The sequence below is a fragment of the Copadichromis virginalis genome, linkage group LG7 (assembly GCF_057382275.1).
Source record: "Copadichromis virginalis isolate Kocher_CV1m ecotype Utaka linkage group LG7, C_Virginalis_male_GT1.1, whole genome shotgun sequence".
Lineage (NCBI taxonomy): Eukaryota > Metazoa > Chordata > Actinopteri > Cichliformes > Cichlidae > Copadichromis > Copadichromis virginalis.
Genome location: NC_140624.1, coordinates 60222314 through 60282253, shown reverse-complemented (window position 1 = coordinate 60282253; position 59940 = coordinate 60222314). Strand labels below are relative to the sequence as shown.

General features: G+C 41.1%; 3 protein-coding genes across 3 annotated transcripts; 1 reads left to right on the top strand and 2 right to left on the bottom strand.

The window, feature by feature from the left end:
• Positions 1 to 1681: 1681 nt before the first annotated feature.
• Positions 1682 to 23610, top strand: ano10b (anoctamin 10b). The gene is made up of 16 exons (XM_085464550.1): positions 1682 to 1864; positions 1974 to 2036; positions 3664 to 3926; positions 6459 to 6632; positions 7431 to 7568; positions 17079 to 17195; positions 17366 to 17482; positions 18778 to 19116; positions 19209 to 19391; positions 19541 to 19596; positions 19684 to 19758; positions 20085 to 20249; positions 20431 to 20622; positions 20698 to 20835; positions 20914 to 21030; positions 21121 to 23610. The coding sequence occupies exons 3-16, from the start codon at positions 3671 to 3673 to the stop codon at positions 21142 to 21144; spliced, it is 2091 nt and encodes a 696-aa protein (XP_085320676.1). The 5' UTR covers positions 1682 to 1864; positions 1974 to 2036; positions 3664 to 3670; the 3' UTR covers positions 21145 to 23610.
• A 777-nt stretch (positions 23611 to 24387) lies between these two features.
• Positions 24388 to 42824, bottom strand: snrkb (SNF related kinase b). Its single transcript, XM_085464551.1, has 5 exons — positions 42590 to 42824; positions 40418 to 40775; positions 39909 to 40303; positions 29398 to 29539; positions 24388 to 27513 (listed from the first exon to the last, which is right to left on the bottom strand). The coding sequence occupies exons 2-5, from the start codon at positions 40651 to 40653 to the stop codon at positions 26433 to 26435; spliced, it is 1854 nt and encodes a 617-aa protein (XP_085320677.1). The 5' UTR covers positions 40654 to 40775; positions 42590 to 42824; the 3' UTR covers positions 24388 to 26432.
• Positions 42825 to 47511: 4687 nt separating this feature from the next.
• On the bottom strand, positions 47512 to 56052 carry LOC146706391 (putative E3 ubiquitin-protein ligase HERC3). Its single transcript, XM_085464549.1, has 23 exons — positions 55687 to 56052; positions 55470 to 55590; positions 55184 to 55260; positions 54330 to 54551; positions 54141 to 54232; positions 53764 to 53894; positions 53524 to 53648; positions 53362 to 53435; positions 53167 to 53282; positions 53000 to 53059; positions 52565 to 52670; positions 51793 to 51988; positions 51531 to 51679; positions 51305 to 51421; positions 51019 to 51117; positions 50470 to 50625; positions 50239 to 50379; positions 49965 to 50134; positions 49706 to 49769; positions 49546 to 49616; positions 49266 to 49449; positions 49047 to 49146; positions 47512 to 48279 (listed from the first exon to the last, which is right to left on the bottom strand). Exons 1-23 carry the CDS (start codon positions 55910 to 55912, stop codon positions 48062 to 48064), a joined length of 3015 nt encoding a protein of 1004 aa, XP_085320675.1. The 5' UTR covers positions 55913 to 56052; the 3' UTR covers positions 47512 to 48061.
• Positions 56053 to 59940: the final 3888 nt, after the last annotated feature.

The window sequence follows — 59940 nt, the reverse complement described above, 5'->3', positions numbered from 1 at the left end:
GAAAAAACTTTGCGCTGTGTGATGAGTCACGATTTCTATTGCAACACTTTCAGACACAAATTCGGACAGAATGTGGCGTTAACAACATGAAAAAACGGATCCTTTCTGTCTTAAAGTTTTAGGGTGGTGGTGTAGTAATGTTTTTTTGGTACACTTTGGGGCCAAACAACTTCCTATAAATTATTTAATCATCTAGTTTAATCATTAAGCAACTACTTTTCTGAACACGATAAGCAGTTCACTGCACTCAAATGGCCTCGACAGTCAACATACATCAATCAAACAGAGCACCTTAAAGACATGGTGGAACAGGAGGTTCACATTAGGAGTGTGAAACCAACAAATCTGCAGCGACCGTGTGATCATCATGCCTTAGTTGTTATATACCAGGAAGACTGAAGAAAAAGGCATCCAATCTAATACTGTCAGTGTGTACCTAATAAAATGACCGTGTATTCACTGCATGTGTGGATTAATTTGAACACAAGAAGCAGGGTGTGCAGGGTTATTTCTGCCCTAATTTATTTATTTTTAAAAAAAAAAAGGTGTTTTATGAAAGAAAACAGATACTCGACAGCAGCTCACAGTTCATGGTTGTGTCCTGTGCACTGAGGCTCTCAGGAACATGTACACTCTAAACAGGTTGCCCATCTGTCACAGGGACAGTCACGCCAATATAAGCCATAATTATTAACACTTACGGACTGTTTGCACCATGTTATAACCTAATAACAATCTAATTCGAGTAGCATCGTTGTGCGTAAGCAGCTTTTTATTGTTTGTTTGATCAGTGGAGATCATTTTAACTAATCTTTGCTACTCTGTAGCTATTGGTTACCGATTAATCTGCTGATAATCTCTTCCCTGTTTTACAAGAACACCATTAGTAAAATGCAGGTAGCCCCAGTCCACCGGTGCAATCACAATATTTCACAGAATACAATTTCCATTTGAAGGATGAGAGAGTAGCTTTTGACCTCAAAATGAAGCCTTCAGTCTTAATGTTTCCTTAGTTAGACTTTCACTTTCACCTCATTGATCTGGGGTCTTGACTAAAGGCTGGTTTGCCAACTTAGATCACTTAATCTCTGGTTTTCCTTCCACAGAGTCTTTTAACCTGTCTCCCTCCCCTCGCCCACAAGTGGCAGCAGGTGGCTCGCCCTCCCTGAGCCTGATTCTGGGAGGTTTCTTCCTGTTAAAAAGGACTTTTTCCTTCCCACTTACCCCAATGCTAAAGTGATTGTTGGGGTTCTCTGTATCATTGCAGGGTCTTTACCTTGCAATACAAAGCACCTGGAGGTGACTGCTGTTGTGATTTGGCGCTATACTGAATTGAATTGACTGATCCAGGTTGAGAGAATCTGATTGGCTCCAAATTTGCATTAAAACCTTACCCACGCATGCTCTGTGTCTTCAATGTTATGGTTCTGGTGTTGTAGGAGGACAACAACAAAATCTTTGTGTCAGCAGCCTACTGTGTACACTTCTGTGTGCCTCGTGTTTCTGTTGCATAAGATCCTGTTTCTGTGTTTTCACAGATTTACTCACGCATTTCTTTTTCAAGACTTTATTCTTTGGAATATTCAAAGCCAGCGCTATAGGTTAGCTTCAACCCCCAAACCGTCTGAACATCTGTAGGTTTGTCTGTTTTTAACACAGCAGAAGAGGTGCAGTAGGACCCTGGGGTGCGGCTGCAGCAGTGTAACAGTGAGCAGACAGGAGGGAGGAGCCTGAATAGAAACCAAACAACCCTCCACACCCTGTGGCCTCTGGGAAGTTTCTCCGCATTCCTGCAATAGATTCAGACACACACACCTAAAAATTAATAGACAGGAAGCTGGAAGGAACCTGAAGCTGAGGCTGGGTAAGTGTGTGCAAGGCTGAGAGTGTGCTGCTCTTTTTCACAACAGCTCATCAGTTGTTGCCTTCATGTCCACTGTTGTGTGTGTGTGTTTGTGTGTGTGCTGAAACAGGAGTTTGGAGGGGCTACTGCTTTAGGACTGGAGACCAGAACCTCATCATCCCCGCCCTGCCAGGTGCTGTATTTTCCTGACTCATCCTCTGTTTTACCGCTGAATGCTTCTCTGTCACTTTCCCCGCCTGCACAAACATAACTCAGTCACAGGAAGTGCTCTACTGCTTTCAGTTACGTCCTCACTAAGCGTATCTCTTGGTCAGTGTGTGTTCAAGTGCAGATACAGTGAAAATAGAGGAAGCTATTTTTCTTTAAACGTTGTTAGAGCTGATATAACCACAGCTTCCACCCAAGAAACTGCAGCATTTGTAGGAAGTTCGTATTTTAAGAGTTCACCAAGTAACTGAAATGACAGCCAAAGCATGCAGATGTCTGCAAAATGACGTGGTGAGCCTCACATGCAAATCTAAAACCTCCCTTGCTTGCCTGGTAGTTACCATAATGTAATAGCTGATGCATAAACATACGCTAGCAATAAATAAGCTGTTATATTATTGTACTCATGGTGTAAATAATGCGTTGTAAAAGGTCTCAGTGGAGTCACTTAATATGATAAATAACACGCCTCCATCTTGTCCTGCATTATAAAAAACGCTGCATTTAACTTTATTTATGCTACTTTTGAAGTATATGTTTAGTTAGATACTTTATTGATCACAGGAGGGAAGTAATGTGCTACAGCTGCAGGATGATATTTGTGTGCAGTCTCATGTCTCACAGGTATGTTCACCTGTCACAGAAACAAGAGTTATGATTCAGTTTTAAAGTGAATGGTAGGAATGATTTCCTGAAGCATTTGTCACTGTAGGGCTGGATCAGGTGACTCTGAATCCTCCCTTAGTTACACTGCAATAAGCCTAGGCTGCTGGGGCTTCTGGGGGTTTCCCATGATGCACTGAGTGTTTCTTCTTCACTCACCTTTTTTTTCTCCACGTATTATATGGGTATACACACACACTCTGCATTTAATCATTAGTTATTATTCATCTCTGGTTCTCTTCCACAGTATGCTTTTGGTCCTGTCTTCCTCCCCTTCTTCCTGTTAAAAGGGTGTTTTTCCTTCCCACTGTCGTGAATTTCCACTGTGTGTTCTGGCTTTCTCCCACTGTCCAGATATATGTATGGCGTTAATTATAATTCTAAAGTGCCCATGAATATGAGGTAAATAAAGTTCTGTATGTATGTGTGGTTAAATGTGACTTGTGTAGTCTCTAAAGTGTTTTGAGTGGTCAGTAAGGCTAGTCTGCTCACAGTGACAGTGTTAACACACAAGTATAGCTGAGGTTGATACAAATGTCATTAGTTGTGTGTGTATTTAGTCACCAATTAAATCTGAAAAATAACTTTTTGACCTTAAATGAAAAGTTGAGGATCAGTGTCTGTGAGCTGTCTATAGCTAACCACAGCCTTGTGATCTTTACAGGATGCACATGCTGAAACTTTAGCCTGCTGGCGGTTTTTGTTATACAGTCATTAGGCATTTATCCTCTGGGTACGGTTAATTTTGTGGCGATCACCATGATCAGTCTTCTTTACCTCTGGAGACCGTGAACAGTCTGTCACAGTTGTCACTGCTGACCCTTGAGCCACGAAGCTAGTGTGACTAAATAAGGGGAATAAGGTGGCGATGTTAGCACTGAGGGTAAGAGCACCAGTTAACATACCGTTTTATTGTCATTTGTGTCCAGTCTTATCATGAGTAAGGCAGGCGCTGATGAAGGTGGAGCTGGGGGCTGCGGTGATTCAGCCAAACAGCTGGAGGCTAAAGATGAAAAAGGAGGAAAGTTGCTGAGCAAACCGTCTGCTGGATCCGGCTGGACCAAAGTGAGCTGCCCCTGCTGCTTCTCAGAGCGGGTGGAGCCGCTGGTTCTGGTGAAGCTTGGCGGGAAAGTCGGCCCCGAGACGAAGCGCTGGCTCATCAAGGTGATTGGAGCTCCTCAGAAAGATGGAGGTGAGGGCTCAGATATCAGCAACAGCACAGAGCTCACTTCAGTTTCTGCATCGATTGGAAAGATTTCAAAGAAAAAGCATGCGGATCAAACATTTATGAGGATTTCTCTTGTGCCAGGAATGAACGTAATAGGAGAATCATTTCCAGGAAACATTGCTACTCTTTAAACATTTGATTGAATTTGCATTTCCAAGCTACATGTCAGATAAATGCATTTAAATGACTCCTATGAAAATGTCTGACATGGCTTCACAGAAAGCATATGCCAGCCATAAACCACATGTCATATCAGATAAACACACAGACACAAAGAAACTACTCTTTAAGATAATAATATTTATGTTCTTTCACTTTGTTATCATTGTTATGGCAACTAAAGATGTTTGGACGAATGGATAAAAACTGCTCTGTCCACGACTCTTTGCAGTGTTTTGTGTTGAAGCAATGCTATGCAAACTAGACAAACTCATCTCCACATAACACCTTACTGAAATTCTAGCAGGGACCACAAAGTTGGGAAAGGTTGGGGAAATCTGTATGAAAGGATGAACATTCGTGCTTTATGGTGCAGCGAGAAAAACCAGTTTTATTATTAGACAAGGATGGCCTGAGTAAGTACAAAGTGCAATTTCTAAATTCATTTATTAAAGGAAAAAAGTGGCCTTGTGTAAAAAGGAACTGCCCTCTAAACCCAGTAACTGGTTGTGCCACCTTTGGCAGCAAGAACTTCAACAGCATTTGCGATAAATCTTTCAGATTGGGACAAAAATTCCTTCAGCAATCTTCAAAAAGCCCCTTAAAGTTCTGCTTTTGTCTAATCAGTCCACAGAATATTTCCCTAAAATATTTGGGAATCATCAAGAGTTTTTTTTTTTTGGCAAATGTGAGACGAGCCTTTGTCTTCTTCGTGGTCAACACTAGCATGGATGCAATTTTTGCCAAGTCTCTTTCTTCTTGTTGAAACATGAACTCTGACCTTAACTGATTCAAGTGAGACCTGCAGTTCTTAAAATATTTGTATAGGGCTCTTATGTGACCTCCTGTGAGTCGTTGATGTGCTCTTGGAGTGATTTTGATTGGCTGGTCAATCCTGGGAAGGTTCACCGCTGTTCCACGTTTCTTATATCCGTGGTTCTCTGGAGTCCCAAAGCCTTAGAAATGACTCTGTAACCTAGGGGTAGGCAACTCCAGGCCTCGAGTGCCGGTGTCCTGCAGGTTTTAGATTGCACCCTGGGTTAACACACCTGAATCAAATGATTAGTTCATTACCAGGCCTCTGGAGAACTTCAAGAAATGCTGAGTAGTCATTTAGCCCTTTAAATCAGCTGTGTTGGATCAAAGACACATCTAAAACCTCCAGGACACCGGCACTCGAGGCCTGGAGTTGCCTACCCCTGCTGTAACCCTTTCCAGTGCCATTGTTTTTCAGTTATTTATTTAGATCGTTGCATGATGCGTTGCTTTTTTAGATCTTTTAGCTCCTTCACTTTGTCAGACAGGTTCTATTTAAATTATTTCTTGATTCGACAGGTCTGGCAGGCCTGGGCGTGGCTAGCGAAAGTGTACTCAATGTTAGGTTTTGTATTGTTGATTGTCATTTATGCTTAGAAATATTTAACCATATATGCTTAGAGGTGTATAATCAATTGTGTAGTGATAGGATGTGTGATCTTTAGCAGGCTGCAAAGGCTTGGTGTGTATTCCACACTGGAATGCACACCTACATCCTGGGAGCATGGGAAGAGGTCGTACCTTGTCTTATTGTTTTATGGCAGGATAAACGTGGCTTTATCTGTTTTAGGCCAAGTGCCTTTTGTTTAGATGAACTGTTGGACTTCCAGACCAGCAGGTTTAGGGAAGTTATTTATGGGGTCACACTCTGACCCCACACACACACACACACACACACACACACACACACACACACACACACACACACACACACACACACACACAGGCAAGGTACTCTTTGTTTGTATGTAGACGTCATATGTTAATGAACCTATGCATATTCATGTAACCTCAATAAAAGAGCAGTGTTACGGGGGAGCGGACGAGAGCAACTGGGGTCAAGCGAAGGAACGGCGTTTGTCCGGTTCTCTCCCGTGCACGAGAAACATGAAGAACTTTGCCTACTTCGTGTCTTGCTTGCTGTGTAATTATATTGTCTTCAACGTTCCAGCGAATAGGTTCAAGCTACAAACATATCACTCGGCTTTCCAAGAAATGGGGTTAATCACAGATGATTTGTGATTTACTTTTTTAAAATAGATTTTTTAGATTTTTTTTCTATTAATAAATAAAATCATAATTTAAAAAGTGCATTTTTTATTGACTCAGGTTATCTTAATGATCTGAAATATGTAAATGTGACAAATATGGAAAAATTAAGCTATCAGGATGGGGAGGAGATGCTTCTTCGCAGCACTGCACGTGTTTTAGACTGAATTGATTCTCTCATTCCTGAGTGTAAGGATGTTTAAGGTTTTTCAGCTCTTTGTCCCCGTTTAACCATTGCTTCACTGTGAACAGGTGCTGCATTACTGGCCCACCCGGGTGAGGACGCCAGCGGTGATATCATCGTGGTCTCGGCCCCCCGCTGCACGTTACTACGAGCCGCTGAAGAGTTGGGTCTTTGTAAGACTTACCGCAGCGGGGACATGGAGGCCTTCTCCTACAATGACAGAGACAACTTTAAAGATTCAGGTGCAGTGGAGCAGCTTTGGGGGAGCACACTTTACATGGTTAAACAAGACATTAGGAAGTACCCTGTAGAGCTTAGGGAGACTTATTAGAGCACTGTATCCAAGAACGATTTAGGAATATCCACAATTATTTATTTTGCATGAATTTCCTCTCTAATAGTAGCTTCCTAAAAATAATAAAATGACTTGCACAAACACTCTGGCAGGTGTTCACAGTACAAAGTCCAGTCTGTGTTCTTTCATTACTCGTGTGCATGATGCACAGCTCAAAATAATCCTCATTTGTCTGCTGTTGCGTCTTGATGTAGCTCTTTCACTTCAGCAAGCAGTTTCAGTTCCTCAGTTTGACAAAGCTGTAACAGATGACAGAAAGTCAGGAAAAGCATCATGGGTAAACGTTGAAGCGATTCCGACTGATTTTTGAGTATGCTGATTCAAAGGATGATAATGGAAAAACATTCACCAGTCTACTTGAACCAACTGAACCATTAGAAAACACTTTATTGTGAAAAGGCCAGCTAATGCATTTTTTGGATGTTTTAGCATGACAGCGAGGGTCATCTGATGTTACAATCTGAGCTTGACCTTTTGCACAAATCTCCTGTATCTGCTTAGATTGATCTTTTATAATACCTTTAAAACTTTGTTAAACTGTGCACTCACGTATTGTACAAAATAAATGTGGGATTTCATTAAAATCTTCACTATTTGACCTTTAAATGCTTTCTGGGGTCAAGGAAAAAAAAGATTAATCTCTATGTGCGTTTGTTTAATGCATCTCTGTTCATGTGTGTGACAGATAACATGGAGGTGTTTCTCACGCTGGCGGAGCGACAGTACATAGTGAAGTATGAGCTGGATGGACTGCGGGTGCAGAGGGACCTGAGGATACCCGGCCTGCCTGAGAGCCGCATGCTGCAAAAAAGAGACAACATCTGTGAGTGTGGTTTGTGCTTTTGTCATGTTTTCAGTGTGAAGAAACAACATCCACGTGTGTGTTAGTAATTTTTCTTAAGTCATTTATCATCATGGTGCGTTTGCCAGGACCCCCTTCCAGTTGTGGGCTAATACAGCTGCAACCCTACAAAGGTTTATGGATTTTCAAGGCTTTCATGACTTAATTTGTGGCTGGTCTAATAATTAGTTTAGTTTGTAATTAGGGATGGGTATCGTTTAGGTTTTATCCGATACCGGTGCCAAACCGGTTGATAGGTTTGTAGCTTGAACCCATCCGCTGGAACGTTGAAGGCAATATAATTACACTGCAAAGCAAGACACAAGTAGGCAAGCTTCTTCATGTTTCTCGTGCACGGGAGAGAACCGGACAGGCACCGTTCCTTCGCTTGACCCCAGTTGCTCTCGTCCGTTCTCCCGTACCACTGTTCTTTTATTGAGGTTACATGAATATGCATAAGTTCATTAACATATGACGTCTACATACACACAAAGAGTACCTTGCCTGTGTGTGTGTGTGTGTGTGTGTGTGTGTGTGTGTGTGTGTGTGTGTGTGTGTGTGTGTGTGTGTGTGTGTGGACTGCTGATCAAAGGGTCAAACATCCTTGGTCAGGAAGAGGGTAGCCTCCCCCTCACCCTAGATGGTTCATCCTAGATAACACGGTGAGGAAGTCCTGCAGTTCATCTAAACAAAGAGCACTTAGACTAGAACAGACGCATCTACGTTAATCCTACCATAAAACAATAAGACACGGTATGACCTCTCATGCTCCCAAAGTGCTGTCTAATACACACAAAGTTTGCAGACTATCAAGGATCAAAACCTCTACCAATCTACAACTAATTACAAAACTCTAAGCATATATAAGTAAATATTTCTAAGCATAAATGACAATCAACAATACAAATCTAACATTTCCCCCCTTTTTGACCTTTATGCTTGAAAAGTTCCCAGGTATGAATACCTCATGTCTGACAGTTTCAATGCAAACATTTTTATACTCAGCATACGTCAAATCACCCTAAATTACTGAAAAGGTACACAGTTCAACAAATGTATTAGCAGTTATCCCATTCCTCATTGATCTCATCTCATGGCAAACTGCATCCTATGAGCAAACAAAGAAATTGTTAATTTAATAGTGAAAATAAGAAGATAACATTTTCAAAAACATCCCAGCTTGGTGATGCTTCCTCCGGGTGTGCACATCACATGTCTCTCTGCAGAGTGGTTTAAGCTCTGCAGGGCGTCATGAATGTCTCTTCCAGATGTTTCCATCACTGTCCATAGGACCAGAGTCCAAATGTATGTAGAATAAACATTCAAACATACCAGTTGGTTTTGTTGTTCGTCAACATGGGTCTCAGCTATTTCCAAGCTGCAGACCTCTCAGCACTCCAGTTTTATGGCCTCTTACCAGCCCCCATCACCTGACTTCAGACCTTCGTCTTGTGAGGGGGATATTTATGACTCTGCCATTGTCCACGCTCTGCAGAAAAAGCTCTCTGTGGAAAGGGTGCTGGGTTCCGTCATCTTACTGCTGTTATGATCCCAGCAGCCTTCAGAGTGTCATCGTATGCACAGTACAGTGGCACAGCATTAGATGATGTTCATAGGAAATTGCTGTCATCACCACCATAGCTTCTGGTTCCTGTGCTTTTCACAGAATCATGATGTCATCCTCGAACTCCTTCTGCGCTGTCGATGGAGCCCTCATCCCTCGAGTTTTCATATCCCAACGCTGCTGAAGATTTAAGGCAGAGCACGTCGTACACCTTAATTGTCTTTCTCAGCGTCAATATTGAATCTTTCATTTTATTTAAAATCTTGCTGTGGGAAGTCTCCTCTTGATCTCCTGGAAGCTCAGTAGCACAGCTCTCTGTGTGATGTCTGCTGTGCTGAAGATGATCTCTGATCCTCCTGAAGCCTCTCTCCTGGCCTCAGCTCCCATCCTGTGGACGATCCTCTCAGGCACTCCTTCTCGTAATGCATAGTCCTGATTTTGGGCCTGCTGGATCTGTCTCTCTTAGGTGAGAGTTGTCATGTGTCCATCTCCTCTGCCTTCCTCCTGGTTCAGCTGTTTCCGGCACCAGCTGGGGTCCTATAAGGATGAGCGTCGTAGTCAAGGTAACCAAGAGGGTCCTGGTCGCACACAGGTCCGTCACGCCTCGCACTTGGTTGCCCTAGAGTTGATCAGAGGCTGGAGGTTGAAGTGCGAGCTTACCCTACGGGGGCTCAATCAGCACTCCCCCCTCACCACTGAAACAACCAAGTGTGAGATTTCTCTATTGTGCTGTCTTGAGGGTGCCGGGGTTTCCTGGGCCCTCGACCTCTTGCAGTGGCTCTGATAAATCCAGGAGGGTCTCTCGCTATTTTGCAGGCAGTTAAAATGGTCCTTGCTGTGGCTCCAAGGTCTGATCTCATGATGGGCCCCAACCAGCTTGACCTTTGACCTCAACCACTGCCTGGTCCTGTCAGCTATGCGCTTCTCACTGGGCCTCTGAAGATTTCTCAGGAGATTACTGCTGCACCTGTATTTCCTTGCTAGGAAGACAAACTATTTGGAGAGTATGTCAACAATCATCAAACCACATTCTTTAGTTCAGTGAACTTCACTTATAGGCCATCAAAGCCTCATCTGAACATGGGTGCACCACTTGCATAGGTTTAATATTTGTAAATAAAACGGCTAATCACACAAATCACTGCAACAATAATAAAAAACATTGTTTAATGTTAATCCTTGGACCCCTCCTCTTGACGCATGGACACACCCATGCGTCAACTCACCAAACCTGGATTCCTGTCTTAAAGAAAAAGATTAGCTAGATCATATCCCAGGCAACATCAGGGCATCTCCTCCCCTGGAGCAGCACCACCCTGGACCTATAATCCTGCAATAAAAATGTTAGTGTGTTTTGCATAACACCTGGCTCTGCCAGGAGCCTGCATACACACCATCATGGCCTGGAAAGCAAAATCTGGAAGTGAAATCAAACGTCATACCTGTAAACAATTATATCATAAAAGTAATAAGCATTCAGCACTAGCAAGACAAGTGTCATGTGCAGGTTTTCTCAAATCAGTAAACTACAATTATTACCATAATTTGCCTCAGACATGGATCATCCCATGTACTCAGTCAACAGTAATGTAATCAGTGACTTCTCGTAAGCAAAGTCACTCCACTCATATATTATTTATGGGCTCAAGAGTGGCCAGCAAATGAGCCCATATTAACTATTCCATAACACCGCATCTCTTATTTGTTTGTCTCATGTCACTTGTCCGCTTCTGCTGAATCTTGTACATGCAGTCTCAAAAAACAAACATTAGCAACACACATTGATTGTCCTGGTGGGCAGGCGTCGGCCATCCACATTCCAGAGGTGCCATAAAAACACCATAAAGTTAGCCATCCCTAGCTGTAGAAAGAATGTCATACACATATAAACCCAGAAATCCTATAGTAAAAAAAACATTAAGTAATCCTCTTATAAATCACATGATCAAACACATGAAAAACTGCAATGCTATAGAAAAGAAAATGCAAATGTTAGCGCTTGCGCAGGCGTATTGCATACTTTGTCACCATTACCTCTGTAAGCAACACAAGGTAGTGAATAACACACACATAGTAAATTCACAGACAGAGAAAATGGCATTTAAAAGATTAAATCGTCATGCAACCTCGAATGTTGCTGTCATCTTTCTGCTCCTGTAACAAAAACACATAAAATCATCCACCCTTTTGTCCTGTCTAGGTGGAGGTTAACCTTGAGTCGTGGTCAAGTCCTGTCAGCTTTTACCAGTCAGTCAGTTTGTTTTTATTCTATTTCCATTCATTCATTCATTCATTCTTTCTTTCTTTGCTGATAGTGGAACCTATCGTCGCATTTAGTTTCCACTCTCAGCAAAATGACGTCATTTCAAAAAGAAAAAGAAGTTTAGATAGGATTACATCGCTGAATCCTTTTTAGGACAGGGACTCTCATTTAATATTGTCCCAATAAGTAGCTTTCTCCTGAGCCCATTTCAATGTGGAGAAAACTCACTTGTAACAGCTTTCTCGACAGGTCGTATAGCACTTTTAATTCCCGACGTGCAGATCTGCTTAAAGAAAAGAAATAGACAAACAAAATCAGTGCCTGTTCAAAAAATAAAAATGAAAAATAACAGAGATTATCAAACAAAACTTTCAGTGCACTGTGAAAGTATCAAAATAAAAAGGCCTTGTTAAGTCATGACACAAACTCCTCATCAACTTCACAACAGGAGAAGAATCATCAGCTAGATTCACTCCAAACCAACCATCAGCTGCACAACTCACAACATAAGCCTAATGTCTTCTTTAACTTATGAGTTTAATCACCAGGTCTGTGCTCTTCACTCATTTAGGCCACAGATCTATTTTATTCAGTTTTCCTTTTTTCCCTTCATCATAAAACATGTGACATGCTGTCATGCACTTCACAAAAGAAGTTTGTTCTGACGTATTCAGAGTTGTGTATCTAAATACAGGATTCACTCGCACATCAAAACAGGAAACTCAGTGTTTTAGAGTCTCCACTCAACACAACAAACTCCAACACATCTCATTCACTCGTGCTAGAATTCAATCACCTTTCATTAATCTAAAACCGATCAACTAATTTGCATATCAGCTATTAACCCACTAAGTTGACAGGACAACAGAAAAGCATGTTCAAAATAGTATCACAAAAGACAATTTCCCTCATACAGTAAATTACATGTGCTGCCTCAATCAAGCAGGAAGCTTCTCCCAATTTACCATTTTAACAACTAAATTTATTGTCTGATCACTGGTTGGTCAAACCAGGATCTTTTTTCCCACAAAAGTTAAACTGTTGTCCTGCAACCTGGAGAGTCAATTTTTTGCATTGGATAAATTCAGTATTTAATAACAAGTGTCTGCTAAATTGACACTATTTTAACACTGATGAAAGATAACAAGCTAATTTTCATTGCATGGGTGTTTGTGCCTTTCCTACACATTTCTCTGCTATTATTTAATCATTTCTTAACTAATGTGCTATGAGTCCACTGGTCTTTGCATCACACTAAGTGACTTGGACAAGATGATAAACAGACTCACATGCTGAAGATGTTGTCTAATCTTCATGAGCTCTCTTGTGTTTGTGTTAGTAGGGTTAATGCATGTTCTGCTTGTGTGTGTGATTTTGTATATGATGTATATGTTTTTTATATTTGCATATATCCAGACTCCTTCTCAATTTTCCAACTTAAGCAGTCAGTTTTCTTTTCCCCAGGTTTGCTAACCCAAATTTTGATTTCCCACATTAAATAACAGCATTCCTCTGTGTTCTCACCTAGTCTTCTCACTCTTTTGTCCTCTCCCACTTCAACAGTCCAAACAGCCGGCAGTTCTCCTTCAGCTTTGTCCTGTGTTCCACTGTCTCTTCTTGCCATTTTACTCCACAGGTGGCAAATGTCAAACTCCAACTGTTCAGTTCTCCTCAAACGTTTTCTTCACATGCACAGTGAAGTTGCAGCTTGTTGTAAACACAGTGCCATCCATCCGATCAGTCAGGATGATGGGTTTGCTCTTCTTCTCTGATGCTGTTTGTCCACATTGCTGCTGCTTTGCTGGGACTCTTTGCTCAGGACTTGCTGCTGTCTCTTTATCATGTTATTGCTTTGGAGCTGCATTCCTTGTCTTCAGGGAGGGGTGAGAGCTTGCTTGCTTGTGAGGTTGAGAGACACATGGCGCTGTAAATAAGTCAGCCAGAAACTTGGCCTGCATGTTTCCAATGATGTTAAACTATAACTTTCTTCCGACTGCTGCATGTGGAAAATTGATTCAGGTCTGCTTTTCACCTGAAAGTGACAAACTAAGACATTTCATTATTATCATCACTGCTTAATCAACACACATCTCTCTCTGTGTGTGTGTGTTTTTGTGAACAGTCTTTTCTTAAAAGCAGAAAATGAAATTGTAGTTGTTTTTGGCTGATCAACACAAAACCTTTTTCCTATGATTTTTCTTTTTCACTCTTTTTTTTTTCTTTTTTTTCGTTACAATAGCTGGTGACCTGCAGAATCACCGCTCTCACTCACAATCAAAGGCAATTACTTTTACACAGCGCACAAAAACACTGTGACGTCAGACACATTCACACTCACTTTGTCATCTGCAAAAATAAATCACATGGCTGATGATATGTGCCATGGTGATCCATAAATATGATCACCAGTTTATTTAACTATTTTTCAACCCATCAAACAAATAAACAAAAACATGATGCTGATGTTATGAACACTCTACACACAAGTCAAGATGCAGGAAAACTGCTCATGGAAACGCTGCACACTCCAGTTATCACAGTTATCCTAGCTCTGTTTCCCTCTCTTTGAGTAGTTCTCAGACAGCTCTTGATCTGATAATGTGTAGCTTGCTCATCAGCTCAGAAGAAAAAGAAAAAAACGCAACGCAACATCACACAGTAGTTGCATGCTCTTCCCACAGCGGCAAAGTCTTACACTTTCATATTCAACACAGCTTCTCCATCACGTACTTTTAGATGTTTCATACAGGGTTCAGCATATTAGTTGTTTTCACAGGTGTGCGGTATATCTCAACAATGGCTCATAATAAGACGACAGTCTTTCACACAGGTCAAGTGCCTCTATGCACTTCATTAGCTTAAATATTTATCTATAACACTTCACCTCATATGTCATTGTACTGAATTTGAGCAACCACAAGCTTAATGTAGATTACTTTTAACAACTATCCACCTAAATTAAATCTATGGTCTGGCACACAGGCTGTTGTCGATCAGGGCAAGCTAAAGAATAAACATTGTGTCAGCAAGGGGTGGGGGGAAAGCCATTCACCAGAGCATATCTTAAGTGCTGTGGACTGGCCTTCTCCACACGCTCTTCAAGGCTGGTGTGTTTTCTGAAAACTTCTAACATTTGAATCTCTTCCATTTATAAGCCTGCGATTAACCGCACGGCTCAGGTCCGCGTGACCGCGCTCGCGTGAACCCGCGCAGCTAAGGAGCCATCGCTCTCTCTCTTTTTTACATAAATACTTTGTGCTGCCAGGAGCAAAGTCCAGCACAAACGTCTGTCTCCCTCCGACTCACTCTTGGTTGCTTAGAAACCCATGATAACAACAGCAGTCGGTGTCACAGACCACATGTTCTGCTCCGCACACACTCACACAACAACAACAACAACAACGACGACGACAATGACAACAACACAAAATAGGCCTACTGTCCAGCACAATCTGGACCCCGCGGAACCTCTCAACGCCTCACAAAGTGGCGGAGAACTCACCTCTCGCTGCACAAAGTAGCAAGGAACCTCTTACCCCACAAAGCGGTAAGGAACCTCTTACCCCACAAAGCGGTAAGGAACCTCTTGCTGCACACAGTAGCAAGGAACCCGGGTTTCGCTCCACAAAGCAGCGAACTTCTCAACGCCTCACAAAGTGGCGGAGACTGCACAACGACACGGTTATAGAGTCGGCCTCTGTAAACTTACTTGGTGTTGCTTAGCGTGTAATATCAGCATCGAATCCCGCCGATCGCCATTCATCGAGGAGAAAAGACAGACAGCGAATCCACAGGAACTTCCTGGCTGACGTCAGTCTTTCAGCGTGTCCCTCCTCCCCTCGGTGAATGCGATTCCAGGGCTCCGGCTCTCGAAGGACCAATTAATGATAGGTTTGTAGCTTGAACCCATCCGCTGGAACGTTGAAGGCAATATAATTACACTGCAAAGCAAGACACAAGTAGGCAAGCTTCTTCATGTTTCTCGTGCACGGGAGAGAACCGGACAGGCACCGTTCCTTCGCTTGACCCCAGTTGCTCTCGTCCGTTCTCCCGTACCACTGTTCTTTTATTGAGGTTACATGAATATGCATAAGTTCATTAACATATGACGTCTACATACACACAAAGAGTACCTTGCCTGTGTGTGTGTGTGTGTGTGTGTGTGTGTGTGTGTGTGTGTGTGTGTGTGTGTGTGGACTGCTGATCAAAGGGTCAAACATCCTTGGTCAGGAAGAGGGTAGCCTCCCCCTCACCCTAGATGGTTCATCCTAGATAACACGGTGAGGAAGTCCTGCAGTTCATCTAAACAAAGAGCACTTAGACTAGAACAGACGCAACTACGTTAATCCTACCATAAAACAATAAGACACGGTATGACCTCTCATACACACAAAGTTTGCAGACTATCAAGGATCAAAACCTCTACCAATCTACAACTAATTACAAAACTCTAAGCATATATAAGTAAATATTTCTAAGCATAAATGACAATCAACAATACAAATCTAACACCGGTACTTTTGAAACGGTGTTGGTGCTTAAACGGTGCTCAAACCGGTGCTTAAAGAATGGAGAACACAAAATTGGTCCAAAAACCTCTCATGTTCAGCTGTTTTTTTTGTAAAAATATAACAATGTTAGCCTTTTCTGCAGCTATGGGGCATATATGGTATCACTCTTGGCTGGAAGCAGTGCTTAAACAATGGAAAAAACACAAACTTCTCATGTTTAACTGTTTTCCACTTTTTCTTTGGTCATTTTAGCCTTTTTGGCCAGGGTGAAGGGAGTATCTGCCATTAAACAAGAAGACAGCCGCATGTAACTACGATGATGTTTGCTAGTTCACCTTACATGCATTAATGTAATAACGTGGTTAGCCTACTCAACGTAAATTACACACCAACAACATTAAGCTACTCACGCAGAGAAGAACGGCTGCTGCTGCATCATCATCCTCATCATTTCTGCTACACTGGCAGGGTCCGATAACCGGCAACCCACCCGCAGTAGATGTGCTCGGTGTGAGGTCTCGCAGCAAGCTATCAAATATGGCGCATTTTTTGGCTTTTAAAAAAAAAACGCTATGCGTCGCCAGGTGTTTCATCGGATTTGAGGTGTTACCTCCTTTGACAGTATCACAGTATCACCTTAAAGCACTTGTTGCAGGCTGCTGAGTTTACATATTTTGCTGTGAAGTACAGCCAGACTTTTGACCGCTTCACCTTGGGCATTTTTAATCTGTAGCTCTGCTCTAAAAGAACGTACGTACCTGGGCCCGCCTACTATCCTCAGAAACATAAAAAGATTGGCTAGAATTCAAAGTGTATGACATCTCAGGAAAAAAAAGCACCGAAATAAAGCATGTGCGCTGCTTTTCGGTCTGGTTACTACCGTTTATGTTACTACCGGTACGGATACCGGTACCCATCCCTATTTGTAATGAACATCACTTTTGCTTAGGACCTACTTTTAGCTGCGGCTTTATGTGCAGTTATTCTTCTTTGGTTTGTGGGACTGGCATATGAATGGCAAAGTTTCTCGCTGATCTGAACTGCTTCCCTCAGATGTGCTTATATGTACAGTTTAGGGATTATGATTATTTTTAAGTCTTCAAGTCATCCTGGGTTGAAGAGATTCGATGTGATGACACTGAGTGATGTTGCAGGGCAGAAGCTTTCCTCAGCCGGTGTTGTTGTGGACACGTTTCCCCTCCACAACCGAAAAAAACTGAAGGACCTCGGTGAAGCCTGGTACTCGGGAAATCAGCTGGCTCAGCCACTTGGTGGGTGGAAATACAACACACTGCTTTTAAGCTTGCGTGCAGTTTTGTTCATTCAAATAGCTGTAAAAATCTTACATTACATGCATTTGTCACTCCTGGAACGTATTAAGATTCATAATCGATGGCTGCGTGGATGTGCTCACACCAGATATTTCTGTCTAACTTATTAGATTCAGTCAATGACTATTTTGGAAGCGCTGTGGCGTTTTACTTCAGCTTCCTTGATTTCTACACCTGGTCTTTGCTCACACCTGCAATACTGGGCCTGGCCATCTCATACTTCTCAGGTAGGTGTGTGGATTTATCCACATATGGCCTTTATGATGTATTTGGCACTCAAAAACAACATGCTTATACAGTTGCTTGCAAAAGTATTCGGCCCCCTTGAACTTTCCCACATTTTGTCACATTACAGCCACAAGATGAATCAGTTTTATTGGAATTCCACGTGAAAGACCAATACAAAGTGGTGTACACGTGAGAAGTGGAACGAAAAGCATACATGATTCCAAACATTTTTTAAAAATTCTCTAATTCTCTAATTATTACTTTATATAATGGGCCACTTATAATATATGATATATATTTGTTCTTTTTGAGTAATAGAGAAAAACTGTCCGAAATAAAGGACTTTATCTACTATAAAAGAGGTTTCTTCAGTTCTAAAATCAAATGGTGGAGAGTCAAAGCCCAGGTGGGCGTTGTCCCTTAAGAGGTTTGTTGACCTATTAATCATGTGACTTGACACTGGAGCCAAGGTGTGAAAAAAGGCATGAGTCATTAACAGCAGCGGTTTCGGGTGAAGTCGCTGTGAAACCGTGCATCACCCTGTCATGTTACCATTTGGTTTTAGAACTGAAGAAGCCTCTTAGATGAGCTGTGAAACGTCTTCACGAAACTTAAAGAAGTCCAGTTGCTTTCTTTTCAAGCTCCTTAGACAACCATGAGAACCTAACACAGACAAAACAGTTATGTATGCAGTTCCCACGGCCAGTAATTAAACACAAAGCACAGTGGCAGACCCTTTTTACTACATTTCTTTCTTCTGTTGGAAGTTTGTATTAATATTTAATAGAAACATGTCAAGATGAGAGTTTACTTTTTAAGAATTATTTCAGAAACCAGTTGTGGAAGTTTTATGGTGATTTTTATTAGTTGTTTTCATAAATTGTAGTTTTCAGGTAAGAAATATGCTGTTTTACCATATACAGTCTAAAATACTGTGCTTCAAAGAAGAAAACACCTACACAGAATTGTCTTCTGTTCCTACCCTCATCCCCCTGAGCCTGATTCTGCCCGAGGTTACTTCCTGTTACTTCACTGTCACTGGAGTGACTCGAATTGACTTAAAATACAACTAATGCTCAAAGTAAATGTTTTCTGTAAGAAGAAGTGAACTTATATGAATTGGAAACAGTCTGAAGCAGGACTGTTGTTGGCTTTTTCCCACCTTTTCATTAAAGTCCTATCTTCTCCCACAAAGACCAGTGATTCCAGACTGATTAAATCCAGTTATTAAACATGAGATGCCCTGCTGTATGGATGTCACTGACAGGACACAAAACTCTTCCTGTCATCACAGGTGAGGTTAAGAAGGAAATGGTGGATTCGGTCTCGGGATCGAAGGTCATAATTAATGATGATGACTCAGGACCGATGATCAGCGGCCACATGCTTCAGGCGATGTTCAGCATGATCTGGTCCACGGTGTTCATGGAGCTGTGGAAACGCCGGAGCTCCTCGTTGTCGTACCGCTGGGGGACCATGAACCTCGCAGAGCGTTTTGCAGAGCCTCGGCCCAATTTCTACGGTGACCTCGGCGTAAACCCCGTTACAGGTCGCGTGGAGCCTCTTTTCCCTGAATGGAAGAGAGACCTGCGCATGGTGCTGGTGTCGGTCCCAGTTGTGGGGCTGTTTCTAGGTAGGTGCAGAAATGTTTTTTGCTCTATTTTCTCTGATTCTGCAAAGATTTAGCAGTAAAAGATGAAATGCCTGTCCCGCCTCCTCCTGCAGGGCTAGTGGTACTCGGTATGATGTGTTTCTACTGGGGGGAGGCCCAGGTGAAACAGCTACACAAAGACTGGAACTCCCTGCTGTCTCAGGCTTTGCTCTACATACCCTCAGTGCTTCACATCGTTTACACAAACATGCTAGGAAATGTTTACAGGAACGTGGCGCAGAGTCTGACTGAATATGGTGAGTGAGACTGAACTGCAAGGAGAATACAGACCCATGAGTTTGTTAATGCAGTGGAGATGTTTCTCATTTGAACCGTATGTGTGTTGGCAATTTTTAGGATAGAAATCCTGCACATTTAATGAAATGCTTTTACTGCGTCCCTCTAGAAAACCACAGAGAGGAGTCCGCCTTCGAGAACCATCTGACAGCCAAGATTTTGGTGGTTAGTTCCTGCTTTCCTCTCCTTTTGAACCATTATCTTATAAAGTACAGGGATTCCTCTTTGACAGGTTCTCCTTTCTTCCTTCAGTTCACCTTCTTCAACAATTTTGCCGTGCTCTTCCACATTGCCTTCTTCAAGCAGGATGTGCCCCTGCTTCGTAAGGTAACCTACGTCTTGCGCATTTTATGGTAGAAGCCAAAAGATTTCATTTAGAGTTTCTAACTCCGCCCACCTGTTTTGTAATAAAATCTTTCTGTTGAACATTATATATTCTGTACAGCTATTTCAGTGTCTGCTAAACAGACCCATTTAACTGTGTAAATAAACTGAAAGAGATAAGCAAGCTATAACTGCAAAAAAATGATTCTATATAGAAAGAAGGGCAGTGGTCCTAATATGAAGCTCTGGGGAACTCCTTTAGATAATCAGTGGAAAAGTGGAAGAAGTAAAGGGTGGCAGAATTATATTCCTTGTTTTACTTTCTTCAGCGCCTGGCGTCTTTGTTGATCGTGAGTCAGCTGGTTAACCAGGTGACAGAGGTGGTTATACCTTTCCTGGTGGACAGATTCATCAGCGCCCCCCACAGGACAGAGAGTGAAGATGACCCTAAGGAGGACAAATTCCGGAACCAGAGAACCCTGCCTGTTTTTCCTGTGAGGATATAGAAAACATTAGGCATGCACTGATAGGGTGAAATATTTAAAATATAATCTGGCCAATAGCAACTAAAAATATTTTTTCAGGCCAGTATCAGTGAATAAAGCCAATAAATACATTATAAAACACAGTTTGATTATAATACACTGAGAGTGATAGCTTCCTGTGGTGTCCCAGGGCCTGTTTGCAGAATATATAGAGCTCCTGGTGCAGTTTGGGTATTTGAGTCTTTTCTCCTGCGTGTATCCTCTGACGGCCGTGCTGCTGCTCATCAACAACATAACGGAGATCCGATCAGACGCCTATAAGATCTGCAACCTCTTCCGCAAGCCCTTCTCCCCTCCTGTGGCTAACATGGGCGTGTGGCAGGTCAGCAGGTCAGAACCTTTGTCACGCTCGTCCCGTTTATGAGCAAACAGTTCACGCTGTTGTCTCGTGTCCCAGGTTGCCTTCGAGGTCTTGAGTTTCGTCTCTGTTATTTCTAACTGCTGGTTGCTGCTGCTGTCGCCACGGTTACAAGAGCTGTGTCGCGAGGGCGGCCTGAGCAGCACGAACGTCCTGCTGTTGGCTGTTTTTGGGGAGGTAAGAAGAGAACTAAACAGCTAATCAAACACATTTCTGTGTATACCCCTGACATGTTTATCTTCGTGTGTTTTGCAGCACGTGCTGATCTTAATCAAGTTTATTATGGCAGCCCTGATTCCCGATGAACCCGACTGGATCAGGAAGAAGAGGGATCAAATGGAGTACACATCCATGCAGGCCCTGAAAGAACAGGTTAACGCCATCTCCACTGACTTCATTGTCTAGCATTTTGGTGCACTCCTTCATCCATATGACATAATTTCTTTGTTTTTCCCCCCTCAGAAGCTGCAACCTGAAGTGTCCTAACTGTGTTTCAAGGTTGATGAGATGGTTCTTGATGTCATTGGAGGCCACCATCTTTAGCGTTGTGTGGAACCCAGCAGGAGAAAAGTAGTGGATCTCCAGCGGGGCCCACGATGTTTACTGCTGTGCCCCTGTGTGATCCCAAAGTGTATCTGCAGCTCTTTTCTCACTGATTAAGCCAATGCTTCTGTGATGTGCACACTTTGAAATGCATCTTCATAATATCCGTGCAATTGAAACAGCAGCTAAATAGTTTATTAGACAGCAAAGGGAATGTAACTGTTACGCTGCAGGTGAAGGCCAAAGGTATTTTTTGCAGAAACCCTCTAAAATGTAATTAGAACTTTCGCCACAAGGTGGCAGCGTTTTATAAGAAAATTTTAGAGTAGTAGTCCAGCCCAACCAGCATCTTTAGCGTTGCTATCTTACAATTTGACTCCTGATTAATCTAATGTTTTTCTTTTTTTAAAGCATGGCCTGTGCTTTTCTAGTTACCAAAATAGGTGGGCAAGTAAGATAGTAACACAAATTCAGTGTGAATGTTGAGCTAACTCTCGCTTGAATAATTGGATGACACACTAACTCGCTGTACCATCTTGTGGTTCAAAGTGGTATTACAATTGAGCGCAGCGAAGCCTTAATTTCACTTTATTTGATATCTCTTCATCGTGATACATATACACAGGGATTTAAGTGGGCTGGATCGATCCAGCATATGCCATGGACTTGTAACATCATAGTCTGTTTACAGTTTTAATTGCTTTTTAAAGGTTTTACATTATTTTTAAATTGTTGTGTTTTTACAAATAGACTGTCCTACAGTAAAGCAGGTTTTTTTTTTAAAGGAAAATGTATAGAGCATTTACAATCAATATTTAAGAAAGGCCACTAGCAATTCTAAAGATGGGCAGTACACTTGGCAATATTTTTCATGGTTTTCTCTCTGGGGTCTTCTTCTTCTCACTGCTGCCACCTGGTGGTAAGATGCAGTTTGGGATTCATAGTTGGCGACTGCATCTTCAATGGAGTAAATATCAAAAACCAACAATTGTCCATGAAAAGTTAGCCTTTAAAGCTGCTTGAATCAATAATTTGAATACATGCTTGTCTACATCCATGATTTAAATGCTCATCCATGTTTACAGTCCTCTAAAGGCACAATTCTAAATAGATGCTAATGTCACTGTGTGCTTGCTGGATGTTTAAATTAACTTTACAAAGAAACATTTTTTGTGTCGACACCAAAAACTGATTTTTGCAGCTTTTAAAACCTCCAGCTTGAACTTACAGCTTGTATTTTTAGGAGCGATGACAGGTGAGTTTAGTGAGTATTGGAAGCGAAAAAGCAAAACACAGTGGTGTATTTTGCTAAATGTACTTTTATGCAAAGGACCAAATAATAGGAAATACTGTGGATACTCCCTTGAAGATACTGTCAACACGACAACTATAAAAGCTACTTTCAACTGTTTTCTTGTCATAAGGGATCACCACAGCAGCTGCCTTCACAGCTGATCTCACAGTTTTACACCAAATGCACTTCCTGACATTTAGCATGAGCTAAATACAGTAAACTGTGTACCAATGTTTGCACTGAAAGCAGTTAGGAGCAACCAAAGAATCGCTATGTGCTTTGCTTTTAGAAATGCATTATTTTTGTATGTGTGGGATTTTTACTTGCTTGTTGAAACCTTGTAGTCTCTATCACTATACGAGTGTTATTGCACTGTTCAGTGCAGATTAATCTGAGATATTATGAGAAATGTGCAGAACGTGAAGCCGCTAGGGGAAGCCCACCATGCCCTCTGCACATGCTGAACAGTGGTGTCTTGTTCTTAGATAAGTTATTGTATTATTTTTAGGCGTTAGTAGTCTTTTCAGCCACCAGGGGGCACCACACGTTTTTATTTTACTTGCATGCAGCTTTCCACAAGCCTGGTCCCTGCTGAAGGACTGATTCAGCAAAGGTGCTGATAGATGGTGAGAGTTTCTCAAGAGGCTTCAGGTGCACATGTACAATCCTGACACTAATCGTAGGCCTGTGTGTGTTTGTGTGAAGTGGTCACGAGTTAATGAAAAGAAACTTTTAGACAAGGATCGGAGTTTCAGCTCTGACCACAGCATTTGCTGGCTGTCTCAATAAACTGACAGAAGGAATTACTTGTTGTGAAGTTCTTGTATTTGATTATATTGATCACCAGAAAACTAACGGACAACAATCTGGGCTCATTTGTGCAGTTTGTTTTCCTTTTTCTGGATCGTTTAGAACTAAACAAAATGATGGGAATATTTGATAGACACAATCATACTCTTGCAAGAAAAAGCACACAGTATTCTTTGCATGGTGCATTTTTACTGTGAAACAACTATGTAAAGCTACATGTCCACATCTTTGCAGTAATGACACTAATATAATGCTGACAACATTATGAGTTGCATAATAAATCTTGTATTTTATTATTTTAGTAACTCAGCTGCTTATAATGTGTAATTATAATATTTGGTTAGCACTGCTCCCTCACAGCAGTCCTGGGTTTGAATCTAGTCAGAGGTCCTTCTGTGTGGCGCCTCCTTATGACTGTGTGAGTACTTTCTGGGTAACCTGGGTTCTCTTGATAGTCCAAAAACATGCATGGGGTTTGGTTGCCTGTCTCCTCCCCTGACCCTTAATTGGAAAATTGAAGTTTGACTTATGTCTCTGAAAGCCAACAGCTGAGGGCTTGAAAAACAGAAAAATCCTGTATTTAAAAGTATTATTGCATATACAGAAAGTATTCAAAGGGATGTCAGCGTTAAACATCTGCAGCAGTAATATTAAACTATTTAACAGTGACAAATATTTACAGTTTTGTGTGTGGTGAGGTGTTTTCATAATGTTTTGTTTCTTTTCCTAAAGGCATGGTGTGAAAGTTTCCTCTGCCACTTGTCAGTTAATAATAATAATTTAAAAAAATTATAAGGAAGTCAGTGTATTTACTAGTACTCCGTGATCCAAAAACTCTGGTCACAGAAGCCCCACCTACCTGCTATTTGCATCTTTCGCTCTAAAGGAGCAGCCAATCAGAAGAAAGTTGCATTAAAGGGTGAGAAGCTAAAACAGCTTGTTTCAGTGGATCGGTAGTAAGGATTTTATGAACTGTGAATCAAGTAGAGAATAAAAACATAAAGGTGGAAATGAGCTTTTCAAGAAGAGCATTTTGTTTTCAATGCGAGTTTCTGTGAAATAAACAGACTGCACACCATCCATCCTGCTGACTTATTCCATTTTAATAAATAAATACAGAAAAATAAGTTCATGGCTCCATAGAGATGTGGTCCTAGTTATAATGCAGGTCAGTAGACAGAGACGCACTGAGGAAAGACAGGCTGCAATCACACAGAAGCAAATAATTTTATCCCTCTACTGCACAGATTTTATGCTTCCACGGCTGATGAAACATGAGCGATAATCAGATTTCACGTGACGGCCGCTCTTTATGTAGGTGGGGAACCGACGATGGCGGGTCCTGATGAGAAATCCAATTTGTTGAGCTCATGAAGCTGCAGTGACTGACAACAGCAAGCTCTGGTTACTGAACTATAGGAGCAAGATGTAGCTTATTGTACAGCTTTGACCTTCTGTCACCCTACAAAACATTACACCTTTGTATCTGCGTTGAAAAGGAAAAAATACAGAACACACAGAGCCATTATATGTCAAAATAATCCCACATGGAGAGTCTCCTCGGCTACACAATAACAAGCCATTGTGGTTGGGGCCGAATGATCAACAAATCTAGCCATCCAGTCCCCGGACACCGCTTGTTAAAAGCTGCCAGCTACAGTAGTCATACTGTGTGCAATTCATTATTCAGTGGGTTACCTCAAGGTAATTACAGTCACACGAGAACATAGAAACAACGACTGTCCTGTCAGGTCCAAGACACGTGGAGGTATATTGTGATAAATGACAGTATTAACATGCGCAAAGTCACATATCTCTTTAGAGAATTCATATCTTTGTCGCATTATAAAAAAAATTAATCAAGGAACATTATATCTGCTCATCCAAAATAATAATAATAATAATAATAATAATGATAATAATAAAAAAAGTTACCATGTTTAGCAGAATTAAAAAGAAAAATGGAAGATCTGCATCCCAATCAGTGACCAGTGAGTCTAGAAACACTTTATATGGTAAGTTAGGACAAGCCATTCTATTAATATATATTTATATATGTATGAAACAAGGATTAAGAGGACAGGAAATCATATCATCTCTGTCCTATCATATCATAACAGTCTCCGTCTTTCTTTACAACAGCTTATAATAAGAGCTTTCAAACACAGGCAGGATGTGCAAAAGGAAAGTAGTGCTACTCTGCAGCAGAATCAGATTCCAAATAAAGCGCGTAGACGGTCACATAATACATCTGTGCATCCCAAAAAAAATCTGCAGCTATTTTAATAATTATCTGTTTTTCTCCAAAAAAAAAAATCCAACAGTCGATGTTCTCATGATGTCAAATCTGTCTATTTTTTAAAAACCTCTTTTTTAGTCTCAATTTAAAGAGAATTCAGGTTTTGGTCCACTGGTCAAACACCCTTTCTCACAGTTTCCTGACAAAATAAACAAATCCATCATAATATTTGGCTGACTGATCAATAATAAAAAAAACACTTGCAGCTCTAGTTTAAAGGTCCATCTTATACATATGTAATAAAATAAGGAATCTGTAGAAGATAATCAATTAATGACTTTCAGAGCTTTTGCAGTCGAGACTAAAATGACACCGCTGTGATGTGAAGTATGAATCCATTTTATGCTGTTAGGCACCATCAAACAAATAAAATGGACTTTAGCTTATTCAATAAAAACTGCTTGTGGTTATCAGATCTCTCTCTCTTCTCTCTCCATCACCTTCTTTCTTCAGTCTCCCAAGTTCATATACAGTTAGGTCCAGTAAAGTTTCTAAGCTACACATTGGAAACAGTCTCGTTTAGTTCTGTGGTGGCTCCTGTACACAGCAGCAAAGGGACGAGGTTCTACTAAGTTTGACTACTGTACTCAGCACCAGCTCTCTGGGTGTTTACCAGACGAGCAAAGTGCTAGAGCGGAGTGTTTGCACGTATGAAGCTGTACACGGTCCTTCATGTACACTCAGCGGCAGAAAGCCTCAGCAGCGAGCTCAGCGGTCTGCCGCTTCACGCGATTTGTTCTCGGTAGCCGGTGACCCGCGGACCGCTAAACAGCCCTTGTCTCCCTAATGTGGAAGCAGCACAACAAATATCGCCGGGGCCGGTTTCACTTAGAGCACGTGGCAGCAGTTGTACTGAGCCAGCGGCAGGATCTTGGGCTTGTTGTGTGTCGGTATGTTGAAGGCCAGAGCTTTCTCACACAGAGGAAACTGAAAGAGACGCTCACGAAGCTTCACGCTGTGCCGTTTTCCCTGCTCCACCCTCGGGGCAGACTCCTCCCGGGTCGTCGCTGCGCTGTGGGGCTGACACCTGTCTGTTAAGAGGTCATCTCTACCGCTTTCTCCTCCCCTGTCGCCTTCTCGTCCTCCTCGTTGCAGCTCCATCTTGTTCCGCCTGGCGGAGGACACCGGGGAGTGATGGGGGTCAGGTTTAGGGAGAGGAGGATGGGGTTTGTTGGTGTTGTTGTTGGGTTCCACCTCCTCGTCCTTTCCTTCCTCTCGGGCTGTGATGTCATGCTGGCCCTGACAGCACGGCACACCCAAAGCCAGCTGGGAGAATGGCGAGACTTCAGGAATCTGACTGACCAGCCTGTCTCCATGACTGACTGGCTGATCTGAAATCACACACCCACTGTCTTCAGTTTTGATTTCTGTCTCCACCTCTGCTTTGTCCCCCTCCTTCATCACCTCCAATGAGCTTCTTAACTCTTCCTCTTCACTGCTGTCTTGATTGTCTGCTCCATCCTGTGTCTTTTTAGTTTCTCTTTCTGGCTCTCCCTCTAGTAAAGAGGCAGAGCCTTCCCCTTCTTTTATCATACTTTCGTTCTCTTCCTCCTCCTCCTCCTCCTCTTCTTCTTCTTCCTCCTCCTCCTCCTCACAGATCTGCTGAAGTGCAGGAAGGTTCTTGGTGATGGGAGGCTCTTCAGCTGGAGGTGGACGCAGGGTGAAGCTGAGGCTGGGCTGCCACGGAGCAGGGAAGGGCTTGTCAGACGATGGCCTTGCAGCGAGTAGATCCCCGCACTCAGGCACTCCTGAGTGGGGAGAGCTGGGAGAAAGGGCCCCTGAGAGCCAGTGCGGTGGGGCCTCTGGACTGAGGAGGGCGTTATCCAACCCCTGGAGCCAGTGGTGAGCCTCAATCTCATCAAGTGAGGAGCGGCGAGATGGATCTTTCTGCAGCATCCTGGAGATCAGACTGACAGGAAAGACAGAGAATTTTATTGTTTGATGGAGGTGATGTAAACGTCTGTTATACTTTAAGCGATAAGCTTTTGGAGCGACTGATTTGACACAGAAAATGACCTGATTCTGATCTGATCTAGGCCATCGGCACACTTATTAAAACCCGTATGTCCAGAAGGATCTTCTGTTCTATTCAGCTCCTCTTCTCAATTGAAACACACCATTGTGTGACCGAGGGCAGAGTCATATGACAAGTGCCGGGTCAGATGTTCGAGGATGTGTTTGCTGCTGCAGATAATCTGACAAAAACCACAGGGCAGAGAGTATTTATGGCTGCTGCCTTTTTAACCTCAGAAGACCGAAGACAAGCTGGAAAAAACCTTTGGGGAGGAAGATGGAAATAAAGCTTCTGTTTTTTTTTTTTACACACACACTCTTTGGTATTCAAGGCTAAGGCCTTTGACTCCCCACTTGTGATGTAAATAAAAAACGGTGTGTAAACGATGTATTTCTAATGGTGCCCGTGTTGTACAGAAACGGCTCGATGATGACAAGAACCGTGAAATGAGCCTAAAAAGTGGCGTGCTGCTGAAAGTCAGATTTATTGTTGGTTTACTGGCCAGTAATCTGAACTTCCCTCTTTCATAACACAGAGAACAAAAAAGATTGGTGCTTGCACAGCATTACAGTCAGATGGAGGTCTGGACTTTGACACCTTGATTCTTTTCTTTTTCAGTCATTGTAGATTTGCTGCTGTGCTTGTAATCACTGCCTCACTGAATGACCCAATTTTCTGCAAGCTTTAGCTGATGCACAGATGGCCTTACATTTGACTCCACAACACTTTGGTACACAAAGGAGCTCAGTGTGACATGTCGCTCAGACCAAATTTACATCACATTTTTTTTCAATGACCTTTTCCCTCACAAAAAAACAAGACGATAACTAATAAAAATATTTGCGGTCGCCAATGCGGACCCTCAGACTCTTAGTAGATGCACCTGTGGTATAAATGTCAATATCCTATGTGACTTCCTGCTTGAGTTATGGGATTCTCAAGTTTTTCAGAAAATTTGACCTCTGACCCTTTGATCGAGATCATTGAAATTTGAACTTGTTTAGGATATTTAGTAGTAGTCAATATCATAATCCTGCGTTGCCTCGAGTTATCGTGTTCACGCCGCCTGCTCAGCTAAGGGGTAAAAATGAATGCACAAGGACAAAAAAAAAGAAAAAAAGATGACGTGTACTGACACTTTTATCAACAAATTAAAACAAGATGAAAATATCCTCCAGAGACCAGATCCAAGATCGGCGATCAAACTAATGAAGTTATGTAGAAAGGTTTGGAAGTGACCCAATCAGAGGTAATCTCCTTGTGAGTGGGGGCGGTACATCTAGCTCCCAATTCTCTCCTTTCCTCATAAAAAAAAAACCCCACAACAAAATTACATCAATGTGGACAACAGGCAAGAAAATACATATCTGATTTTTGAAAATTAATGTTGTGTATTTGAATTGACTTATTAGGATTTGAGAACTTCCTGGTTTATGTTCACAGGACATCCTGCAGAGGTTGTAACTGGGTTTGGAGCAAAAACTAAAGACCCAGAAGTTTCTGTGTTGCAATGTTTGGGATGATTCTCACACTGTTAGGGAGAACTATATGTGCAGCAGGGTAATGGAGCCTTTGAGGAAACTAGGACACTGAAATTATTCAGTGAAACGCACGCTAATGAGATGATTTTACGGTCAGCAGATTTTTAACTCATCTACTGAACAGCAGAACCCTCTGGCAGAGAAATCAAAAATAAAGCATTCAGAATAATAAAACCTTTTTCTTCCTCTGAAGATCTGGCCTGAGAGGACCTTGATTGTAAGCTAAGATTTTACTCACTCTCTGCACTCGTCAGACACATGTTCAGGAATGGAGTAACGACAGTCCAAAATCATGACCAGAGTCTCGCTGTCGTTGGTTTCCTGGAAGGGAGGGACTCCACACACCAGCATGTAGAGGATCACCCCCAGAGACCAGATATCTGGAACACACACACACACACACACACAAAAATCACAAAAATTTGCCTTAAATAGCAAATAATTTCCAGACTGAAAATAGCCTCCCATCCCTCTGCTCTCTCATCATAGTTAGAATACTCCGAGCTCCACGGGTCAGATAGGGTATTTAAAAAATTGCCTTTTTGAATGTAGCTCTACTCATTGATCTCAAGTGGTCTCCTGTCTGCCTTAGAGCAACAGTGAGGTCTAGGGTCAGGGTACACACAACAGAGCAGCTCAGATTAAACTACTGCATTCCTCAATGACGTGAAACAATCTAAGAGGAAAGCTTGTGAGTAACAGCTGGATGTCCGGTTTTTAAGAGTCAAAACTTTAAGCGCTAAGCTGTAGACAACTCGGCTAAGCGCTCCTGACCCCGACTGTAAAACCACATTCACACATGCCCGGGCTTCCTGACCGACAGCACTGCTGACAGCGTGCCCTTTTCCCGTCTCCTCCCTTTCCTTCCCCTTTTCCACTTGCCTACCCTCCCTCTCCCGTCCTGATGTAGCAAGAGGAAGTCGATTCACACTCAAAACGGCCTCAGTGAGGCAAGAACACAGCAGCCGGGTCAAGGAAACTCACGCAAGCTGAGGAAAGCGATCTGAGGGCTGAAGGCCATAACAAACAGATGGCTTGTTGTGGTGTTGTGCTATTCTGAGAATGAACTCCCTTCTATCTTTTATGCCTCTTCTCGTGTTGCTTCCCAAACACTGGAAAAAAGAACACTGAACACTGTTTGCATTGTGTGCCAGCCCCAATGTAACACTGTAAATATCACAGATCGTAAATCTTCATCGCTAAAACCTGTCTCTGCTGATATCCCGTTTCCTTCGTGTGCGACCTAAAGGGTAATTAAAGTGGTCTGACCTTGATTTTACAGCTTTTGCTGCTAATCTTTCAGTTTTCCCCTCCACTGTGGATTCTTCAGGGAACACTGCGCTCCACATATAAAGCTATTAAAACTAATTTTTTTAAGCGTATTTACACATCTTTTGTGTTCTTTCCTGCAGAAGAATTACAGCTGTGAAACCGAGACTGAAACTATGATACAAACACTTGTCATGCCTGTACTGCGATACCTCTGAGGGGCTGTTAATGCATGGTTAAAGCAGGCGAGGTCTGGTAAAAGCCGTAACGCTCGTCAGAATTCAAATACCTACATTCAAAAACATTGACCGTTCCAAGGGGCGAAATCCTAAAGATTTTAGTGCCTCAGCTTCTTAACTATCAATCCTTCATTAACCAGCTCATATTACTTGTCCTTTAATTCAGCTTAAGGCTCAACCTGTGACATCAGTGATATCACAACATGAACAATAATCTCGGTTCAAACTAACTGTCCACACCAGTAATAAAATATTAAGCTGTACTCCTGACTGTGAGAAAGACAATCATCACTGGTTAATGAGGTTGTGTTATGAGATAATGAACTAAGGGGACACAGCGTGCTCATTTAGTAACATTTGTCAGTGACACAACCAGTTTAAACCTGAAGGGAACTGACGTTTAAAAAATGAACATCACGCTGTATCAAAAGAGACTTGATATTACTGAACGAGACCAAAAAGTCATCCAGAAAGATACTTTGTTGCAAAAGCAGACAGTTTGATCAGATTTCTCTATTTGAATTTAGTTGAAAAATGCCAAGAGACATGCATAAAATAGCAGTTTTGTACCTACAGGATGATTACCAAAGAGGGATTAGCTGAAAACTTACCATATTTCAGCAAAATAAATTTGAGGAAATTGGACAAAAAGAAGAAGTGGGAGTCCCTTAAATCTATCAGCAACACAGAAACAGTATCTGAAAATTATGACCTTAAGAACCAGGAAAACAAAAACAAAAAACAAAGACCCGCCTTACACTGTATTTCCATTTATGTTTGCATATGTCAATAAATTGCTGCCTCGATTTCCCTTTTTCTTAATGAAACAAAGAAATGAGTACAAATAAAACAGTAGTAGTACAACAAGTGCTTTTTAGAGTTTAGTTATGTTATGTATGACAATCGCTTCGTCTTTTGAAATTAATTAATTTACACATATACCCCAGCTATTTTTTATTTTTATTTTGGAGGGCTTTTTCAAAACTTTTACTAGTTTACAATAAAAGGGAAAGAGTGGGAGAGAATGGAGTTGGGCTGTAGGCAGACTGGTTTTTAGATCTGAGACACATTGAACAGATTGGAGAGACTGAGATAACCAAAAAGCACCACTGAACGACCCTGTACAACTCCTCCATGTAATACACTGTACACACCGTAATAGCTCCACCCTTTGCACATGCTCTACAGTAAAATAACAAATGTTTTACAGGTTAGAGTTAAATGTCAATCATATATATTTCACCTCTATAATAGTCTTGATATTTAAGTGATTTGTATATATTAGTGATCTTTCTTTGTAATATATCATATTATTTAATTAGGTTAGTCTGTTACTGTCTTAGAGCAACTGTAACCCACACAATTTCCTTAGGGATTAGTAAAGTATTCTGATTCTGATTTTAAAGGTTATTGCATTCAGTGCTAACAGACACATGCTAACACGCTACACACAAATGTTTCCAGTAAAAAATAAAATAAAAAAAAGATTCAATGGAACAAAGTGAATCAGCAATCTGCCGATTCGATTTGTTCCATTTAAAGCACCGGATGCACATGTTCGAACTCTTTACCCTTTGAAATCCTACTAGGAGTAACCTAGTATCTGTCATATTTCAGGCCTGCTTATAGAACGAAATGTTTGCACCAGAAGTAAGTAAATGTGGTCTCTGCCTATGCAGCTACCCCATAGGATGTGGTCATCAAACCACATAATTGTCAAACTTTATGCAATAGTTCAATGAAACTGGAGAGCTGTCCCACACTGGTGCTACAAGAAAGACGAGCAGTAACCACAATAAATAACATTTATACGGAAAATGTGGGGGAGGTTTAGAGTTAATAATAAAAATGACACATGTATTACCTGAGACTGCTAGACTGCTAACCATAACCCTGAGATGCTCTTTGTTTTCTAAATATCGACATCCGTTTCTCAGAATTGAAGCCCTTGTGGACACAGCACACTTGCAGTGCAATCAGTTTTGCAACTAATTTAGTTCACATTAGTTTAAAATAACACATAATAGTGGACATGTTTTAGGGCACAGGTAATCCTGAAACTGCAGAGATGCAGTGTGCCTGCAGCTACACACACCGTTATAATAACACAAAACAAAACCCTCCTTATTAAATCCTGAGCAAGTCAGACATAAAAGGATTTCAAAAATATTTTTAGGAGTATAATAAAACATTGTGGTACATTCAAATCCTCCTCCATCCAGTGATTCTCACATGTAACAGCCCCGTATGTGATCAGACATCCAGCCATTGTTCCACATTGTTCTCATGACAGTCCAAACAAGAGCCCTCAGTTCTCACCACACGACTATCGCACGCACGCTCATGCACACGCTAATATTGGTCCAGGGACGTATTATGCAACAGGGAGGAGAAACCACTGAGTGCTGGGAGTGTACTTTTCTCTGCTCACTGGGGAATATCACACATTCTTACCATGCATTAGTGGCCTGCTGACAGGACAAAGATCAACAGCAGACACACACACATACATCCATACAAAGTAAACACAAACCAGATGCAGATATAGGCTGAATCACGTTAGAAAATAAGTTAAACTATGAAAACTGTTGCGATACAAAACCTCGTGCACAGAATTCACTGCAGCTTCAAAGAGTTAATGACTGATCTGTGGTTCTCTACTGGGGCCATCTCCTTTTAAGTACACTTTTCAAGGCCAAATACGTCAGAAAGGGTCAGCACAGCTGACTCGTTTCCAACGGGTCCTCAAGTTCAGACTAAATATAAATGCAGCCCTTTTTTTGCCCACATTTGGCCAGCATGAAAAATGCTGTTAGATCATCAGTAACCGATGTATTACAGGAATTTCTCATGATCTTGGGAAATGTTATTATTTTGATATGATTATCTTCTAAGTCTTTCATAAAAATCTTGATAAGGAAGGAAGTTGTCAATACATGAAAATACATACTCATATTATTTTAATAACTGTGAAGTCATCTGGTGTGGTTACCTTGACATGAAACTGTGTTACTTCAAAAGAAATGCAGTAATAAACTTAAAACAATAGTAAATAACAACACCGGCCAAAACGCTAAATTGGAACATTAATGAAATAATGTGATAGTTTTTATTAAATTTTTTTGCAGTGCGTATCAAAAATTCAGGCAAATTACATTTAGCGAACTATTCTGGACCAAAACTGGCATTCATACAGATACTTTTCAGGTTGTTCTGGTAAATGTAATTTTACTAATATTGCTACTGAATCATGTGTTCATCCCCTTAAAACAAATGTGAAGCTTACAGTGAGCAGACTGGAGAGTCCACACAAAAGTAGCTGAACTAGTCAGGAAGTACAGTTCCCCCCTTAAACACAACAGAAAAGTATTCAAACAAGGTTTTGCTCTGTAGGCACTCTTATGACAAAGTCAGGAACTTATTTTGCTGTGCCATTGATATCTTAAAATAGAGACCAGTTGGTGACCTCCTTGGAAATCTCTGGGAAAAATGTCTATATAAGAACAGTCTCAACTGACTGGTGAGTGGCTGCTGCACCAAAACCCTGCTAATGACTGCTTTAGTTGCTAACAGATTGCTGCTGTTGCCTTCAGTTTGCATGACATGTACCGATTCGTCTGCAAATGCTCGCTATTTTCTCACCAAACTATAGTGACACTGTAAACACCTTCAAAATAAAAGTTGTATCTTACTGCTGCAACCAACACATTTGGTCACAATTTCACTGCCATTTGATGAGTAATACAAAGTACTGGTGACCATGGCAACCTGCAGGCAACCTAAGCAATTGCAAGGAGGTTTTCGGTGCAGCACCGTACACTTTTTTTGTGACCAATTCAGCTAGCAATTTCCAGAAATCTCCAGTAGCCACTGGCCATGTAATCAACCAGTAACTACTAGATATCTCCACCTCAGATAATATACTGGTTGCCGACAGGTCTCCAGGCCTGTGTGACTGAAGCCTTACACTGACTACTGAAGTTTAACACATTAAGAATGTATTTATTTATTCAGAATAGGATGATGCCATTTAAAATACTTTAGCAATCAATTTCATTTATGGATATGCCATCAGTTCATTAAATTAACAGAAAATTTCCCCCCGCCCTGGTATCACAGAAAGCCATGTTGCTTTCATGTTGCTCTCTTATCCAACATGAAATTCTGAAATACTGGAATTTTAAAAAATATGCCAAAATGCATGTTTAATGTTGAATTCCTATTAAAAAAAAGTGCATCATTTTCCTGGATTGAGATGGTCAGGTGGGAAGCGTTTGCTGACCTGACGCAGAATAACCCTTTAGGCTACTTTCGGGCAGGTGACAGCAAAGACTGTTTAAAAGAACAAGAAAAAAAAAGTTGAGAAGCATTTCTTAGGTCCTAAGAGAGAGCCATTACAAATCACATGCTGTGCCCAGAAACATCGACTGATGCACACTGTTGCACAATATTCCCCCCAAGAAGGATGCATCTGTTTTTGGATTTAGTTGCTAAGAGATAATCTGTTCACTGCACCATTATACTTCCTAGTATGTGTCAACGTTGCTGGTGCTGTGGTTTTCAAGCTTTGGAAAAGTACTTGTTGCTACAAACAGTCAAGCAGCCTTGAGGTTGATATGAAAACACCAACAAAGAGGTTTTGTGCGGAAAACCTCTCGGTAAAGAAGCTCTTCCTTGGTCTAAAATAGGATGTTCAGAGGGGGCTTTACATGTGCTACTCCCCACTGGGTAATGAGCAGCCATGACCCTCCACCCTAAAGCAGACAAATGAGTGGTGTGTATGATGTGGCAGCCAGATACAAAGACTGAACACATTTGTCGACACTGGAGAGCACATCAAAGAGTTCAAAGCCACCTGTAACCCCCAGATTTCATTACTGTTTCTGACTTACTAAGCACTGTATCTAGCATGTAGGTATTTAGAGAATCTAACTGACACAAAAAAGCCCATACATTTAATGCTTCAGTCTGTAAAAAAGCAGCTTTTCCTCTATCACATTTGGGGGTTTTTTCTGATTATGCCATCTTTATAACGTTAGTGCATTTTGCTGAACCTTTCCATGGCAACCAGCTGTCAGAAACACAAACATTTGTAGCTGACTCTCAGAATAATCAGCCAAAAGCAGAAGTTCCTCCTGTACAGAACATACCCGACCACTTTAGCTCTTCCTTTTTTCTTATCTGACATTTCCCTCAACTATATTGCACAGCCCTACTCTTTGTCATAACTCACCTCTTGCTGTCATATTTACATTTGTTCAGGAAGAGCTCTTTCCCACACTGATAAGCTACTATTTTTGTCCTCTTTAATTTATGACAAACTAATTCTCATTAGCCAGTGACTGGGAAAAATAAGGAAAAGACCCACATATATCGTTAACACGATGACCTTGGTCTGTGAAGCCTAACAATTACACTTAGAGTGCAGAAAGTGTACACACATGCACGCACACGGTAAAGGGCAGATATTATGTAACTGCAGTGTTTATCTTTTTCAAAGGCAAGAAGTCCTGCAGACATTCCTGCCTCTACTCTAAATCATATGACCGTCATCAAACACCAGCACCACGTCTTCAATCAAGCTGCATGTTAACTATTGCTGGACTGCAGATTTTGAAAGTTTTACAGTATATTAGGGTTTTATTATGATTATGATTATTATTATTATTATTAATAATAATAATAATAATAATAATATGACTTTTGAACACGACAACATTTTTATTGGTTTATAATGCTTCACTCTGCTGCTAGAAGGTTTTAATGTCATCATACATAAAGAAACAATAAAACCAATTAAACCAAAACAATAAATAATGTACTCATATGCTTTCATTAACAAACATTAACATCTGACAAAGGGCTAGTACAGAGCCAGTCCTTAGCAGGCTGCCTGTTATCTTCTTCTGTCAGATACAACACCTCTTATTGTTGCTGCTGTTTTTTTAAACACAGTCAGCATACAGCAAGCTTATTAGTGTTGCAGCGTTGGTACGATCTCCATTCGGAGTTCTTCAAAACTTTCTGTACACTTTTTATCATCATGCATGATCTCGGCCTCACTTGATTCCCTGTCGCTGTGTAAGGAGGAGCTCTGAGCTCAGAAGCAGAAAGAGCTCTCATCCTTCATCCTCCGACTTTACAGAATGTTATGCTATCTAGGTAGCAAGCATTGCCGAGCATGCTGCATGGTGTCTTTCAAATTATTGCCCCCCTGAAGAGAAGTTTCAGATTATTAGCTGCTGCTTTATATTGCATTTTGTACCACATAACTAGAACTGTGGGTAAGAAGGCTGAACAGTTAAAATAGATCCCCTCTCCCCTGCATGTCAGTCCAATATTATAGTACATGTAAGCCCCTTGAAAAGCCACAGAAGCTGCTTTGTCGATTTACTGGTTTGGTGACATCCTGTATAAAGTTATCAGATGTACATCTAGTATACTTTCAGGCTTTAAAGTATAAAACAAAATCCCCACAGCAGCCTGATTATATCAGACTGAAATATCAAACGGACACAGACTGCAGTCTGTGTGTGCGCGTGCAAAGATAGGTTTATGAGTCATCTTACTAAGCTGAGATCACTGAGGGACATCTCTTCTTCTGTGCAGCTCAGGATTACGACAAACATTCATGAATATATAGATGCATGTGTGCACGGAGTGATGGAAGTGTACATTTCTGTCAAAGTGACGACATAAACATGAAATCTACAGTTTGAGTCACACTAAGACGAGCAAAAATAGAACAGAAAAATGCGCTTCGAGTCAAGTGAAGCAGAAAACAGGCTTAAAGGATGTAATAATAATAAATGGATTTCAATGGACGCCCTTCGAGTGGACGCTTTTAGAAACAGGAAGTGACATTAAAAAGGAACTAATGCAACTTGTAAGTCATGCTGAAGTTATGTGTGCGTGTGAAAAGATTCTTCAGATCACAATTCTCATCTTTACGACACCCATAAACAATATAGCAAATTCAAAGCACTGGTTTCTTAAATTACAGTTTTTCTTGTTTTGATCCATTTACATGTGCAAATGCCAGTAAAAGCCCTTCTGCAAGAGCACAAACTATTTTACATTCAAGACAGATGCATTTGTAGTTGACAGAACGGCAACCAGACCTTGCCGAAATCCAGCCTATTCCAGCTTAGCAGATAAGACCACCGACATCCCTGAAGCCCACATGCTGAGTTTGCCTGCCCCCCCCCGGGATGCGCAAGACCAAATCCCTCAATTCTCCTTCTGTTTCTATAAACTCAAATCCCACAATCTATCTGCCGGCTTCACCTCTAAACTCCCACAAATCCCAACAGTACAGAGCAGCCTTTCTAGTAAGGATAAACAGTGATGCACAGTAGTTTCTCTATCTGCTATCTGTCTCTGTCCTCATCTCCCTCTCGCACACATACACACACACACAAATGCTTGTTATGCAGAGTGGGGGCATGCTGGTGAGCTGCAGTGGTTGGTTCCTCTGCAGAACGTGCCCAGTTGGCTCATGACTGGCTGGCTTGCTTAGACTGACCCAGATACACACACTAATCCTCAACGGATATACAAACACACACACACACACAGACAATTGCATACTAGCACACAAATATGGAAGAGACACACTGAGACACAAGGAAATGCACAGGGATACCTACACAGGGTCAAAGAGACAAATATGGGCACCTACTGTTCACCCACACAAACAGTTGGGCTCACGGAAACAGACAATACAGGCTTGTTGGTGAATTTTGACTGTGTTAGCAGTTTGTTGCAGCTGCATCAAACACAATCAGTAATTTTTCCACCCATTGGCAACAGCACATGACAAAACAGCTTCATCTTATCTTACCTAATCTGCTGACTCTACTGTGTGAACAAAAGATCTTCAACAGCCGTCAACCAGACTTTAAAAAAGTAAGTTTTTCTAAACTACTTAATCTAAGGTTAAGAAAAAGAAATGTTAAAATCCTCAGACGAAAATGTATATTTTAACAACTTTGCTCCCATGACGAATGGGTAAAATCTGATGTGGGTGCCGACAATGATAAGGCGTCTGGTAGAAAGCTACTGAATTTACCCTCAGGCAAGTTTGCTCTGCTCAGAGTGGAAAATAATTAAATGACATGAAACAGATATTGAAGCCTCGATGGCAAAATTACGCATGCTAATCAAAGAAAAGAAAGACTTTGATGCTGCATGCAACCTCTGGGCATCGCTCAAAAGTACAGAGGCCTTTAATCATTTCATTTTTTGAAAAATCTGTAAATTTGTTTCTCTATTAATCGATTTTACGAGAAAAAACAGAGCACACTGACTGCTTTAATTTCTCCGTCGTGTATGTGTTAGAATGCATAACAACTTAAGCATTCCAATACACAAAACAAAGTTCATTATCAATGTCTGCTATTTACACTTTAAAAATGTTCAAGTTTGATAATACAAACACTCCAGTGCAGTTTGTGCTCACCTGTCTACTTATGAGCCCCTGTCACTGGTTTTACTGGACTGCGAGTTTTTCCCACTGTACTTGAGAGGGCCACCCAGATATATTTTGTTTATTATTGACACTTTATATAACTGAGACAACAACTACCTACAGTCTTTCCTGGCTAGTGTGTCTGTAGAGACATGCATGTTGCTATTATGGTGGTTGTTCAGCTGTCTCGAGGCTTTCGTTCAGCAGCCAGATGGACTCCAGCTTCACTCTCTTGGAGTGCATAGTCCTTTTTTCTGTTCTGGAGATCTGAGGTAAGCTGGAGGCTTGCAGAGCAGGCCAAGAAGGCAAGCTAGTCCATCCAAAGGATGAGGAACTCACTGTCGAGGCACCTGATTACTGCCTCGTTAAATGTAGATATAGAATTAATGACTACAATATAATTATTTACTTGGAATTTATTTAGGAACACAAGGAAGTATTGTGTGAGTATTGTGAGTATTTCTGTGGGATATATCATAAACCTACTAAAAATACTCTTACATTCTACCACTGTTCAACAGTTTGTCAAATATTGTTTTTCCCCCCTCATAATATTACCATAATAACAGAGTATAAAAACAAAGCCAACAAAGCGGATATTTCTAAATATGATGATGTTATATAAGACTAATTTGCATTTTATGTTTGCCTCCCTTTGTCCAGGTTTGCCTGGCAGCTTTAAAATCTCTGATCTCAAGCTCAGCGCTTAAAAAACAAAACAAAATAACAACACATAGATACAAAAAAGAAAATACATTTTCTCTGTCTCACCCACAGCCGGAGCATCGTACTCTTCTCCCAGCAGAATCTCAGGAGCAGAATATGCCAGCGACCCACAGCTGGTGGCCAGCATCATCCCGGGCTGGAATAAGTTGCTGAACCCAAAGTCAGTGAGCTTGACGGCGCCTTGCTGAGGGAAGAAAACCACGTTCTCAGGCTTCAGGTCCCGGTGCACTACATGCAGCTGGTGGCAGTAGGACACAGCACGCACAATCTGGGCGAAGTGACGCTTGGCGGTAACCTCGGCCACGCCTCCCTCGTGGCGGAGGATGTAGTCGTAGAGGTCACCGCCCTCAGCCAGTTCCATCACCAGGTAGAGAGTGGTGGGTGTGTCGATGACCTCGTAAAGGCGAACCACGTTGGGATGCTGCACCCGCCTCATGCATCTGATAATGGAGGGACACATTTAAACAAAGATGGTTTCAACCATTCATCTTGAACAGCAAGCTTCTTAGTCTGAGATCAGTATCTGTTCAATCTTTATTTTTTATCATTCATACCTCACTTCCTGTAAGAGGTGGCTCGTTGCCATTACATCTAGTTTTGTCTTGTCTATCATCTTGACAGCCACCAGTTGCCCCGAGTTGACATTACGGCCCAGTTTAACAACAGCAAAGTGACCCCTGCCCAACGTCCGACCCAGATGGTACAGTCCGCTGAGATCAGAGCGACCAGGGCTGCTCTGCAGGTCCGGATGTTCATCCTGGGAAGCATTTATACCTCCAGAGGAGTCCATATTTAAAACTGAGAGGGGCTTCACAAGGGAGCAGGTGGAAATTGGTTGCGTGAAGGTGTCAAGGACTGAAAAAAGGGAGGGAAGGTGCAAGGCAGCGAAGTTCCTCACTGCTGAAGAGTCGCCTGGTTGGACAAAGAAATGACAACACAATGAAACTAAATTGACTGTGCTGATTATTTTGGCCTTTGGCCCGAAGGGAAAAGGGCTTTCGATGAGGTCAGCTGCTGCCGCTAATGCCTCATCCCATCAGGCACGGGACCAGAAAGAGGCTGATATTAAACATTGCTTAACGAAAGGCACAGAAAACAGGACACGGTTAAATTAAGTAGCGAGGACTAGATTAGAGTGTAGCAGAATTACAGTCTAGCAATAAGAGCAACAGAGTGTAAAATATTGTGTTATTGTCTGAGGGGCTGCGTTTGGCTCCATCTCAAATAACACCATCAAGCACAAATGGCACGCTTAATCAATACTGTAACAAGAAACCATAATGTACATCTGTGCGCGTACGCGAGTGTGTTTGTGTGTCATTAGTTCGGTTAAGAGGGTCACAAGGTGGCAATAGACCTGATGATATCATCATTATATCATCCCCAGCTTCACTGCTGCTTTCTTTTGATTTTTATTAGGTTATTCAGTTGGAGGAAAACAGGTAAACACACGGATGGGAGTTCATCTATAAAGGTGAAAAACAGAAAAATAAAGTAGATGTTGTTCAAAGTTACTAGAAATTAAATCTTTGTTGTGTGGGAAAACTTTAAGCCCAGTAAATTAAAAAAAAAAAAAAAAACGTTGTTCTACACCTCTGAAGTATCCATTGGCAGCTAATAGCCCCTTTAGTGAATAAAACCTTAAAAAAATTGTAAATACTGTTTCTTAGGGGTTGTTTTGCATCTCTGTAGGTACTCTGTATCTGTAGTTATTCCATAATTTCTGTAGAGTCCCTTTGCTTCACGGTGTGATTGTTCTTTTGTGCCTACCTGCAAGTCAGTTTTTTACATTTCTGTTTTCATTTTGATTTCGTTTCAGTTATTTCCCAGACTCTGCTTGCTTTCGGTTTAGTTTTTAGTGTTAAAAATGTAGCTAATATTGTTTTTTTCCACCAAACTTTTAGCTTTTATTTTTCTCACGCCGTAGTTGTTTTCACAACTTTTTTCTTCCCATAAGCAGAAGAAACTTTTGCATCTTTGTATCTCTAAGTGGGCTTTTCTCTGTGACTTTTCTGTTGTTTTGAGTATCTGCAGTCACCGTGCATCTCTTTCCACAGTTGTTTTTCTCTACTTTTTGTCATGTTGTATCTCTGCAGTTGTTTAACATCTCTTTGCAGTCATTTTCCACTTCTTTGACGGGAGTTTTGAGTGTATTTGGCATCATCTCTGCTTGTTTTTGTGCCTTCTCTCTAACTGTTTTGCATCTCTTTTGAGTTAGCGTTCACTTGATTACACTGACAACTACAACAATCATTTCAAACAAAGGCTCAGAGGACCCTTTTGAGCTATTCTGAGGCAGACATATGATTTTATCAAAACGGACAACTGTTTTTTTCATCTACAACCTTTTACACTATGATTTATTTATCACCAGTATATAACGCAGCATCACTATTATCGGCAGCCTATTTAAAGCCCCTCTGAACAGCTTCTCCGGGCAGAATCAGGCCTCCCTGTCTTAGATATGTGCTAATGTCCTCGGTTGTACAGTTGTATCACATCCACTGCACCCCGTAATCCTGACTCGGGGCTGCCACACTTGTGTTAAGGCCAGCTGTTCTCTTCTTGGCCTCAACTGCAGTCCCGAGTTGGCACACACACGCACGCGCATGTAGTCATCCTCCAAAACAACCATTACCAACAACCTCACGGACACCGACAGAGCTACGGCAGTAAAGTGCCGTTACTGCTGTGAAGATACAGCGGTGGCGGCGGTGCTAACTTACCATTGTCGTGTAAATATCCCGAGTAGCGAGCGGCTCTTTCGGTCACTCCGCGGCTCCACGCTCGGTGTCCCCGCTGAATTCTGCTGTGTGAGTCGGCAGCTTCTTGCTGTCTTTCACAACACTCCCATGTTCCCGGTCCATACTTTTCTCATGACCGCCCGCCTCACTTCGCACTCTCTCCGTGTCCTCGAGCTCCGCGACCGCGCGCCCGCTCATCGAAGTTGCAGAACGGAACTTGTCGTGCGCGCGCGCGTGTCCGGCTAGCTTTTGACGTCAATGCATATTTCGTCTCGCTCGCTCGCTCGCGCGGAGCAGCCAGCGGTCGCGAGCCTCTTGTACGCAGTGAGGAGAGGAAAATAACTGAATGGACGCTTCGGAAGTCCAAGAATTATGTAACGGCTGAGGTGTTTCGCTCTGTAAACAGGAGCAGGGAACAAAGAGCTATAGCATAGCGTACTGACAGGACAGGGGCCCCAGGACAGACGCACAGCGGGGCCCTCGACCTTACAAGATATCAAAGATGTCATGAGTCTTTGTGCTGGTTTCGTTTTTCTTTGCAACCGCTCTTTTTCCTTCTATCTATAGTTCCTTTATGCTTCTCTGTGCCACCTCTTTGTAATTCTTTTCATTAGTTTCAGTGTTATTGTTGAAGATTTGTCTTTTTGGTTGCCTTTTGGATCCTTGGAGGGCAGTTCCCAGTTCCCATACAGCCACTTTATGTTTCAGTGTGAAAATTTTTGCGTGTGTTATCTTTGCTTTTTATATTCTTTCTCTCTTCATAGTTCAAATGTAAATACACTATATTGCCAAAAGTCTTCACTCACCTATCCAAATCTTGAATTTCTGGTGTTCCAAACACTTCAACAGATGCATAAATTCAAGCACCTATGCATGCAGACTGCTTCTATAAACATTTGTGAAAGAATGGGTCGCTCCCAGGATCTGAGTGAATTCCAGCATGGTACCATGATAGCAACCATAAATATTCCACAGTAAACTGTCTGATATTATAACAAAGTAGAAGAGGTTTAGAATGGCAGCAACTAAGCCATGACATACTAGTCAACATTCACAGCAAGTACAATCACAGCAGATGCTGAGGTGCATGGTGCACAGAAGTCACCAACTTTCTGCAGAGTCACTCACTACAGAGCTCCAGACTTCATGTAGCCTTCGGACTAGCTCCATAACAGTTCACAGAGAGCTTCATGCAATGGGTGAGCCATGGTCTTAGATGGTTAAGACTTTGGTTAAGGCTTTGAATTGGGTTTGATGATCTAAGGATCATCAAACCCAATTCAAAGCGTCGGATGCAGTGGTGTAAAGCACGCAACCACTGGGCTCTAGGAGTGGAGATGTGTTCTCTGGGGTGATGAATCACACTTCTCTGTCTGGCAGTCCAATGGATGAGTCAGGGCTTGGCGGTTGCCAGGAGAACAGTACTCTCTGACTGCACTGTGCCAAGTATAAAGTTTGGTGAGTGGGCGTTATGGTGTGGGGTTGTTATTCAAGAGTTGGGTTCGGCCCCTTACAGTTTTTTCTGAATGCTTAAACCCTAACTGTGATTCTTGTAGCACAATCTCTAAAACTATTCAGACTTATAGCAAAACCACTCACTGAGTTTGCAAAACTAAAAGCACAAAAACTGCTTTGCACTCAGTTTGCAATTTTGTAACACACACTTTGCAAAACTGTAGGCACAATTCACTGCACAACACTCAATTACCAAATTTCCAACACACTCCTAGCAAAAGTATACACATGTATGGCTATCATTAACACTAATTTGCCAACTGTCTGGCACACTTTCACATGTGAAAACTTTTTTAGATAATTCGTTCACTTTGCAATCTGCCTAAGCACTATAATACAGGTAAGCTGTGTGTGCGGAGTACAATGGAGGGAGCAGAAAGAGTGAGAAGAAGAGGAGGCCGAGGAAGAGGACGTGGAGGTGAAGAAGTAGGATGAAGAGGACGACAAGGACAAGGAGGAGCAAGAGGAAGATGAGGAGGGGGGAGAGGAAAATGAGGAGGGGGGAGAGGAAAATGAGGAGGGGGGAGAGGAAGGGTAGGAAGAGTAAGAAATAGAATTGCTGATGACATCAGAGCTACAATAGTGGACCATGTAATCAACCGTGGAATGACCCTGAGGGTAGCTGGCCAACGGGTCCAGCCTAACTCGAGCCGCTACACTGTAGCAAGTACCATAGGGACATCTTGAAATGAGAATCGGTTAGTACAGTCACTTCGCACAAAGACTTGTAGCACTGCCATATGCCAATGAGAAACACACCAATACCATTGATGTAAAAATACTGAAATTGTTACTTTACAGAATTGCTAGATGACCAGATGCTGGGGCAGAGGAAGCATGTTCACTGCAGACCAAGTAACCCATATAGTCATTATGGCGATTGCAAATAATCCTATACTTGGAAATAAACACTTGTGTTTGTTTTGATGTGTTTGAATAAACACCAGTACTTGAAGTTTGGATCCCTCTATGCTTATGGATCTATGACTGAAGTATGAGCTCAAACTGACATAGCCTACCTTGTGCACAGAGAAAGCAAAAGCCAGATGTGTTTTGTATTCATACCATCAGTGTGCAGTTGGCGCATTGTGTGCTTAGTAGATGATGGCTTGTGTGTACTGTTTGATACGGAAACACCACTTTTACGAAGGTGTGAAGAGTTAGTCTAGCTGTGTTTGCTTTTGCAAGAGAACTACAATGTTTTGATTATTGGGTGACAGGTTTTCTTATTTGTGTGAAGAGTTTTGCAAAATTAGCCAATAGTTACAAAAAATGTGCTTAAGCAATCAGAAAAAACTGTAATTCCAGTGAAAGGAACTCTTATTGCTTCAGTGTACCAAGACATTTTGCACAATTTGATGCTCCCAGTTTGGGGATGGCCCCTTCCTGTTCCAACAAGACTGTGCACCAGTGCACAAAGCAAGGTCCATAAACACATAGATGAGCATTGGGGTGAAACGGCATTTCGGTATGCTGTATACTGTGTATATTATACTGACAATGAAGTCCTTGAATCTTGAATATGTGTGAATAGTTTTGGAATTATAGTTTACTGATTGTTTAGCAGATGTGTCCTACTGCCTTGGTCCTTCCAACCTAAAATAAGTCAGAATTCTTTGCAATATTTTTGTATTTGTATGTATTTAGGATAGTTTTGTGTCTCTTTGTAGGGCAATTTATGCATCTGTGTGAATTGTTTTGCATTTGTGATTGTTTTTTGCCTCTTTTTTATGGCATTAGTTTTCGCTTTGTGGTCACTTTCTGTCTCCCTGTAGTCCTTTTTTGTAGCGGATCTGTCCCACTGATCCCCTGACCAGTTGTCTTCCCATGACCATATGACTTTATTCATTTGACCGGAAATCACACAGAGTGACTCAGAAAGCCTCGAGGGAAATCAGGGCTTAAAGTTGACCTGTTCTTCTTTTTCTTGTTTTCTGTCATTTGCTACAATAATGGATGATCACATTAAATGTGATAGTTAGTTTCACGTAATTAGGCCAGTTTATGTTAAACAATGTGAGGCAAGAGCTCTATTTTTTATTATTTTGGATCTCTTTCATTTTGCTGGGAGCTGGTATCGTCGTCATCTGAGGCACACAGCTTTAACTGTGAACACTGAGCTGATTTGATGTTCAAATTTTCTGTTTGTGAGGAGAAGCCTCACAAACCCTCAGGAAGGGAAGAGCCAAAACCTTTAAATGTTTTAACATAAATAAGGATTATTTCAGAAAAGCTACTCTCCAAGTCCAAGAATAGAATTTGTTGTCACAGTCAACATGAAAAAAAAACTGATCCACTGAAATTTTAAAAAAGTCTCAATTTATAATTTTCCTTATTCAGAAAGAAAACCTGTGCTGTCTCTTTAAAGAATCCAAATAGTATTATTAATGATGTCATGCATAAATATAAGTTCAAAGGTATATGTTAATTTGAATTGATGTGTAAGATATTTTTATTCTTGAATGAAGATTTTATTTGATGTTTTTTGTTGTGTTTGGTTTTGAATGTGAAGCATTGTTACTCTGCAAAGCTGCATTTGTCTGCAAGATGATCTCATCCTAGCTGTTCTTTGTTTCATCGAACCAGACAGCCAACCAGCAGAATAGTGGGGACATCTAGTGGTTTCTTTCTTTCTTTCTTTCTTTCTTTCTTTCTTTCTTTCTTTCTTTCTTTCTTTCTTTCTTTCTTTCTTTCTTTCTTTCTTTCTTTCTTTCTTTCTTTCTTTCTTCAAATGCAAAACCCCCCAAAAGCATGCGATTCAAACAGCACTATTGTTACATCAGGGTTACACTATTATTCCTCTTTCAGAATCATGTGAGATCCTGAGATGCAGTGTATTTTTTATGTCCTCTGCAATGGATATTTTACATCTTTTGAACTTATTGAGCTGCCCTACTAAGTCCCGATGTGCTCAATAAAGGATATCCTTGGCTTTCCAACGATATCTCACGTGTTTGTGTGGCCTCTTTTAGCTCAAAAGAGGCAGGAAATAACAAAAAAGGTTAAAGTGAAAGATATTACTGTCTTTTTTCATGTAATTTCAGGTGGCTTCAGGTTCCTAGACTCCGTAAAGATTTTCATTCAACTTGGATTTGAATTAGCAGCTTATTGGTGCGTCTGTTCAAGTCGACAAATAATGTTAAAACAAATGAAGCCACTGGATTTAAATCTGGATCCATCTGGTGGTTGAACGGCGCTCTAGCAGAGTCTCTGGACTGCATAGTAACTTTTCTTCTCTTTGACATAAGTATACAGAAACATAGCGTGGGCAACGGTCTGAGATACTAATATTATGAAATAAAATCTGCACTTCATTATGATTTCTACTTTAAATAGTGTGAAGGAAACCTCAGACTGCAGTGTTCAGTGATTTATTGACACTAGGTAAGCAATGTTTAGTGTAAAATACACATTTTTATTGTTCAAACACATAACCATGTTACATTTGTTAAATATTTATAACTGGTAATAATTCAACCCCACTAGGATTAAATAACACACAAAGAATAAAGTGATAAATAATACAGAAGTGATACTTTAGATTGTATTACACATAGTCAGATGTTTATAACAAGTAATAAATTATTCTGTTCATCTTTGTCTGAGCATAAAAATTAGATTTGATTCATTGGAATAATTTAAATTATTGGATAAATTATGACATATTAAGAAACGTTAGATAATTCTAAAGTGCCTTATGATGCTGATGCTGTTACACAGCTGTCTTATGTAGGAATGTTGAATTTTTTTTAAAAGAGAAATCTTACAAAGTCAAGTTGTGCATTTGCTATAGTGTAATATTATTGTAATACACAGTGTAAATTATCCTGAGGTACCACAGGAAAAAAAAGATGAGTTCCAAGAGTAAAAATAAATCTCATCCCTCCTCCTCGGCTCAGACACAGTGCACGCTCCTTTAGAGCTGCATACGATCCACCATCACAGTGTGAATTCTGTATCTGCTAGCAGGGCCTCTGTCAGTCTGTCTCGCAGGATCTCCTTAGTTGAGTAAAAAGGCAGATTCAGAATAGAGTGACATGTCAGGGCCTCAGGGAAGTGCTGATCACAGGTGCTGCGCTGAATTTGCTTGACCCGAACCTTCATATGGACCTGGTCCATGCCAAGAATTGGAGCTCTTCTATAACCAGTCAGGAACCCTGAAGAACAGCAGTGGAAGGAAAATCTTATTACAAACTTATTGTAACAAATCTTGTTACAATAAGTACATAGGGTTTCTTCTGACCTAGCCACTTCATTCTAATAGACTAGAATGGTTACAGCATTTTGTGATTTGTTTCTTTGCATTCACAACCCTGCGTTTTGGTTTCACATCTAGTTCTGTTCATTATATATTGTATTTCTTGTGTACTTCATGTCCCTGTGTCTGAGCTGGTCTATTTGTTTGTCTTGTATCCCTTTGTGTCAAGTAAGTTGTGATTCCTCAGTGTTTATCTGTTTGATTTTGAGAGCCTTAGTTTTCCTCTTAGTTTAGTGTTTCTAGTTTTACACCTTCTTTATTTGCTTATCTGGGTTCTGTTTCCAGTTAAAGTTTGTTGTATTCTAGCTCTCTTTTTATTTATTGTGCTTCCCCTGTGTTTAGTTACTATCTTTATGAGATTTTTGTTAGTCCTTTGCCTTGTTTGCACTGTGTCTAGTTTAGATTCCCTTGTCTCTTCCTGCTGTATCTATGAGCTGTTTTCCCCTTTTCTAAATACCTTGTGTAGAAATTGTCTGGATCTTCCCACGGTCCTTTGTCATGTCTGTTTTAGATCATGTCAAAGATTTAACTTTGACTATGAAGCAGGCAAATACTTTTACACAGCACTGTACATACCACAAGTCCTTAATATTGCCCACATTTTAATAACATATCACAGGGAAGATTTCAACAGTGAAAAGCTGTAGAAATTTGTCAAGTACTTACGAAGGAAATCTTTCCTCTGCTCTTCAGTTAGTTCGTCAAACACCTCCCAAAACATCTTTATGGTGGAATGGCGAACATGCTCCAACTCATAAACTGTGTTCTGTAGACAGTGAAAATTATTTTTTTGCAAATGAGTTGATAAAGTCAGGCACATACACGTACACAGGTATTCTGTTGCAGCTGTGAAACTACAGCCTGTGTCTGTTTGGCTGACTGTACCTGTTTGAACTTTTCCCAGTCATACACATCCTGGCCGACCAGCACTCCCTGCAGCTCCTCTGGTCGAAACAGCCTCACCAAATCCTGGTCACACACCAGGAAGAAGCCTCGCTTGAACTCCTGGAACACACTCTCCACTGATGTGTTGAAGGCATGATTCACATAGGCCTCCACAAACTCCTTCCTGTTTAGGAGGGAAATTTTTAAATCAGCAAATATTTCACCGAGACAAAGGTGCTGCAGATGAACCTCACAAGCACGTCATGTTTTATATGCTTACTTATTTTGACTTGTCAGTGGCTTTCCAGGAGTTTGAGGATCCAGGTCAACATCTATTCCATCCCAGTTTATCTGTAAATTAGTTATAAATCAGATGAGTTTAGCTGCAAAACCTGAGAATGAGACAGATTACTGATCATCTTCTATAGTAAAACACATACCCAAAAGTCCATGTAGAGATTATCCAGAACATCATCTTCATAGTTTAAGATGGTCTGCAGAGTCCTTTAAAGAAATTAAAACAAAAAGTTGTATTAAAAGAAGTTCAACTATGTACATTTTACAAGTTTCACAAGTTACTGTAACTTTTGACACACGACAACTTAAAATACATCCATCCATACATTTTCTTCTGCTTGTCCGGGGCCAGGCTGTGGGACCAGCAGCAGCATGTGTTACTGAAATGAAATGGATACTTACCGTCCTACAGTCGGGCTGAACTCCATCATATCCTCCAGTGTCGGCTCTAAACTGAGTAGCTTCTTGAACAGAACCAGTGGGAATGGTAAGTGTATGATACACTGGTTGTACAAGGCCAAGCCACACAGTAGTCCAAACAGGAAGAAGTTTCTCTTGCTCTCCTCTGTTGCCTGCATTAATAAAAGTTCACTTTGGTTCTATTATTGCTTATCGTTAAAATTTCAATCCTTTAACCAATTTTATACAGTTGGTGGGCTCAGTTTTAAAGTCTTACATTGGAGGGAAACCATGCCAGGGTTTTGGAGTCATTGAGCATGAACATCCCAGATTCTTCTGACACCATTTTAAGAAACAGGTGGTGAAAAAGGTCTCGTTTGTAGACGTCTTTGGTGTTTGGGTCCTCATCAAAATAGACCTGCGAAAATATAAGAGTTGCAGAAGTTTTTGATGAGAACAGTTGCAGAAGAGTCTGGATATACTTTAATCATCAGGGGAAAATATTCACCACAAGTGGCTTCTTGCAGGCGCTGTGAGGAGCAGCTTCCAGCTCTCTGAAGGTGCCTTCGAAAAGTGACGCACGCTGCAGCCGCAGTTCAAAAAAAAATGGATTTGACTGAGGATTCAATTTATCAGGCAAACCAAAAGCCATCTGGTGCTGTCTCTACAATAGAGATAACAAAAAAAATATTTTTAAAAATTCTATTTCTCTTTGAATGACATTTTATTGAATACAGCAAGTCTTACTTCTTATAATGGCATTTATTTTGCTGTGCACTGGGGGGCAGCACAGTAATCCATAATAACAATGACTACTGCCTCACAAGATTACTGGGACTAAATTTGCTGATAGTTTCATAAGTGAAGAACAATATTATCATTTGACACAATTCCGGTCACCTGATGAATAATCTGTGTCATTTAAGCACTGCTCAGGTTATCAGGCTGCTGACTAATTAAATAACTCCTCCTGTTTTGTTTTGTTTTTAAATATTGCAGGTAGTGTAAAGCAAATTTGTGGAAGATAAAGCAGTTGCTTGGTTCAGGCTTAAGTTACCTGAGTGCATTCAGAATTCATGTCGAACACTGTTTTCTTTGATTGCAGATCCATCACGATTGGGAACTTGCACAGGATGAGCGGCTCAGCATTTGCATACTGAAATAGAAAAATCCACATAGATCATTTAGGTTTACCAACACATGAAAACCATTTCTTTGTAATATCAACATCAACATTAGGCATTGACTAAAAGTGACAGAATCAAAGATGAGAAGAATGGAATAACAAAGTATGACACAGTAGATTACACACAGACACACTACTTTAGACCAGAACATTTTACCTTTCGTTGTGACTGTAAAAGCCAATGTTGCAAATCCTCAAAAAGGAATGCTTCATCAGCTGACACACAAAAATCACTTTCTGGTATCCTTCGAGACTCTGCAACCCTGCTGTTGGCCTTTAAAGGAAACATTTGACTTTAAATTTCTTTTTTTTTCAGGTAAAATAACTGACAGATAAAGGCTTAAGAGGGAGTAAAATGACTGTTTTAGGATATTTATACTAACATTGTACATATATTGGAGGACTAGCAGCAGATGTCTGACTCCAGAGTTGCGAGGTACAGGTTTGAAGGACAAGATCTCTGATAGGGCCTTCTTCCACACCTTAACGTATCGCACCATGGTGGAGGGTGACAGCGAGGACCACCAGTCACCTGAAGCAAAACAGAGAGCAGATAAAAACTACATGCCATGAAGCTTTGAGCACTTTCTCACCTTCCAGATTAAAAAGAGTATTGTGATATCATGTAGACAGCTGTGACAGTACCTATGATCTTAAGGCTTTCATTCGACAACCTTGCTACTGCACCAGCTACCGCCTCAGCAAGCTCTGTGCTCTGTTGCCATGTTTGTTTCTGGATTGCATGCAGAAGCTCATTGAGAAGAAGGTAGATTCTCAACCCCTCCACTCCAACTGGTTTCTGATCAAGGGAAGGGAGCAGGTGTAGCACAGCAGCCTCGATCTGTTTGAAGATGATTCCAAAAATCACTGAACAGCAGGTAGCTCCAGGTACATTGAATGTGGCTTTTGTTCGACGGTGTTCAGAGGAAAAATGCTAGGACTATATAGTCATTCTTTAAAAGTCAGGAAGTTCATTCAGTTAACACAGACAAGAGCAGTGCCTGGTCAGGGAGAGTGTAACCAGTTACAATCTGAAGTTGTCGAAAAGGTTAGCTATAAGGATACGTTCACTAAATGTGTCATGTGTGTATGACTGTCTGATCAGAATGTGGCCATGCAGAACAAACTGAATATCGGTTGCAGTTTTTTCAAGAACCGCTCATCTGAACACCACGAGTGAGGAACTGAAGTTCTGATTTGGATGCTCATCAAATTAAATTCTAGTATTTTATTAGTTTCTCAATCAACACTTAGAAGATATTTGTGTCTGTGTGACACGTCTGTACAGATTTAGCTTTATATTACTAGGCATTTATGGACAAACACAGATTTCTCAAATTATTAGTAAGATATTTATAAAATAACAAACAAACAAACACATAACTTTTCTTACAGATTACTTATGTATTCAACATACCTTTGCCCGAGCACTTTCCTTAGTTAACAGTTTCTTGAAAGCAAGCTGTGCATGGTTCAGGTTTAAGCCGTGGTACTTTGGTGAAGTTTGGAAATGTTTATCACCGCTAAGAAGAAAAAGAAGAAAGTCCATATCAAAGTATTGCACTTATCTATCTATCTATCTATCTATCTATCTATCTATCTATCTATCTATCTATCTATCTATCTATCTATCTATCTATCTATCTATCTATCTATCTATCTATCTATCTATCTATACATATATATATATATATATACATATATATACATATACATATATATACATATATATATATACATATATATATAGCAACTATAGCCATACTTTAGTTATTTCAGGCCCGAGAGACTAGATAGCCCACCTTTGAGATGAGAAAAAGAAGAATGTGGTGCACAGAAACTGTGTATTTACCTTTGCTCAAGGAAGCTTTTATTCAGACAGGATGCAGAGGAAAATGCCCTGTAGATTTCCCTGTGAAGATTTAATGTTTTCATTCCATTGCAGAAAAAATGAATAATTTGAGTCACAGAAACACCAGGCAAATCAACAAGCTGTGACTGCCAGTGCATCATACGTACTGTTTTTTCTTTTTCCATGGCTTTGAATCACATTCAGAGATCCATTTGTCAACCATGTCATCAAGACAGTGTTGTGATGCAATGCCACAGTTAGTCTTTGAACCCTTGTGAATGCCCTGTGAAAGAAAGCAGTGATTGTTTACATATTTACACCTCCTCCATTATGGTCTGTACTTTATGTGTTAGTGTCAGTACCTCATCAGACAAGCATCTTGCAAATGAACAGTTATCTTCTGCGAAGATGTTTCTGATTTTGGGCTCACCAGTGTCTGAAATGGCAGGTAAACACATCATTTCTTTCTCAGATACAGCAAATTCATTGTATCCTTAAATCATTAATAACAGAGGTGTAGTTACCCTGTGGCAGTCGAACAGGCAGTGGCACAGATGGATTACTCTCCTCTCGATGTCCCAGCTGCCCTTGATCCTCACAACCAAAGGAGTAGACCCTCTTGGATTCGGTCAGCACTAAAGTGTGATTCCTGTGTAGATGATAATATACTAAATATTTAGACCTAAAAACCATAGTTACACTTTACTAACTGCTTTCTTCGAGCACTGTTTACATCATAAATTTAAACAATATGTGTGTCGTACCTTCCACATGCAATCTTGGTGACCTTTGCCCCCCAGAGCTCCGCAACAAGTCGAGGACGCAGTTCGTTGCGTAGTGAGTTGTGACCGAGCTGTCCGTGTTGACCGGAGCCAAATGTAAACACTGCACCATGCTGAGGAGCCAAACACACAACCACAGTGTAAAGTCCCACAGCCATTATTATTGTTTTTCTTCACTGTACTGTTACAATACAGCAGGTAGCAAAAGGCTCAGATAAAGAAACTGGGCCATGCTGTCCCAGCACCAGCTTACACCAATGAACAAATGGAGTATTTAGCAACCACATTTTTCCATTAGGAGCTGGTAGAAACCGAAGAAGAGTTTAAAGGAGAGCACTAAAAAGCTCCTGTTGTCTAACCTTTGTCAAAATGGCGGTGTGGTCCTGTCCACAGGAAATGCGCTGAGCTTTCTTCATATTCAAACACTGAACAGGAGCTGGTGTGTGTCTGTCTATAAGGAAAAGGATTGTCAGTGTTATTATGTTACCAGATTATAATGCTCATTAACATACAATAAAGTTAGGGCATTTATTTTAAAGCCACAGTACCTTTAGTGTCTCCCAGCCCGAGCTGTCCACAGTCATTTCTTCCCCAGCTGAAAACACCTCCAGAGACAGAGAGGGCAAAACTCTGGTCTCCTCCTGCAGCGACCTGGATCACGGGGATCGCTGACAGTGATGGCACATGTTGAGGTGATCTGCAGACAGACTCTCTCGTACCCAGACCCAGCTGACCCCTGCAGTCCTGACCCCACGTATACAGCTGACCATCTGTGGGAGTTTATGAGTTCGTGATCAATGTTATGACAAGCCCATCAGTTGGATGGTCACAAACTGAGGGTGTGCTGTAAAATTTTTATATAATAAAATTTTATATCCTGGTGCAGATCCCAAAGTTTCTAAAGATAAATCTTTAGGAAGATAAGTCACGCTGAAGAAAGTTGATTACATTTCTATAAAATAATGCACAAGAAATTTCCATTTCAAATAGAAATGTAGACATGCATTGCAATGTTAATAATGTGAAAATTCCTGATGGAGAGTCAAGTGTGAAAATCAAGGATAATGTTTATGGAGGACAAAAATTAATCTCAGCTGCAATCCCAATTTATAAGTGTATCTTTTTGCCCAACCACATACGCTGACGGTTCAGCTGATACTTCAATCCCTTGTTTGTTTGATAGATAGATAAACTATGATACCATGCATGTATTAGGGATACATACCTGTACACACACGTGCCAAAGTAACATGAACTACATGAAAACAGACTATGATATAAAATTACATGTGTATTATGAAGTGCAACCAAATGTGATTGAATGTAAGCTGGATGGGCTGACTCAGTCTGTTTTAATCATTTTTACTTGTCCATTTGTAGCACTTGCAGAATTCTACTGTACCTTTGGTGAGTGCAACGGAGTGCTGACTCCCACAAGCAACTTGAGAAACGTGTATGTTAGAAAAAGCTTCGAGTGGCCTGAAAAAGATGGAGCAGAAGAAGAGAACAGAGCTGAAAGAAGCCATATATATATATATCTATACAAAATCCAAATATAGGCATTGTCCTAGGACTAGGAATACTAACAATGGTGCTACCTACCTACCTGCCTACTACTACTACTAATAATAATAATACATAATATGACTTTTTATGCCAGTCTGTGGAGCATAATCTGTATCTGTTACCTGGGAGTGAAAGGTGGGTGTCTCGTGTCCACACAGAGAACTTTGCCGCTCTCAGACAGCAGTGCGACCACATCATCGCCACAACTCACAGCCTCTATCTTCTCTTTGTGTTTCACAAACTCTGCAGATTCACAAGCCACAAACACAGCAGGTGTGAGTGGACACAGTTCGGTTAAATGTAGCAGAGAGTGAACTTGTTAGTGACACCGATACTCACTCTGCCTGCCTCTCGCTCTTCTCCCATCCTCGCTCTCGTTTATTTGGATAAAAAACGCGTTTCCGTTACTTTTAACGAAAGCCAGCACGTTTCGACCTGCCGACAGATCCGCGATGTGATAGCTGATGTTTAAATAATGAACTCCATCATCAGTGGTCGTGCTGTCGGTACCGGAGCCGTCTTTCACGTAAAACCCGCGCTGACAGTCCTCTCCCCAGGAAAACATGTTGTCGTGTGTTTAGGAGCAACAGCTGATCCTCACTGTGTCACTCTGCAGTCTGTCAACAAGAAACGAAACTTACCTGGAAAACAAAACTTAAATACGGTGTGAGCAGCGTGACGAAAGGAAACAATAACACGAGTCAGCTGATCAGTTAAAGTAAGGAAAGCGAAAGTGAAACTGATGATAAATATGTCAGACAACGAAAACGAAAATTGTGTAGTTATGTGGGTTTCGTTTCACACGCAGAGAAGGAGGATTCAGGACTGTTAAGGAAGAGGTTGTATTTAAAAAGTGAGTGAAGAAAACTCGAAAATAAATAAATAAATAATAAAAGATCCCAGCAAACTCAGTGGTAAAGAGTATGTTTCCGTGGTACAGTGTGGGAAATGTTAATAATGCTGAGAGATGGGCTCACATTTTTACTTAATAATCTACAAACTACAAACAAACTACAGCATGTACATTATCATGTGAGCGTGAAATGTATAAAGCAGTAAGTAATACAGTTAAGCTAAAGTGTGTTATTATGCTCATTTGTGTTAGTCTTCATACTGTGTAATCATTCTTAACAGGTGGGGTTGCTGGGAGTGCCTGAGGTTATTAAGGATTTCAACTTAAATTAAAGTGATACTGTGCCAGGAGCAGGAGAAAATGGAGAGTCTGGAACAATCAGAAGCTTTTTGCTTGCAGGGATTGGTTAAGTATACACTGACGTCATTGTGTGAAACGTTGTCCTTGTTTGATGTGTAGTATCAATGCAGACGTCATTTGGACATTTGCACTCTGTGGAGGTGGATAAGTGTAAGACATGCAAATGAGAGCTTGTAAATTAATTCAGGATCAGATATATCGACTGCCATAGACCATAGAAACAAGGGACATTTCTTGTTTATACACCACTTCGAATTTAGTCATCACAATTATTAACTCTTTCTTTATTTCACAGCTTGTCTTTTGTTCTTTCTTCCTACCCTCACCTCAAATGCCCCTGGCCTTGGTTCCCTTGCAACTGCCTGGAAATCAGTGCTATATTACAGGAGACCTTTTGTACTTTCCCTTGTTTTCTATCACAGATATATTTTCAAAATGCTGGTTCCCCCACCTGAACATAGCCAAAGTTTAAAATAAATGTCTGTATAAATAGCCATGGCTTGGTATGATGTCAGATAGAGCAGATATGGTCAGATATGGAGGCTCCACCCACCGACTGCTCAAACGTTTTGCTTGTGGAGGTAGCCAACCAAAAGAAACTTGGTTTAAAACGAAAAGGTTGGATTATTTTGAACATTGAATCATGCAAAGCTACTTTATCAGAGTCTAGGAATAATGCAGTTTATTTTGAAAACAATATTTTTTTCTTCCAAATTTTGACCAATTTCCTTTCCTTGGGCACAGAGGGTCTCTAATCCAGTCTTTTTATCCCAGCAGATCCACATGAATCCTAATTAAAACGAGTCCTCCCTCCAACATCATTAGATTCTTTAAAAAGCAAAACCAGGTTAAAAAAAGCAGGGAGTTTTAGCTCATGAGTTAAAACGGTGAGCTATGAGTTAAAATGGTGAAAAGCATTTTAAGTTGTGTGACGTATGATTCACCAACTCAGGGGATTTTTCTTCTTTCTTTTTTTTTGACCTGCTGAGTGCAAAACAGCCACCTCACTACCTGCTGCCACTCCTCCACTGGCCACAGGAGCTGCAGCTGCTATTCCAGCTGAGGTGAAACCAACAGCCCCCAGGACAATAGGAGCAGAGATCACTGCTGTACCTGAGACCAGGAAGAAACACTTGGTGACTGGACAAGTGGGAATTTGTCTGAATTTAAGAGAAGATGAATAAAAGTGAGGAGTATTTACTACCTGCTTTGGGTGACTAAATGGAGGATGGATAGGTGACGTGAAAACACTACTGACCCTTTATACTGAGCCAATAGCTCACACACTTCTATTAAATCTGTCTAAAGAGCCAGTAATCACAGAGGATAGATACTGGAAGCAAACTGAAATGTTAGGAGGAACTAAATCACACATTACAACACCAGTGGCAGCACCCTGCTGTCTCACACATCGGGATCACGGTCCTGTTGAAACGGGCTAATCGCTAAAGCTCACAGTTGCATTCGTCTATACTCAATATGATCGAAAAAACTATTTTAACAAACAATTAAAAAATGAAGAAGTAAAAGATCTACTATAGCCAAAAGAAGACCATTTACAGACTATAGCGCTGTGAAAAAGTATTTGCCTCCTTTCTGCTTTCGTATCTTATTCCATATTTGTCACACTTACACGTTTCAGATCAATACATTTATAACATTAGACAACAATGTCTAATATTAAACGGCAGTTTTCAAGGGAAAAACGCTATCCAAACATACTTGGTCCTATATGAAAAAGTAATCGCACTGAAAACCTTGTGTGTCACCTCTGACACCAACAACTGCAGCAAGCGTTTGGTGCTAGAGGTCACATTTGGACTCTGGACCTCTGGGGAGTGTGCAGATGATCTCATTACTGTCTAAAAATCCAAGGAGTGCTGAATCATTGAAAAATACACAGTAACAGGTGTGTAGCATCGCTAACTAGGTAGCAACAAGCCTCTAACACAGTGTGTGTATGCTAACGGCTAATCTAGCAAACAAATGAACAGAGTGCTTTTAAGAGGATAAGATGACAAGCTGTGTGTCTTTTTTATAATGACCTGCTTGAATTTACCTTAATCCAAGGAGTGGTCAGTGTGGGGAAATCTGCCATGAGCAGATAAAGTGGATGAGTGGGACTAGGTAGGTGTGCCGAAAAGAGGCAACAAAGCTGACGCTGAAGACTGTGGTAAGAACATAGTGGTGCTGCCAGCAGGTTTCCGGTTAGCAGGAAGACTTTGGCACAGTAACACCGGCAACATTGGCAGTCCCATTTTGTGAAAGGCAATAAAAAATAGCTAGGTTTCCATGTGTCATTTGTGTGGAACAATACTGCACAAGAAGCTAAACAGATATTTTTTTTAAAAAAGGAAGAAAAATGTTGAACAACAGAAGATAAATGTCCTTTTTTTCTAATGTCAACTGGCCGGCTGTGTGGTGCACGGCATTAAGAGGCCAGCAGTCAGACCCCAGAGTTTAACGGCCAAGTTCGAGTCTCTGATGGTCCGTCTGCTACAGCGGGGTAGGCCGAGCGAAAGACGAAGCTCCGGGCTCCTCCTTTTTCCAGCGTTTTTTTTTTCATTCACATTTATTTACATTTATTTAGATATCAAGCTGCAAGTAAAAGCTCAGGGAAACACTTTTAAGGCGCCCTTTAAGGTACCCTATATATGTCCTTTCACATCTTATCACTTCATACAGTGCTATGGGACAGTCTACACGTGCTACTTTCTGCACAAGCTTTTATCACACACGACCCACTGTTTACAGGTAACAAATACAGTGTCATTAATGTTAAAGTGGCTGTGTGGAATAGCACAACCATTGCTAATATAACACTTTTCACATGCATTTCTACATATTACAGTGTCTTTTACCATCTTTATGGTGCTAGCTTAAAGTCATGCTGTAAATGTTAGCTTGTAGTGAAACATATTCAGACCATGTTAGGACAGAAATATTGGCTTCTATCATGACTAGTTAACAGAGATGTTAACTGCCCACGCTTTACTGTATTCCGATTACTTTTTTCAAGTTTACAGCAGTGTGTCATGTTGTTAAAAAAGTGAGTGACGTGAGCACAGTTCTGACATATCAGGAAGTGAACACAGTGACTGAAGCGGTGTTCACATTCATCCTTTAATCATGACAAAACGTGAGGAATCACACTGAGGTGAGACCTTGACAACAGACAAATCAGGAGCCACAGAGTGTCAAGTGTCAGCAGACACCAATCGGGACAATGATAAGAAAGAAATTCATTTACAGACACAAAAAGCAGTTTAAGGTTCTAGATCTGGATTACAACACATCATTATTTATTTAAAGCAACCCAAAATGCATAAATGACTATAACCAAGTACATCCTGTGATTCAGCAGCTGATAGAACCAACTT

Coding starts and splice junctions, on each gene's coding strand:
- snrkb (XM_085464551.1), bottom strand. CDS start 40,653: ATGGACTCCTCTGGAGGTATAAATGCTTCCCAGGATGAACATCCGGAC. Junction 40,304..40,417: donor CACCTCTTACAGGAAGTGAG/GTATGAATGATA, acceptor CTCCATTATCAG/ATGCATGAGGCGGGTGCAGC. Junction 27,514..29,397: donor GTGTCTGACGAGTGCAGAGA/GTGAGTAAAATC, acceptor CTTTCCTGTCAG/TCTGATCTCCAGGATGCTGC.
- ano10b (XM_085464550.1), top strand. CDS start 3,671: ATGAGTAAGGCAGGCGCTGATGAAGGTGGAGCTGGGGGCTGCGGTGAT. Junction 7,569..17,078: donor GCAAAAAAGAGACAACATCT/GTGAGTGTGGTT, acceptor GTGATGTTGCAG/GGCAGAAGCTTTCCTCAGCC. Junction 19,597..19,683: donor TGACAGCCAAGATTTTGGTG/GTTAGTTCCTGC, acceptor TTCTTCCTTCAG/TTCACCTTCTTCAACAATTT.
- LOC146706391 (XM_085464549.1), bottom strand. CDS start 55,912: ATGTTTTCCTGGGGAGAGGACTGTCAGCGCGGGTTTTACGTGAAAGAC. Junction 52,671..52,999: donor AAAAGCTTCCTTGAGCAAAG/GTAAATACACAG, acceptor TTTTCTTCTTAG/CGGTGATAAACATTTCCAAA. Junction 49,617..49,705: donor ATCTCTACATGGACTTTTGG/GTATGTGTTTTA, acceptor ACTAATTTACAG/ATAAACTGGGATGGAATAGA.